Source organism: Chelonia mydas, chromosome 13 (genome assembly GCF_015237465.2).
Source record: "Chelonia mydas isolate rCheMyd1 chromosome 13, rCheMyd1.pri.v2, whole genome shotgun sequence".
NCBI lineage: Eukaryota > Metazoa > Chordata > Testudines > Cheloniidae > Chelonia > Chelonia mydas.
This window is the reverse complement of record NC_051253.2, coordinates 37,620,585-37,691,509: the sequence shown is the minus strand read 5'-3', so window position 1 is coordinate 37,691,509 and position 70,925 is coordinate 37,620,585. Positions and strand designations below refer to the sequence as shown.

Below are 70,925 nucleotides of genomic sequence, written 5' to 3'. Positions count from 1 at the left end.
TTTCAGTTTGGGGCTGGCTGGGGACATGGAGTGAAGTGCAGACTTGGTTGTCTGCCTCACTGCCCCCCAAAATGGACCCAGCTGAGGGGTCCTGTTCTCTGCACCTACAAGCTCTGTTTTAGACTATGTTCCTGTCATCTAATAAACCTTCTGTTTTACTGGCTGGCTGAGAGTCATGTCTGACTGCGAAGTTGGGGTGCAGGACCCTCTGGCTTCCCCAGGAGCCCGCCTGGGCGGACTCACTGTGGGAAGCGCACTGAGGGGCGGAGGATGCTGAATGCTCCAAGGTCAGACCCAGGAAGGTGGAAGCTGTGTGTCCTGAAGACAGTCTGCTCAGAGAGAAGAGACTTCCCCAGAGTCCTGACTGGCTTTGTAGGGAACAGTTCCAGAGCATCGCCCGGGGACTCCATGACACAAGGACGTTCCCGCCTACAGGGGTAAGTAGCAACTTACCAATAATGCAGAAGCTACACTCACTAAAATTAATACAGTAACAAGGGTTTGGCCTTCTCTAGCTCCTTTCTTCCGAACGTCTTCAACATTGAGGCTTTCAGAGGAGCCTACGGGAGTTAGGTACCTTACCCCCTCTTAGGCTACTCCAACAATCCCAGTCCGACTGCTTTACAAACATTAATTCTCATCCGCCCTGTGAAGTCAATATCATCTCCATTGTATAGATGGGGAAACTGAGGCACAGAGCGGCAAATGACTTGCCCCAGATCACCAGCAAGTGGCAGAGCCATGAATATAACCAAATGAAGGTCAATCTTATGGTGCCACCTCACAATCTCTTCCTACTGATGTAGGGCACTGCTGTTCTCCACACTTTACAGCTAGAGAATTGAGGCATTGGGCCAGTTTTTAAAATGTCTGTGGGCACCTAAAGACACAGAATGAAATCAGTAGGTGTTAGGAACCTACATGTTTCTGAACATTCCACTACACATCTATCTGTATCTTTAGTGCCCAAGTACCTGTAAAAATCTGGCACAGAGAGACTAAGACTGGCACATGGTCACACAAGAAATTTGTGGTGGAGCCAGAAATTAAGCCCATGTCTCTCAAGTCCCAGGCTTGCACCCTAACTGCTGAGTCCTCCTTCCTCTCAGCCTCTTCCGCATTTACACTTCTAGTCTCAGCTCTTCCTGACTGACTTTATGGCTTTTAAAACCAGAGTGAACAAAGGGACAGAAAGCAGACTATAGGGAACAATCCTACATTGACCTCAAGAAAACAGACTTGTTAGGCCACCCATCCTATGTAGCTCTAATCTTCTGTGTTAGAATAATCCTTAATTGAACCCATTGCTGCCCTGAATCAGCCTCCAGACTTTATCCCACTGCCTCATTTGCAGATCCACCCCCAGAGCAAGGCAGAGAATCTTTCTGGGAAAGCCTGGCTGCTTGCAGCCTATGGTGTTTGCATTCTGTATCTGACATCCTTTGAGGCTTCATAGATCCTGGGCTCAAGGAGTATCTTTCTGACCTGTATAAAAGTGATTGGCTTCCTTTACCTTGGTAGATGCAAAGAGTCTTAAGATGCTACAGATCAGGTAAAGGCTGCTGACAGGGATGGCTCAAAGGCTATGAAGTACCCAACCACTTGTAGCTAATAAGGGGTCAAAACAGATGCAGAAACAACAATATTTAATAATTTGCTCTTTTTCTAGTAACTCCCATTCCAGATTGGAGTGTTTTTATAAGCATAATCATTAATGAATCGAGACTCACCATGCTTCCTTATGAAGTACTATTCACATTGTACAGTTGGGGAAACTGAGGTACAGAGAAGCACAGGCAAAGTGGCTTGCTCGAGGTCACCCCTGGGTCATCTTCAGAGCCAGTAATAGTAGTCCTGACTCCCAGCTCAACTACCATAAGGCCCCTCTACCCTCCCAGTGCTGGGGTAGAACCCAGGAGTCTTGACTCCCAGCCCATCCATCATGAAACCCATTTTTAAAATGGGGTCTGGAGAGCACCCGGGCTTCAGCAAAGTCACTATACAAGCAGGTTTCAGAGTAACAGCCGTGTTAGTCTGTATTCGCAAAAAGAAAAGGAGGACTTGTGGCACCTTCCGATGAAGTGAGCTGTAGCTCACGAAAGCTCATGCTCAAATAAATTGGTTAGTCTCTAAGGTGCCACAAGTCCTCCTTTTCTTTTTACTATACAAGCAGACAGGCGTTTTACCACGGGAGCCACCCTGGGCTCAAGATAGCCTCTGAATTGCACGGTGTGTTTCAAAGCCAGCAGAGCCCACTCAACTTTCTTCTCTTGTAACTAAACTTCCATATACTTCCTTCAGTGGAGTTTCATCGGCAAATTATAAAGTGGGGAGAAAAGCCAGAGCAAAATTGAGGCCTGGAGCGACGTTCAACTCCCACCCTTTCCCTCAACACATCCGCCACACACGGAGTGGTCAGCTTCACCATTGCCAGCAGCAGCATTTCTGAATCCCAAGTCAAACCCGCTCCCAGCTCATTCCGCACCCCGAAAGAGGCTGCTAGTCCTGCAACACACAGCGGAAGGCACCTTCCAAACCCTGCCCCCGCCGCAGCAAGGACGTCCTTTGTTCAGCCTTCACCGGCTCCCCCACCATGTGCTTTTTCCTCTTAAAGGGACACACACTTGTACATAAAACTCCTGCTGTTTATTATGGTTTGGTTATAGCAGGAGGAGCGGGTCTCAGGACTTTGCTCTCCCTCCCGGAGCTGGGAGTAGAGTCTACTGGATTAAAGGGCAAAACTAAGCGTCAGAACTCCTGGGGTCGCTTCCGAGCTCTGCAGCACACTCCCTGCCTGCCCTGAAACCAGTCACCAAATCATGCGGGGGGGTGGGGCGGGAAGGAGAAGAGAGGAGTAGAGAGATATAACCAACTCTTTCCACCGCATGCGTGCCTTCGTGCAGGCACGAAGAGGACACTGCAGACAGACACATAGTAATTTATTAAAACGCAGGGACAAATCATGTCATCTGTTTCGCCCAGATACTGCGAATTCAATGGGAATTTCAGGGGTGTCACTGAAGATCACACAGCACAATCTCACAGTTTTAACAGACTACTTTCCCAATAACCTCCTGCCTTTGGCCCCACTTAACGGGGTGACCTACACATTCTGAATTCACCAGTCCCAGTGCCAAATTCCATCCACGGGAACACTGCTCTCCCCACATAAAGTCTTAAGGACACGTATTCTAATCTTAACACATGGGTGGATGGCAAAAATTAAACCCAGAATAGCAAAGGATTCAAACCGAATTAGAGATCTTGCAATTTACCCACCACACTGGCCTAGGACTCCGAGTATAGAAACAAGGATACAGGAAGTATAGTGATGATGAAAGAGAGACAGATAAGAGGAAGTGGTAGGTGGGACAGGGAAGAGAGCGGCTTTGCAATTGGCTGAGAACATAAAGCAGTCAGTGTTATTTCTCTGAATGAGGTGAATGAGATGCAGAAACTTTAACCCATAGCTTCAAAGCATGTGTCTAAAGATTTTTACAGAGCTGGTTTTAGGAAAATTCGTGTGACAGAAATCCATGGTTTTCCGTGAAATCTCAAAGATTTTTCAGTCTGTTATAAGAATGCAATCTTGGGCCAAAATTTGAAAAACTAGCCTGGAGTTTTTGGAGGCACTGTCCAGAAATCCTTATGTGGGGTGTAGATTGGGCTGATATTCAAAAGTACAGAGCAACCCTGCTCAACATTTCTGAAAGTCGCTTATTTAGGAGACTAAATCAGAGTTTAGGAATCTGAATTTAGGGTCCTAGTTTTGAAAAATGTAGCCCTGGAATTTTGGGATCATTTTGATCTCCAAACCCCTTACAAAAAATGTAATATCAATAAACATATTTCACATTTATATAGCACTTTGGATTTTCCTCATTCTGAAGTCCCAGGACTGGAAAATACAGAAAGGTACTGGCAGTAGAAAGCCAAATTTCTAAAGGTTGTTTAGGCACCTAAAGATGCTGAAAAGTATCTAAAGTATTTCAAAAGTACCTAGGCACCCTAACTTCCGTAGGAGTTAGGCACCTAATTCATTTAAATGCCTTTGACAATCCTAATATATATCCAGATTCAGAGTCAAAGGCTGTAGGAGGCATCTGCAATGCGGGACTTCAATAACATTTGTGGGTAAAATAAATGTGGGAAATCTTGGCAAAATCTGCAAAGGAAAATAATAAAATCCCTTGTTACCATGCTTCCTACCAGACTGTGCTCTCACTTACACTGACATAACCCCATTAACTTCAGTGGAGTTGCTTGCTCCAGGTTTAAACTGGTGTATTTCACAGCAGAATTTTCCTTTCCGTGTGTAGTCCAAAGGTAGCCACCACTGTCGCCATTTTACAGGTGGAGAAACAGGCTCAGAAAGAGGTGAAGGTGCAGATCCTCAAAGGTATAGAGGCATATAACTCGCACTGGGAATTAAGCACCTAAGAGTTTGGCTACACTTGCGAATTAGAGTGCATTAAAGCATCCCCGGGCGCACTAACTCATGACGTGTCCACACTGTCAAGGCACGTACAGCGCTCGGACTCTGCGGCTGGAGCGCTTCTGGTAATCCACCTCGACGAGAGGCATTACACTTGCTGTGCCCCGGCTGGAGGGCCACGGTGCCAGTGTGGACACCCTGGTCTGTTATTGCGCTCTGATCGGCCTCCATAAGTATCCCACAATGCCTGTTCTAGCCACTCTGGTCATCACTTTGAACTCTACTGCCCTGCCCTCAGGTGACCAACCATCAGACCCACCCTTTAAATTCTCTGGGAATTTTGAAAATCCCTTTCCTGTTTGCTCAGCAAGGCGTGGAGTGCTCTTAGCAAATCTTTCCAGGTGACCATGCCTCCACGCACCAGGTGATCCCCAGTATGGAGAAATGGTGAGGTGCTGGACTTCATCAGTGTTTGTGGGGAGGAAGCTGTCCAGTCCCAGCTGCGCTCCAACCGTAGGCATTACAATACCTTCGGGCAGATATCAAGGGACATGATGGAAAGGGGCCATGACCAAGACACACAGCAGTGCAGGGTTAAAGTGAAGGAGCTGTGGAATGCCACTCTAGTGCTGCCCCCGGGACCTACCGTTTCTACAAAGAGCTGGACGCAATACTTGGGGGTGACCCCACCTCCACTCTGAGGACCACCATGGATACTTCAGAGCCCAGTTTAACAAGGCAGGAGGAGGAGGAGGAGGAAAGGGGAGTGAGGGTGCTGAGGAGGAGGGAGACACTCCTAGATGAATGCAGCCAGGAGCTGTTCTCAAGCCAGGAAGAAGGTAGCCAATCGCAGTGGCCAGTGCTTGGGGAAGGACAAACACCAAAGGAGGTGCTCGGTAAGCGGCTTTTATTTTGGGACGAATGTTGTTCTGTGCGGGTTGTTGGGGCGAGGAGGGCTAGGGCTGTAAGCATGCCTAGATGCGGAATAGGGTGTTGATATGCTCTCTCGCATCGCGGTAATATACCTCAGTGATCTCTTCAAAGGTCTCATGCAGAAGCTGGGCAATGCACTTGCGCAGGTTCCTTGGGAGAGCTACTGTATTTCTTGTCCCAGTAAGGCTAACATGTCCATGCCACTGCGCCATGAGGGGCGGGGGGACCATTGCTGCACAGAGGCAAACTGCATATGGACCAGGGCAGAAGCCACATTATAGTAGAAGACCCTCCCTTGCTTCCCAGGTCACCCTCATCAGCGAGATATCTTCCAGGATGAACTCCTGTGGAAAATGTGGGGACAGTGTTCAGTATAGGGGCCTCTTGCAGCTGTTAGCTCTCCCCAAGGCACAGAAACCCAGAGGACGGTATGGCCGTGAAACAATCCGTCCCCCTTGTCTCTGTGCTTACTCATCATTTTGGGGCTCCTGTGGGTTATATGCGCTCGCTTAGGGATGGGCAAATTCTGCTATTGTATAGCCTGTGCTTGTCTTTAAGTATGGGCGAATCATTGCTCTGTCTGATGTGAACAATGCTGCCTCTGTTAAGTGTTGCATTTTGCCTTTACAGATGCAACCTTGAGATGTCAGCGGTCCGTGTTATCACTGGCTGAAAGACTCCAAAGAATTAGGAAGAGGCCATGTAGAAGCAAAGACAACATGCTGCATGAAGTAATGCAGCAGTCCCATAATGAAAATCAAAAAGCGCAGGAGTGGCGGGAGAGTGAAAGGAGGGTCTGCCGGCAGAATGTGGATCGCTGGCACCAAAGCATGGAGTGGCTGCTAAGCATTATGGAGCACCAAGAGGACCCGATACAGGCGCTCGTAGCCACGCAGGTGGAGCACTACCGTGCCCGCCCCCCCCACTGCAGCCCTTGTCCCAAAACTCGTTCCCTTGTGCCCCCATGTCACCTCCAACCCACTTTCCCCACATCCGGGTTCACCTCCAACCCACTTTCCCCACATCCGGGTTCTTATAGACACCAGCTGCCTCCAACACCTGTAGCTTCACCACCCAGCCCTGAAAACTACGACCCTTACCCACTGCACTCAACCCCCAACACCATGCATTTTAGCCATCCTGAAGTGCAGCACTCATTGCACAGCACTCCAGACAGGAAGGCAGAGTATGATAACAGGACATACACAAATCTGTGATTGAACCATTCACCACCCCACCCCACCCCTTTGCCCTTTCTGTTTCCCAAGCAGTTGTGTTTCTTTTCAATAAATGAATTTTCTTTTCAATAAATGGATTTTCTGGCTTTGAAAACATTCTTTATTATTGCATTAAGTAAAAGATACCTTAGCCCAGGAAAGCAACAGGCACTGCAAGTCAATGTAGCAAACACAGATTCCTACTAACATTGGAACCACCACCTTTCACTCCCGTGCAGGGCACCAAACATTACTGATGACTTTCAGCCTCAAACTGCTCCCTCAAGGCATCCCCAATCCTTGCAGCCCCTCTGATAGCCCTGCTCTCTGGCTGTTCAAATTCAGCTTCCAGGTGTTGAACCTCCGAGTTCCATGCCTGAGTGAATCTTTCACCCTTCCCTTCACAAATGTTATGGAGGGTACAGCACACGGATATGATCACAGGGATGTTGTCATCGGCCAGGTCCAGCTTCCCATACAGACAGTGTCAGCAGCCATTTAAATGGCCAAAAGCACAGTCCACAGTCATTCTGCACTGACTCAGCCTGCTGTTGAACCGCTCCTTGCTGCTTTCAAGGCTCTCCGTGTAGGGTTTCATGAGCCATGGCATTAAAGGGTAAGTGGGGTCTCCAAGGATCACAATGGGCACAATGGGCAACTTCCATACGGTGATCTTCTGGTCTGGGAAGAAAGTCCTGGCTTGCAGCTTCCTGAACAGGCCAGTGTTCCGAAAGATGCGTGCATCATGCACCTTTCCAGGCCAGCCTGCATTAATGTCAATGAAATGTCCACAGTGATCCACAAGTGCCTGGAGAACCATAGAGAAATACCCCTTCTGATTAACGTACTCGGAGGCTAGGTGGACTGGTGTCAGAATTGGAATATGCGTCCTATCTATCGCCCCTCTGCAGTTAGGGAAACCCATTTGTGCAAAGCCAGCCACAATGTCATGCACGTTACCCAGAGTCACGGTTCTTCTGAGCAGGATGCGATTAATGGCCCTGCAAACTTGCATCAACATGATTCCAACGGTCGACTTTCCCACTCCAAACTGGCTTCCAGATTATAATAGCCACCCACTTCTCCACCAGCAGGGCAGCTCTCAATCTCGTGTCCTTGCGCCGCAGGGTGGGGGCGAGGTCATCACACAGTCCCATGAAAATGGCTTTTCTCAACCGAAAGTTCTGCAACCACTGCTCGTCACCCCAGACTTGCATGACGATGTGATCCCACCACTCAGTGCGTGTTTTCTGAGCCCAAAAGCGGTGTTTGCTTGTGGCATTTATGGACATGCTCACCACCATGAATCTCGTGTCATATGCGTTAAGCGAGTCGACATCGTCGAACTCCTCACTGTCAGTTTGTAGCTTAAGGAGTAACTTGACTGTCAAATGTGATGTTGTCAGGGTTCCCTCCCCACTCTGAACTCTAGGGTACAGATGTGGGGACCTGCATGAAAGACCCCCTAAGCTTCTTCTTACCAGCTTAGGTTAAAAACTTTCCCAAGGCACAAATTCCGTCTTGTCTTTGAACAGTATGCTGCCACCACCAAGTGATTTAGACAAAGAACAGGGAAAGGACCACTTGGAGTCCTATTCCCCTCAAATATTCCCCCAAGCCTACACCCCCTTTCCTGGGGAAGGCTTGATAATAATATCCTCACCAATTGGTACAGGTGAACACAGACCCCAACCCTTGGATCTTAAGAACAATGAAAAATCAATCAGGTTCTTAAAAGAAGAATTTCATTTAAAGAAAAGGTGAAAGAATCACCTCTGTAAGATCAGAATGGAAGATAATCTTACAGGCAGTCAGATTCCAAACAAAGAATCCCTGTAGGCAAAACCTTAAGTTACAGAAAGACACAAAAACAGGAATACACATTCCCTCCAGCACAGCGAATTTCACAAGCCAAAACAAAGAAAACCTAATGCATTTTCTAGATAGATTACTTACTAACTTTACAGGAGTTGGAGGGCTTGTATCCTTGATCTGTTCCCAGCAAAGGTATCACACAGACAGACAAAAGCCTTTCCCCCCACTCCAGATTTGAAAGTATCTTGTCCCCTCATTGGTCATTTTGGGTCAGGTGCCAGCCAGGCTACCTGAGCTTCTTAACCCTTTACAGGTAAAAGGACTTTGCCTCTGGCAAGGAGGGATTTTATAGCACTGTGTACAGAAAGGTGGTTACCCTTCCCTTTATATTTATGACAGATGTGCTGGCGAGACTCATCAGCATATTCCTTAGCACTTTGGGCTCCATTCCCGCAGACCAAAAGGGAATACAGAGTGCACAGTACAAAAAAGGTTGAGGTACAACCTTGAGTACAAAAGGTGCCAAATGTGGACGGAAGCAGGGAGATTTCTGGGATGCGAAGTGATGCATCTCGGGGCATTGGGACAGGACCCAGAATGCCCTGCAGCCCTCCACCCCCTTCCCACAAGCCACAGCACCAGAATGGGAAGAGGTGCTCTGTGGGATAGCTGCCCATAATGCACCACTCACAATGCTGCTGCAAGTGCTGCAAATGTGGCTATGCCAGTGCACTTGCAGCTGACAGTGTGAACACACTGCAGAGCTTTCCCTACTGTGCTCTCCAAGGGCTGGTTTAACTCACAGAGCTCTACATCTGCAAGTGTAGCCATGCCCTAAATATCTGTGAGATCTGGGCCCAAGTGACTTGTCCGAGTCACTGGCCCAGCTGAGAATAGAACCCAGGTGTCCTGATTCATTCTCCTCCCAAAATTGGGAATAAAACCTAGGAGTCTGGATTTTCAACCTCCCTTTCATCCTCAGCAGTAAAGCCAGATGCAAAGAATTTATTTAGCTTCTCTGCAATGGCCTGGTCTTCCTTGAGTGCTCCTTTAGCACCTTGATTGTCCAGTGACTCCACTGATTGTTTGGCAGGCTTCAGATGTACTTAAACACAAGATCCTGCTTCAGATGTACTTAAACTTGAACAGATGTACTTGAAGATCCTGCTTCAGATGTACTTGAACAATTTTTTGCTGTTGGTTTTTGAGACTTTGGCTAGTGTGGTAAACCCAGGACAAACAGCTACAAAAGGGGGGTAGTAATTAGTCCCAGGGGTTTAACAGGCCCCTCCCTATCCACTGAGGAGAGAGAACCAGGGGGCAATAAGGTTCAGCTGGAAAAGGGGTTGCTAGGGAATCAATTAGGTTCAGCTGACTCCAACTACTTGGGACCTTTTTAAACCCTCCCCTGGGTGGTGGTAGGAGGGGGAGAGTGAAGGAGTAGGGAAGCTGTTAGTAGGCTGTTTACAGCCAGAAACCAAACCTTCCCAGTAGGGAGGCTACATTCACTCCGCAGGAGGGAAGGAAAATAAGCACAAGGGGCTAACTGAGGAGAGGAGTAGCAGGACCAGGACCCTGTGCCACCTATAAGGATTTGCTTTGCCCCAAACCTGAGTCTCCAAGGCTAAAAAGGACTGAGGCGAACAAGGTATTTTGCCACACTAGTTGCTCTTCAAATTCTTTTTTGACCTGCCTAATTAAACTTTTACCCTTTACCTGCTGGTGTTTGTTTCTATTTTCCTCAATAAGATTTAACTTCCAATTTTTAAAAGATGCCTTAATGCCTCTAACTGCCTCTTTAATTTTGTTGTTTAACCATGGTGGCACTTTAATGGTCCTCTTACTATGTTTTTTTAACTTGGGGTATACATTTAATTTGAACCTCTATTATGATGTTTTTTAAAAGTTTCCATGCAGCTTGTAGGCATTTCATTTTTGTGACTGTACCTTTTAATTTCCATTTAACTAGCTTTCTCATTTTTTGTAGTTTCCCTTTCTGAAATTAAATGCTACTGTGGTGGGTTTCTTTGGTGTCCTTCCCCCTTTTTCCCCCCTACCCCCCCCAGCCAAGGATGTTAACATTTAATTATATCATGGTTGCTATTACTGAGTGTTTCAGCTATATTCACCTTTTGGACCACATCTTTTGCTTCACTTTGGACTAAATCAAGGGTGGCCTCCCCACTTGTGGGCTCCAGGACTAGCTACTCCAAGAAGCAGTTATTCATGGTGTCTAGAAACTTTATCTCAGCATCATGTCTGAGGTGACATGTACCCAGTCAATAGGGGGATACAGTAGAACCTCAGAGTTATGAACATCAGAGATACGAACTGACCAGGCTGATGGGAGATGGAGGCAGGGGGTGGGACAAGGGTGTTCAATTTTGCGGGAATAGAAAGTTGGCAATCCTAGCCCTGGAGCATCATGGTAGATATAGTGTCTCCCCTGTCTCCATCTTCCATTAGCCGCTGCCAGTCTGGCCCCACCATCTCATTTCTAGGACGAGGGGCTGGTGGTGCGAGGCCGGAAGCAGAAGCTGTTGTGATGCTGGGAAAAGGTCCGTGCTGCTTCGGGAGGTGCCGACCTTGCTTGGAAGGGCCCTCTCCCTATGGGAGATGTTGTCTCCCTGCCCCGCCCTGTGGGCCTCTCTGCACCAGCCCCAGTGCACCGCGGGAGTGTAGGCTCCAGCTTGCTGCACTGCAGCAGGGACCCCCCCAGCCCTGCCCCTCCTCCCTCCCCTCCCCCCCCCACTCCCCAATAGCTGCCAAGTGCCCCTCGTCTCAAAGCCTCCAGCCCTGGCCAGCTCTTCCATTCTCCACTAGCTTCTCATCCCCCTGTTATGGAAGTGGGGCAACCTCCGCTCACTGTTCCTGGTGGAAATCCATTAGAGAGATTATTGGGTGATGTCAATTTCAGTCACTAGCCCGTTCGGACTCTAATGGAGCGCGCACTGGGGCAATAAAACTTCTGGTCACTGTTCCTGGATGGATTCTAATACCGTGATCACCAGGGCAATATAACTTCCGGTCATTGTGCCCCCATGGGACCCTATTATGGTGGCATGGGGTCAAATTAACTTCCGCTACCTGTTCCTCATCAGGCATCTCCCACTGCAAGCCTGGGGGCAGCCAGGAAAGGGAGATGCCCACACTGCCACTGGCAGGTGCGGCCGTGCCAGGAGAGCGGGTTTGGTGGTCTTGAGGGATTGGCATAATCTGGGCAGGGCCTGAGGGTTGCCCTAGACCCCACAGCTGCTGCCCAGCCCCACCAGGGAGCAATCCGGGGGCCCATCCAGCTGTAATGCCTCTGCTGCCTGTTCCCCAGGGGCTAGGGCACATCCTGGCCTGGGAACACCCAGCGCCTGTGGGTAGCACTACTCAAGTGCACCAGGATTTGCACCAGCCCAGCAAATCATGTAAAGGCCACAGTTCTGCCCTTAGACACCGGACACAGGAGTTATCGGGGGGGGGAGGGTGTGTGCAATGCAGGGGCTGTGTGTGTGCAGAGCAATGCAGGAGCTGTGGGGGGGTGTGCAGAAAAATGCAGGGGCGCTGTGTGTGTGTGTGTGGGTGTTCTGTCCTCAGACACCAGAGTCCTTGGGAATCCCTGACAACAAAGTCTGCAGCATAAACAAGTATCGAGGCGCTGTTAATTAGCAGTTGAGGCTCCTGTCAGGGTTCCCTCCCCACTCTGGGGTACAGATGTGGGGACCTGCACAAAAGACCCCCTAAATTTATATTCCCCCAGTTTAGGTTAAAAACTTCCCCAAGGCACAAATTCCTTTCCTTGTCCTTGGATGGTATTGCTGCCACCACCAAATGATTTAAACAAACATTCAGGGAGGAGCCATTTGGAGCCCTATCTCCCCCCCCCTCCCCCCAAGCCCCTTACCCACTTTCCTGGGGAGGCTTGAGAATAATATACCAACCAAATAGGTTAACAAGGTGAGCACAGACCAGACCCTTGGGTTTTTAGGACACTAAAAACCCATCAGGTTCTTAAAAGGAATTTTATTATATTAAAAAAAAAAAAAAAAAAGTAAAAGAAGCACCTCTGTAAAATCAGGACGGAAGGTAATTTTACAGAGTAATAAAAAGACTTAAAACACAAAGGATTCCCCTCTAGGCTTAACTTTAAAGTGACAAAACAAGAATAAAACTCCCTCTTAGATTATCTTTTGTTTTAGCTTGTGAATTTTACCTATGCTAACGCATTTCCTTGCTATTACTTACAATTTCTGGAATTTTAGAGGTATCATTTTAGTAGGATCTGGATTACCTGCTTGGACTCTCTCTGTCTCAAGAAGGAACACACACAAAAGAGCACAAAACAACCCCCCCCCCCCTCCAGATTTGAAAGTATCTTCTTTCCCCATTGGTCCTTCTGGTCAGATGCCAGCTAGGTTAATTGAACTGATTAACTGCTTCCAGGTAAGTGATTCTGTACCTCTGGCCAAGAGGGATTTTATATTACTGCATACATAAAGGTTGTTACCCTCCCCTTTATATTTATGACAGCTCCTAATTGCACCAAGACAAGCAGTCCTCAAAGGTGTGGTGGGGGATTGGGGTCAAGTGTTGGCATCAGCATGGCTCGCTGAGTTCCTCTGCGGGGCTTTTCCTTCACAGGTTCAAAGGCAGGAGTGTGTTGTCATCCCTGGATTAGAAACTGGGAAACCGAGAACTCTTTCTAATAACCTTCAGAGTGGTAGCTGTGTTAATCTGTATCAGCAAAAACAAGGAGTCCTTGTGGCAGTTTAGAGACTAACAAATTTATTTGAGCATAAGCTTCTAGCTCATGAAAGCTTATGCCCAAATACATTTGTTAGTGTGCCACAAGGACTCCTCATTTTTTCTAATAGCCGTTTACTAGCAGGTGGTGTGTGTGATGGAGGCTGTGACATTTTACTCCAGATTCTTTGTGAAAATATGCTTATGATATGAATGACATAACTGAGATATACTTTATGCAAGGTGGCTCATGTGAGGTATCATTGGAAAGGTTATGATTTACTGAATGTGATTATCCAATATGTATGCCTGTATCATTTCTGTATCCAAAGTTTAGGAATATAAACTATTTATCTGTATTTCAAATATGTTACTTTGGGTGTCACCGCAACCAGCCCTTCAGGTACAACAATAGAAAAGCCAGACAGGGCTAATGGGCCATTAGCAATGACAGTGGACTGTGAAAGAGTTCAGGTTTCAGAGTAGCAGCCATGTTAGTCTGTATTCGCAAAAAGAAAAGGAGTACTTTGGTTAGTCTCTAAGGTGCCACAAGTACTCCTTTTCTTTTTGAAAGAGTTCAGTCTTCCTGTGGACTCTCCAGAAAGCCTGCGAACTATGGCTGCCACAGCCCTGCAGAAACATGGGTCTGAGTCACCTGGTACTGGACCCACCCCTTGGAATGCCAATGTTCTTCCACTGGGAGACAAAGGGTTCCTGCCATACACAAGAACTATATAAGGCAGGGGAGTGACATCATCGAGGTTCTCCTCTGCTTCCCCCACCCAAAGAGACACTGAGGACTTTTCTACACTATGCAGCTTTTAGTGACAAGGCTGTGTCGACAGCTAAAAGTTGCTAAAAGTCAGCGTGTGTGAACGCTCTTTTGCGGTATTTTGTCAGCCCTGCGAGTGACATAAGCTCTGTTGGCAGGCGCGACAAAGCAGCGTTCACATTGCCTCTTGCATTGGCAAAACTTTTGTCTTTCGCGGGGGGGGCTTTTTTAACCACCTGGAAGCTTTATTACTGGGAGCAGAAATAACTGACAATCAAACCCAGTGTCTTCATTTTAATTTCAAGGGTCAGTTTCCATATTATACTAAATAAGGAGGATTTCTGGCCACATATTTGTAGATTTACTATGAAACAAGCGATTTTCTGTCCTTACAGAGCATCTGCATGCTTTGCCCTAGGGAGAAGGCTATTGAAAAAGAAAAGCAAACAGGGCAAGGCAGTGAAGTAGCTTTCTACATCTCACACACACCACCTGCCTTTGAACCTGTGAAAGAAAAGCCCTGCAGAGGAGCTCAGCCAGCCATGCTGATGGTGCCAATACTTGACCCCAATTCCCTCCCCCACCTTTGATGGCTGCTTGTCTGGGTGCCCTTAGGAGCCTCAACTAATGAACAGCACCTGGAAACTTGTTTATGCTGCAAACTTTGTTGTCAGTGACTCCCAAGGACTCTGGTGTCTGAGGGTAGAACACTTCCCCCCCCCCCCCGCCCCCCAATACAGCCCCTGCACTGTTTTGCATACATGCACCCAGCTCCTGCACTGCACACACCCCCTCCACAGCCCCTTCATTGCTCTGCATGCAGAGCGAGCTCCTGCACTGCACTCCCCCACAACCCCTGCATTGCTCTGAACACACAGCTCCTGCACTCCCCACACAGTCCCTGCATTGCTCTGCGCGCACACACACACACAGCCCTGATTTCTCCCTCCCCCCCACAGCTCCTGTATTGGAACATCCTACACAGCCCCTGCATTCCTTCCCCCCATACACACACAACCCCTCCTGGGATCCCTTTTTAATTCCATGCCCTGCTAGGGTTGCCACCTGCCCATTTTTTCCCAGGATCATCCCTTCATAGCTCCCCTGGGAAGTCTCTCTGTGTCAAGCCAAAATATGGGGGGGGGGTTCAGATACACACCTGGTGTGGCTTCATTGAGTGTAAGTATAACCGGTTTTATTGCCAAAGTATAATAAGCCTTCACATGTTACTAAATACGTGCTTTCCACCAAGCAAGCAAGAATCAATGCTTACGCCCCTTCTGCTATGGACGGTCCCGGACCTTCCAGCCTTGTCCTTGAGGGCTCGTAGCAAGCGCTGCTCCAACGTGGGGAATTCCTGGGCACCCACAAGACCAGGGTCTGCAGGTGAGACTGTTCATCTAAAGCAATTTACATAGTCATTTTTATCACCATCTCTTTCTCGGGGAGGGGGCGTTGGTGTTGGCGTTGTATTCACCCACAAGCAAGCTCTGGCAGGAAACACTATTGCACTCTATTCCCACGCTCAACACTCTCTGGCCTTCCTTCTCTCTTTACTTGTTTATCCAGTTGAGTGGCTGCAAGCCAGCCTGGCCTGTAAAAGTCAGTTCATGACTAGCTCCCCCTGAACTATTCTGTGACAATAGGCCGAGGTAACTTGTGGTCAGCGCCAACGGTCTGGGAGCCTGGTACGTGCTGCCAGCTGTCTAGTGTGACGGTCTCAGGACCATTGCGGCTGTCCCATGTTTTTGTATCTCAGAGGTGGCAGCCCTACAGACCTCCCAACAGTCCTGGGTTTTGTGGGACTGTCCTGCTTTGACACCTACCCCCATGTCCCATTTGAAGCAGCTCCTGTCCTGTGGGGCTTGCTGGGCTCAGTTTCCCGCTCCAGGCGTTGTGCCCTAACTCCTGGTGCATGGGGTTGAAGCTGTGATGAGTTCCCCCTGGGGTGCCACCTGGAACTGGTGTTCCACTGAGCCCTCTGACCCACCAGCCTGGGCTCCCTCTTACACTATGCTGCTATGACAAGCTGTAGACCACTCCCAGATTTACACTCTCACCAGCATTTGAACAGGCAGGGACACTCAGTTACATGCAGGCTGACCAACCGCTGCATGAACCAACAACAACAGAGAGGCTACAGCCAAGATCGTAATTATGTCATTTTATATGATAATCATCCCCTCATGATGAATATGGGGTGTAGTGTCATGGAACCAATGCTCATATTTAGCCTGGCCCCGTCGACGGGGGAGTGGGGACACAGCCAGGCCAAACATGAACATTGCCGTGACTCCATACAGCAGGAGCCAGAGCACAACACCTGGACCGGGGAGCCTAGCCCAGCCATCCCCCACAGGACAGGAGTTGTCACTGTAGGGAAGTATGCAGTTCCCCTGCAACGTCCCCACCCACCCCACCCGCCACCTACCCGCTCTGGGGGCAGCTCCCACCCCCAGTCAGCACCTAGCCCCCACATCCCCAGGCCTCCTTTCCCCTGCAGGCAGCATCCATCCAACTTCAGCCACTTGAAATATTAGCAGGTATGATGTGTTAGGATATAGATATTCAGACCTGCCTGTAAAGGCCTATACTTTAAGAATTTAGGTATATGTTTATCATTTAGCTAGTAATAGAGGTATACAAAGAATCTGTGTAAGGGCCTTCTCTCACTGTGACAGTCTGAGTCCCTGTTCTTCGGCTAAGGCCTTTAGCCAACCAGCAGAGGCAGCCATAAGCTGGGAAGCATTTGGTCACATTCTCACATTCCAAACTAGTCAATATAGGGCTGTTCGGAAGGTGATCCAATCTATCACCTCCAGAGAAAGGGAAGAGCCTAGAAGATGTAAAAGGAAATTTAGGTTGATAGTTTTCTGTCTGGTAAGAATTCACTTATCAACAGACACAGCTGGGATATAGTTGTGAAATCCTCACTTCTGTATTGTTTTGTCATTATAGTTCCCACTTTGCTACTGTTTGTTTGCATGGTCTCTGTCTGGTTCTGTGATTGTTTCTGTCTGCTGTATAATTATTTTTGCTGGGTGTAAACTAATTAAGGTGGTGGGATATAATTGGTTACATAATCATGTTATATGTTAGGATTGGTTAGGTAAATTTCAGTAGAATGATTGGTTAAGGTATAGCTAAGAATATTAATATATAAATTAGGGGCAAACAGGAAGTAAGTTGGGATTCGAAAATGAGGAAAAAGGAAACTTGGATTTAAGCTTGCTGGAAGTTCACCACAATAAACATTGAATTGTTTGCACCTTCAGACTTCGGGTATTGTTGCTCTCTGTTCATGCGAGAAGGACCAGGGAAGTGGGAGAGTGAAGGAATAAGCTCTCTAACATGACCCTACCCCAGGCTGCGCTGCCCACCTAGGGCTGCCAACTTTCCAATTTCTGAAAACAGTACACCCCTGCCTCCGCCCCCTCCCCTCCCCTCTCCTCTCCAATCAAAACAAAAACACCTAAACCCCAAAGCAGGAATTACTGCAGAAAGTGGCATGTTTCCTACCCCCTCTTTCAATCTTAACCTTACCTTCACCAAAATCACATTTAGATTAGGTGAAACATTCCTCTCCACAGAAATCTCTGTGCTGTACAGAGAAAAAGTTCCACAGCTCAACTAGGCAATTCCCATAATAACCCCAACAAAGCAGGGGGTATTGAGGACCCTCTTTAAGACATGATTGCAGGGAAAAATGTAGGGAGAAATAGAGATACTGACTCTACTGAGCTAAACCTCCAGCGCCCCCTCCCCCCCCACCCCCAACACACACATACACGAGAGGTGGGGATGCAGCATATAGTAATTCCACAGTGTTGGAATCCGGAGGTGGGGGCGGATTATGGTCTCCGTGTTTCTCCTGGGAGGGGAGTTGGCTCTAGGTCCTGCAGGGAGGGGGCGGGGTGCATGCCCGAGGAGAGTTAGGCTCAGAGCCAGCCGCTGAAGGGGCTGGCTGGGTACACCTTGGTTCTGGGCTGTGTATGTGGAGGGTGGGAGGGGGTTGGCAGCAAAGTGAAATGCTACTTGCAGCCCTCTCCCACCACCAGGGGGGCCAGCAGAGCCCCTCCACCTTGGGGAGCAGGGATCCTCCCACTGGGGCTGAGCGGGAACCCCCTTCCCTGCAGTCTACCCTGAGCGCCATGGAGGCTGGCGGGGAAACGCGTCCTGACCCGGCCACTCGCCTGTGCAAGGCAGGATCTGGCAGCGGGGCTGATGCTGCTGCCACTAGAGGATGCGGCCTGCTGGAGAGGGAGACTCTGTCATGGTCATGCACCGTGGGAAGCAATGGGGGGCATGGCTGCTGGTCCCCGCTGCTGGCTCTGTGCCTCGATCCCCTTGCAGCGCCTCCCTGCCCACCAGCCCGCCTCCTTGGCCCCAGCTGTTCCTCCTTGTGCCCCTGCAGGTGGTAACTGGACTCTTGGTGTCTGATCTGTGTTTTCAGACTGGACACTGTCAGACCAGATTTTCTGGTCAAACACTGGACACCTGGTAACCCCAGGTTGCGCACACCCTGCCATTCACCTCCGATGATTTACATCCACTCCCCTGCAACCTGGCCTGTGCTCCCCAAGCCACCCACCTCCCTCCCTCCTGTGATCCTTCCCTGATCTCACACAACCCACCCTACCCGTGCTACCCGCCTCCCCTGCTGCAGAGATCCTTGATCCAACTAGAAACCAAGATGCAAAACATCATTTTTTTTTCCCCTTTCTTTTTTTGCTAATCTTATTTTTAAGAGGGTGAACAACCTATTTACAGAGGTGACTTTATACAGTGCACAAATCCATTGGCTGTGAGATGTCAAAACTGACCCTGCTTCTCCCATTGCGGGGCTGAAAGATTTTAAATCCTGGTGAAAGTGAGGGGTAAATAATGAATGTGAAATTAACACGGATGAACTTTAAGTGGGGGAGAAATAACTGCAAAGGTAGGATGGAATGGAATGTACCCAGGGGAACACACTGGATAACACCAAGAAACACACACACACATAGGAGGAACACAAGCATAGATATAGAAGCAAAAACACACCTACACAAAGCTATGCATGTACACACCCATAGAGTTATGCACTCTATGACATTCAGAGATACACACACAGCAAGAGGCACCTACCCACATGTATGTCTGTGTGCACACACAAAAGCAAAAGACAGCTGTGTACACACAGATTTAAACACACATTGATTTATACACACTGATAACACACAACTATCTAGACTTGTACAAACACATCCATGAATAGTTTGACCCACATACATACACGGAGGCAAACACACACAACAGGGTACACACTTAGAGACAAACTCACACACACAAATACATTCTCTCACACACAGAGACAACAGTGATAAATGTGTAAGCCATGAAGCAGAGTACAATGGAAGCAGGCCCAGATCCTCAAAGATATTTAGGTGTCTTTGAGGATCATCTTGGTCCAAGAGTGATGGGATACTACTGTCAGAGGGTGTCAATTTTACAGTCTGAGAGGGACAATCCAAGGATGAGAGAGGTTTACAGTCTGAGGGCGACAGTCTGTTGGTGAGAGGTTGTGACAATGAAATTGACAATCAGAAGTGACAGGACATTACAGACTAGGATGAGAGGGCAAGACAATCTGCAGGTGACAATCAGAGGGTGAGTACATTACAATACCTAAAAGAAATAGCCCAAGTCTGAGGAGAATCCCAGCCCCAGACAATAAGCATTTTTGCTCTTTCCCCCACCGACATATGGGCTAAATTTCCAAGAGGCAGGTGTGAAAGGTGCATTACCAGTTACATCCTCTTCATCTTGTAGGTCCTGCTGGCTCCAGGGTGAGGCTCCAGCTCATTGCTGGGAGAGGCGAAGGTGAAGAAGCTGTTGCCAGATTCGCCCGCAGGTGGGGATGTGGCAAAGAAGGGTTTGAAGTGGAAGTCTTCCTCCCCACACCTGCCCCGGACCGGCGTGGTGTCCCCGGGGAACCTGGCAGCATTACCTAGGAAAGGGGAGTTACAAGGTCAGTTAGATGCTGGATTCTCTATTAGGATACACATTAGTGACTACACTAGTGAGACAATCTGGGGATTGAACATAGAATCTCCAAATCTAAGACCATGAGTGGCCACAGCTTGATTTAAGTGCAGGGGCAAAGGTTGGGATTGTCACAGGAAATGGTGGGATTTGTAGGCCTGACTCACTTAAGCCTTAATTCACTAGCCTGGATTCGTAAACCTTTTGATGGTAAGATAGCAGCCACTAGAGAGAGACAAATGCCAATGCTCAAGAGTCCAGTCCCCAAAATTCATGAGATTTGCTTACAAAATCATGAGGTTCTATAGAAATTTTCCTTCTGGTTCTGTAGCATTTATTGGTCACAATTTCCCTCTTTTCTGTGCAACCATGAGAAACTTACCTTTTTTTAAAACACATCAAATATCCAGAGACTCACAGTAAAGTTTATGGGTTGGTGACACCACACAGCTAGCTAAGGTTGGAGAAGTTACAAGGGATGTTCAAAGCTTTGGGATTCAGAACATGAATTAACCCATTTTCTGGAGAAACCTCTCTAAGGGGGCGGAAAAGGAGCTTAATCTCCGTGGCCCATTCAGTCCTTGGCATCTCTGCAGAGGCTGCCAAGGAGGGGGCCTGTTAGTGTGAGAGAGGTTTGTAAGGTGGACAACTGTCCCAGCTGGGACCCTATCGACTTGTCTCACACAAAAGTGTCTAATCAAATATTTCACAGCATTTGGAAGTTGCTGATATGGTAGCATTTGGAGACTGACTGCTCTGTGTGAAGTCCTCCTCCAAACACATACACACACATATGTGCCTCCTCCAGCCCTATGGCATGGAAGAAAAGTTCAGTCTTCCTAGCCCACTAAATCCTTGTCCCCTCCACTAACAGTGTCAGTGTAGTGACTCCTTATGCCAGCTTTTGTGTTCTCTGTGAGTAGTGGAATGAGAACCCCCCCACAGGTCTTACCCAATGGGAAGCCAAAGACCACAGGCTGAGACATCATGGGAGGCTCGTGGGCAGCCTCCTGATTAGCCACGGCAATGTTGCGCAGGCGGAGGCTGTCATAGAGGCCCTGGAGCTTCTGGTATTGGCGGTTGCGCTCCATGAGCTTCTCTGAGAGCTCGCTGAACTTCTTCTTGTATTCCTCCAGCACCTTCTTCAGGGAGGAGACCTCGCTCTTCATAGAAGTCAGTTCCATGTCCTTGCTCTGCAGCTGCTGAGTGTACACCTTCTCCATCTGCTTCAGGTGTCCCTCGGCCTTGCTGTAGGTGTATTCCTGGTACAGGCGCTCCTGGTGAACCTGCAATGTGGAGATTATGGCAGGTGTGACAGGCTTCTTTGACCACTGATTGTCAGAGGAAAGTCAGGTCACTCTATTTGAGATATAGTGGCATGACTACAGTGCAACAAAGGAAGGATGGTCTGGAGTTAAGGCACTGGACTGGGACTTAGGAAATCTGGGTTCAGTTCCCACTGCTGCTCCAGACTAGTGACTTTGGATAAATCACTTAAGTCAATATTCTCAATAGGGACCACTAATTAAGGTGGCCAACATAAGACACCTATAGACTGATTTTCAGATGTGCTGAGCACTCCACACACCAGCTGAAGCTGATAAGAGCTGTGGGGTGCACAGCATCTCAGAAAATCAGGTCATATGGCTCTCATGTTGAGTATTCAAACGTGAGGCACCTAAAAATGAGTGGACACTTATGTTGCTTTAATGTCTATACCTCAGTCCCCTACATGTGAAATGGAGATAGTAATACTGGCCTACTGCTCATAGGGGTTGAGGATAATTCATGAATGCTTGTGAGGTGCTTTTACACTGTTGTGGTGAGAGGAAAGAAAGGAGGAACGTGTAACAAAAATCATCAGCAAAGATGGAGGGAACCTTCCACAGTGACAGATGAGAAAGAGCGGCATGGCTAACAGAGCAATAACGTTTTATACTGACTGTTGAATAGAGAAGGAGGGAGGGAGAAGTGCAAATGCCACACTGGTGATTCTGAACCAGAGGGTGAGTGGCAACCTTCTCAGTGGTCCGTAGGCCACACAATAAAATCAAACAATGCAGGGGGTGAGGAAGGGATAGCTCAGTGGTTTGAGTATTAGCCTACTAAACTCAGGGTTGTGAGTTCAATCCTTGAGGGGGCCATTTAGGGATCTGGGCCAAAAATTGGGGATCAGTCCTGCTTTGAGCAGGGGGTTGGACTAGATGACCTTCTGAGGTCCCTTCCAATACTGATATTTTATGATTCCTTAATCCTATTCCATTCCCTTTGGTTTCTTTCCACATTTTCAGGCCAAAAAATATAACATGGCGGCCCTTTGGAATCACCTAGGTGTCAATTCTGCCCTCCACATATGATATATAGATATCCATAAAGACTGATTATTGGCTCTTTCATTTCTTTAGCAAACAAAATCTCTTCCCAATTATATTTTCAAAGACACATTTGAAGGTATCTACCTAATTTAGGACATCATCTGAGATGGGTTTACCTGGTATGTCCAGAAGGCCAATGCGCGGGAGCTGATGTCCAGCACAATCTCTGGCCGCAGTCCAGCCAACACCATGGCCTTGTATTCCTCAGAGGGACTTAGCTCAGTGCGAACAATGTCCAGCTTGCCAGAGAGGGTGCTGTTGCAGGCGGGACAGACTGCTGGTGAACGGCTGAATTCCCCACTGCCGTGCTGGTCGCAGAAGATGTGTGAACAAGCTGTGACCCAGGCATAGCCGGAGAGCTTGACACGGCACTTGCGGTAATTGCACAGCAACATGTCCTCACACATGGACATTTTAATGGAGCCAACAGCAACGGTCTTGCCTCCAAAACATACACCACCTGGTGGATGAGAATCTGCCACTCAACACGGTAAACCTATAGAGCAAAATAAATATGCAGGCTGGGATTCTCAAAGGGGCTTAAGAGAGTTAGGTGTCCAACTCCCATGGAATTATGGGATTCAGGCATCTAATTCCCTTAGGCTGCTTTGAAAATTCCACTCTATAGACTGAAGAGGAAACACTGACACTTTTATGCAACATCAAAATAACCAGTTAGATATTTTCTTCAGAAGCCTGTTGCCTCTGTGATGAGAAAATGACCCAATTTTCAAAAGTGGTGGCAACCAAAATCCCCCATTTGGCCACTAAAATGGGCACAGAGTTTCCCCAAATAGCCTTTGAACTAACCTAAGCGTCAATCTTCCTCCCCATTTTTTCAGTAATAGCATGCTGTGACACTTTTGTATTTTTAGTTGATTTTGTACACAGGGAGTTTATAAGTGCAGTGACACTTGAGGATATGCAGGACAAATCAGACTCCTGAAAGGGGTACAGTAATCTGCAAAGGTTGAGAGCCCTTGCTGTAGTGTACCAATGCAGATTTAGCCTGTACTAATACCAAGGTGTTAGAGCAGGGTGGGGCTCAGTTAGGACTCCTGGGTTCTGTTCCAAGTGTGGGAGAGAAATGGAGCTTAGTGGTAAGGACTCTTAGTTTCTATCCCTTCTTCTGTGAAGGCAGCAGGGTCAAGGTGGCTGGGAGACAATGTTTTCCTCCTGTTGAGCATTTGGTGTTTGCCAGTGGACTACAGGCATGAGTCCATATGGTGGATTTTTATATGTCCAACAGGGTTTCATCCCATGGCAATATTGGGACTTGTGTCTGTTAATGTGACACCAGTGGCTGACACCAATGTCTTTCTTGGTCCATGAAGTGGCCTCTTTAGGGCATCCATCTACAATGGCTTGGCATGAGCCAACATTGCCAAATTTGGCATAGTATAAGCATGCCATGCACCAAAACGGGTACCTCGCTCATCCTTGATTTGACACAATGGGGGTTTGTGGGTAAGGCCCCTGGTGATTTTAGGAGCGTGTGTGTGTATAGGGTAGACGGGGGAGTTGCTCCATTGGGTTTGACAGCGCCACTGAGTCACAAGTGGCCCCTCACAAAATGGTGGCTGTACCTTGGCGCCGCGTGAGGTGAATTTCACACACGTTGATATTTGGTGGCAACACTGACATGGGGCATGGGGCAGAGTTAGTATCACCCCAAATAATATGGGGGCTAGTCTCTCATTAAACCGGCTTTTTTAAACCACGCAGCAGTTAAAAGCGGTTGGAGGCAGGAAGTGGCGGGAAAACGAGCAACTGCCCTTGGCGGGTAAGGCCTCTGCGCGTGCGCCGCTGCTTCACTGCGCTTCCCCCTTGCCCAGGAGCATTGCGGCCCCACCCCCACTCCCTCCCCCTCGCACCCGCCAATGGCAGCTCCTCCCGTCAGCCGCCCAAAATGGCCTTTGTAGGAGGACGGAGGGGCGGAGGAGGAGTGGGACGTACCATTGTAGAGAAGGGGGGAAGAGGAGCAGGTGCGCAAAATCCATCTAGCTCTTCAGAATTTGCTGCAAAATACTTTAGCTAGAGGCTGGTATCCCAAAACGTGCCAAAGTGTCTCAGTTTGCTGTTTAAACAAAATAATCCCCTTCTATGGAAATGGTTTGGTCCGAAAGTTCCTCCCTGGCTTCTGCCCAGTCACCGTGGGAAGAGGGTGACAGGTGCGGGGGAGGGGGCATGATACGGCAAACTGAGCCCCAGCAGCACGCAGCCTTCCCTGCTGACAAGCACAGACAGGCAGCCCCCTGTGCAGAGAGTGCTGCTGAGCTGGCACCCAAGCCCCACTTCAACAGAGCACCTACATGCCTGCTCCCCTTTCACGTCAACAGGGCACCCGCCCACCCACTCGTGATCCACATGAAAATGGCACCCATGGGTTCCCAGTGTAAATGGCCCCCCACACCTACTCCCCACTCCATGTCAACAGGGCACCACATGCCAGCTCCTGACCCACATCAAAATGGGATCCCAGTGAAAACAGCACACATACGTCCGCTCCCTAACCCACATCAAAATGGCACACAGAGCCGAAATGCGTATCAAAATAGCACTCACACAGAGCGCCCCCCCGAACCCACATCAAAACTGCATCCATGGTCCCCCATAAAAACCTTATCAAAATGGCACCCAGCCACACACTGCCCTCTCAACCATCAAAACAGCACCTATAGGATCCCACTAAGAGCCATGTCAAAATGGTGCTCTTCTGCATGACATGGGCAATACATGAGCAACCATTTCTTTATTGACAGGTTTCAGAGTAGCAGCCGTGTTAGACTGTATTCGCAAAAAGAAAAGGAGGACTTGTGGCACCTTAGAGACTAACAAATTTATTTGAGCACAAGCTTTCGTGAGCTACAGCTCACTTCATCGGATGTATTCAGTGGAAAATACAGTGGGGAGATTTATATACATAGAGAACATGAAACAATGGGACCCTGCCTCCAACTTTTGGATGGAGCTGCTGCTGCTGGAAGGGGCCAGGTTTGAACATGTGACAGCGGGTGATTTCAGATTCAATTTCCCAGGATGCTACAAGACATCCCCATTTGTCCTGGTCTCACCTCCCCCATTCCCCGCCCCAAAAATGACCAGGTCATAAAATAACTCCACGTGGATTCAATCAGCCACACAACCTGATAACTGCAAACCTTACCATCTGGTTTGGAGGGTTCGATGCTGTTATATTGGACTATTTTGTTAATTTGGATTTAACTTGGTGGTTTGCACATTTCATTGCTTCTGTAGGCTGAGCTTATTGTACACATCAGGGACTCTTTGCATTTCTCCATGAGCACCCTGTATGCCACCCTCCCATCTCCCTCTAATTCAGGGGCTCCCTGCACCTCCCACGATGCCAGCAGCTGCCCCCTAGATTCTGTGCACTCCCAGTTCTTCTCCCCTTCTCCCCATGCTGTGGGCTGTGCGCTATTCAGGGTGCCAAATGTTAAATTCTGTTGGTAGGACACACAAATTAGATAGGGACATTGTTATGGGGTGTCATAACCATAAGGGTAGCCTAAAATTCCTCCTTACCTGTAAGGGGTTAAGAAGCTCAAATAACCTGGTTGGCACCTGACCAAAGGAACCAATGGGGACAAAAGATACTTTCAAATCTGGGGGCGGGAGGAGAGGCTTTGTTTTGGGTTCTTTGTTTCTGTGTTCGTTCGCTCTTGGGACTAAGAGGGACGGGGTATCAATCCATGTCCTCCAAACCATTCTTAACCAGTCTCTCATATTACAGAAATTGGAAGTACAGCCAGGCAAGGCGAATTAGTTTATCTTTGTTTTCTCAACTTGTGAATTTTCCCTTTCCTCGAGGGAGGTTTATCCCTGTTTTGTTGTAACTTTGAAACTAAGGCTAGAGGGGGTTCCTCTGTGTTTTCTGCATCTTTTGTTACCCTGTACAGTTATCTTCTAACCTGATTTTACAGAGGGGATTTTTACCTTTTCTTTTTTTAAAAATAAAATTCTTCTTTTAAGAACTGATTGACTTTTTTTCAGTGTCCAAAGATCCAGGAATTTGGGTCTGTGTTCACTTTGTAACCAATTGGTTAGGATATTATTCTCAAGCCTCTGCAGGAAAGGGGGTGTAAGCGCTTGGGGGGATATTTTGGGGGAAGAGGAACTCCAAGTGGTCCTTTCCCTGATAGTCTAAATCACTTGGTGGTGGCAGCATACTGTTCAAGGACAAGGTGGAATTTGTGCCTTGGGAAAGTTTTTAACCTATACTGGTAAAAATAAGCTTAGGGGGTGTCATGCATGCGGATCCCCACATCTGTACTCCAGAGTTCAGAGTGAGGAAGGAACCCTGACATGGGGGAAGGGGTTAATGGCTGCCATCAACCAATTCTTGAGTCTATCCTCAATTGCAGAGTTGCCTGAATCTGCAGTTGTGCTACACAGCTGGCAAGGGCTCCATGTGTCCATCCATCTCTCTCTCCCCTGCATTTTCCCTTTCTGTTTTCCAATTTTCTCCCAAATAAACAGGTTCTTAGCCCTCAGAAACTCAAACATTCCCTGAAAAATTGGAAAGGCGTGCACAGTGTTCAAAAGTGATCACATTACACATGTACAGACAAATACACGGAAATGCTATCAAATTGAGCGAGACTGTCACACACAGTAAAAAGGCAATCTTGTTAGAAGAATAAAACTGCAACTTCTGCCATAATAAGGAGTTCAAAATTTTTTTGGAGAATTACAAAATTTTTAGATTCATCCTGGTTTAAATTTAAAGACATGATTTTGGGGAAATTCTTGTTTCTTGTGTTCAGCTGAATCCCCACAAGCTAGTTCAAACTCTTGAGGATCAAATGCCTGACGTTTTCTGGGATGGCCCTGGTTTTGAGGGTCCAGCATGGCATCTCTGCTCATGACATTGAGAATCTGTCCTGACTCCCATATAACCCAGGACCGTCTAAACTCAAAACCACACGTTGCTGAATTCAGTTCACACAGCCCTAGCGCTCAACTCCATCTCTCTCACTGCCTCCCAGCTGTTCAGCACAAGAACTGTAATATGTAGAAGACCTGCAGTGGTGGCTGCCCACTCAGTGGGAAAGGATCTACATCTGTTTATTTGGAGTGGAGAGAAAAAAGAATGATAGAGGAAGCCAACATTGGGAGCACAAAATAAGGGTCTGAGCTAGTGTCAGACGAGTCTGCACCTATAGGGTGAGGGAGACATAGTTTAAATACGCTTAAGTTAAGGATTTTCAAATCTATGGCATTTGCCTGTTAAATTCCCATTAATTTTTTGAATGGGAACCGAGTGTCCAAATCCTGAGCGCATCTGAAAATCTCAGCATAACCTAACCGGTGTTGGTAGTAGAAAACAGACAGTGGACACGGGACAGTAAATTCACAGAAGAGTGGAAAGTAATTTTGGACCCAGCAGTAAATAGACCGATGTTGATAATCATCCAGATCCTCAATTTTGTACAAGCCCATGGATATTACAATGACTAGGAACTTTAAAAATATCTGGGCAGATATTGTATCTCAGACATGAGGTCAAACCCTAACTCACTTTACAGAAAGGGCAACTGAAAAGCCTTCAGATAGCAATGAATTAGGGATGGGATTTTCAAAAGGTGCCTAAAACAGCATATCATCTAACTCCCTTAAGCCTCCTGTGAAAATCCCAACCACAGCCACGACTGACCTGGGCTGAATTCAGACCAGTGGATTAGAGTTGAGAAAACTCCATTTCCCCCTCAGTTCTACCACTGTCCGTTTGTACAAAAAATACCCAACTCTTACACATCCATTCTAGTTTAATTATCCTGTTTTTAGTACAGGCTTTCCTGGACATAACTTCAAAAAGTCCTTGTAATACAGATCAGAGACGGGGCAAATCTTTTAATCTTCAGGCCCCAAATTCTCTCTTACAGTTGATGCTGGTGGAGAGAAAGATACATTTTCCTTGAAGGTTCATCTCAAATCATCCCTGTAAAGATAAGGAATCTCAGTATTAAAGATGCAGAATGCAGCACACAATTGCCTCTTAGAAAACTAGATAGCTTAACTGTACTAACTCCTCCCAGCTGAGGCCAGCATAGCTCCTACTGCTTCAGCTCAGACAATCTTTCAGCTCACATAGTAATTTTACAGTCTGGTTACTGTAGCCCACTGCCTAAAGTTGACAGAGTAATCGGTACAGAGCAGGTGGTTTTTCAACCCCATTTCTTTCCCTAAAAGTCCAGTCCCCTTCTGCCTCTTTGAGTGTCTGACCCCGCAAAATTCAGAAGGTGCCAATGGACGGCCAAACCCATCCAAGAGCACTCTGAGTGAAGAAAGGCCAAGTTTAATCTGCGATGACACAAAATCCCACTGCCCATGGCTCATGGCAGCAAGAGGAACGGTCATCGCGGCCACTCTCCCTTAAATGAGCAGCTCTGAAAGCAACAGGATTCTCTAGAGAGATACACCATGAATTTCTCTAAAGAGCAAACCTTTACTAAGCAGTTTCCTTACTAAAATCCTGCAGAAAGGAGTTCCTGTTCACGTGTGCAGAAAGATACAGCTTTCTGAAAGCATCTGCAGCTTCAGGTACTGAAAGACGGCCTGGCAATGTTTGGAAGATCAGTTCAGAGACTGGTTTCAGAGTAGCAGCCGTGTTAGTCTGTATCCGCAAAAAGAAAAGGAGTACTTGTGGTACCTTAGAGACTAACAAAATGTATTTATTTATATCTCTAAGGTGCCACAAGTACTCCTTTTCTTTTTAGTTCAGAGACTGTTTGTCACTGAATGCGGAACGCATGTTATACTCTATGCAAGACATTTGTTAACTGCTGTGTCTGCCACTGTACCTCTTTCTTGCCCCATACCTGCCCCCATGGTGAAATTGGTGGGGGATGCCAATAAGGGGCCATGCTAACCAACTGGATGGATACGAACTTCCAACAGCACTTACATCTGTGATTCCTATAAGGGATCCAGAGCGAGGAGGGAGAAGAGAAACCAGCCAATTTTGTTTTCAGAGTTCCTGCCCCTACAGATACAAGGAGGAAATGTTTCCAGGTCAATGGAGAGAGAGAGAAGGGGAAGGGGGAAGAGCTACCAACTGCATGGAAAACTTTTCCTTGCATCTATGCCCCCCCTTCATTTGTACAAAAACCAGATCCATGTTTCTGAAGAGTTTGCATGGATCTGCTACTTATTCTTCTCACTGTCTGGGACTTCACCCACTGGAGACCATTAGAACATCAGCTTTCCCCCAAATCAGACGTCAGCTGCAGGTGTTTGTTTCATTAGTCTGCTCAGGGCATGTGTGTAATCAGGGTAGATCAGGTGAAACACGGACTGAACATGCGGTTCATCATAGCAGACCCCTCCTAGTTCTACAAGTGGCAATGTGGTTGCTCCTCCCACACACAAATCACCACCCAGGACTCTGAAACCCCAAGTGGTTGAGAATTTTAGCTGCTTCCTCACCCAACTTCCTCGTGTTCCAGCATGGGCTCCCGGGCTTCCCAACTTCACCCTCAAGAAGACAACAGATAAAATCCCCGCATGCATAAACAGCGGAGCAGCCAGTAGAAGCAGGGAGGTGATTTTACCCATGTATATGGCACTGGTGAGTCCAATTCTGGAATACCGAATCCAGTTCTGGTGTACAAATTTTAATAAGGATGCTGAAAAATTGGAGACGGATACCTTTCTAGGAGGGATGCTTTACGCAAACACAATCAGTGGGATTGCTAGGTGAAATTCTCCAGCTGGTATTAAACTGGAGATCAGACTAGGCAATCTAGAGGTTCCATCTGGCCTATTTTCAATAAGGCCATACGAGCAGCTTCTAAGGGCATAGCCGTTCCAGCCAGGGAAGTGGCGCAGTGAAGTTAACTCGAGACGCAGTGGGGTAAGAAGGGCTCATGCAGGGAACTATTTTAAAGCAGCATACGTGGAGAGGGGGGCTAATGGTTGAGTTTTAGAAATGGGAAGGAGTCAGGGAGTCATAGTGGAATTACTAGGTGACTTTCTATGCCCCCTGCGATGCAGGAAGTCAGTCTAGATAGTCATAATGTTCCCTCCTGGCCTTAAATATTGACCCCCATCTACTAGATTTCATTGCAGGCACAAAATGGGAGAGGGAATTAATGCTTCTCTCCATCCTTGATGCAGTTGGGTCTGTTCAGGGCACGTGTCATCAGGTGAAAGATGGACTTAACATACTCATGGCAGACTCCACCCATGCCCTGAAACCCAGCTGTGACACCACCAATGGCAAAGCACAGAGCGGTCTCATGGGTCCGAGAAGAAATGCCTTGAGGGGAGAGCCGGCCCTCAACACCCACCCTCAAGGTAGTTGTGTGGTTAAAGCTCTGGACTAGGACATCTGGGATCAGTTCTCAGCTCCGCCACAGACTCCCTGGGAACCTCAAGCAAGTCCTTTTAAATCTCTGATTTTGGTGCCTAACTCCACTGGGCTCCTTTGAAAAATCTCAGCCGTCAGCTCTCTGTACCTCAGTTGCCCATCTGTAATGCTGATACTTCCTGTCTTCCATCCTTTATAACCTAAGCAGACAAAGCCAACAAAAATCTTTGGGACAGGGATGGTCTGTAAGTGTCTCTACAACCCCCAACACAGTAGGGCCTCTAGGGAACAGTGTAATATAACTAATAATAAAACAAGTCAAGCATCCTGCCTCCAGCAACACACCTCTGGCTACTCCTCACTAACCCTCACAGAGATCAGAGCAAACCCTGAAAGCACAGGAGCTGATTATCCTTATCTCAGCTCATGTAGGCTGTAAAAGCACTCAGTCTTTAAGTCCCTACTCAGAGGGAGACCCTTACCCAACCATCCTGGGTGCTCAGTTCCGGGGTGTTTCATTTCAGCCCATTTTCAAGATTCAGTTACTTCATTTGTCCACTTCAGCCCCAATCGTTTCGTGGGGTTGGGGTGTCAGTCTCCAGCCTCTCCACCACCTGAAACAGGCAAAGAAACATTCATAAGACCATGATCCACAAAGCCTCTTCCTCTGCCCTGCTGCTGCAGCTATACCAAAGATCAGAGTTGCTTCTGGACCCATCTAAACTGAATTCCCCAGCACACCACAGGCCAGTTCTACCTGGGCACATCTAGGCAGGAAGAGCTAGCACTATACATGGAGAGGAAGACAGCAGGACTAAAACGAAGTCACTTCTAGGGTGAAGAGAGACAGCCAGAGCAAAGTGCAACAGGAGAAGGAAGGGGAATATTTTAGCACAATGGTTCTCAACTGGGGGCCCGTGGCTGGTCCATGAAGCAGGGCTGGCACTAGGCTGGCTGGGGCCCAGGACAGAAAACTCGGAGCCTCAAGCCCCACAGAGCTAACGCCCTGCTGGGCAGAAGCCACTCCCGCTCCACTGAAGCCCAGGCCCCCAGCCCCTGCTGGGCCCTGGAGTTTTTATAACATGTTGTGGGGACCTCACAAAAAAAAAAAGGTTGAGAATCCTTTTTTAGCGGACAACTGGCCAAGCTCCCTATGCACCTATGCTAACAAAAGATCCCATGGCCCTTTTAATGTCCACAGTGAGCAGACAGGATCTCAAATTTTGTTAAGGCCTCAAGCAAGAGACCTGAACAGCTTCAGACCAATAGCGTTAATTTATCTGCAGTGGAAAGGGAAAGAGATGAACCAATCCTGGACACTGAGGATTTAAAACCTGATGTTTACATCACTAAGGCAACACCAGTGTGAAGGCCTGAAGACCCGCACAGGCTAGTAGGTTAGCAAGGCCCAAAAGCCACAAGTCATTCCTACTACACTCCATGATCGTAGCTGAAAGCTGGATCGGTCAACAAAACTCGTAACAGACACTTGGATAAAGTCAGAGTTGAAAAACATCTGCTACAATCCAAAGGCCAGAACTGAAGATTTGACACGCCTCAGCCTGCACTAATTGGGGGAAGGGAGACAGTCTGGCAGGCTGTGATGAAGTGGAGATTTCCCCTTGTTATGTTGTATGTGAGTCGTACTGTTTTACATGAATGCTGTGCGCGCCTCACTTTCCCTTTGTATTGCACCCATGTCTAGGTGGTGGGTATAAGCATGTGAGACTTTTGTGGGGGTTGCTCCAGCTGCCTGCACGGATGCTATGGCCACCCCTTCATAACCTGAGACCCAGGAGGGGGATGCGACCAGGTGACTCTTGGACTGGGAAGGAGACAAAGGCTGGAGAAGGAGCAACGGGCAGTGCAGGGGCCAGGCAGCTGGAAGCTAGTTGCTCTCTGCTGGCTTGGGGCACAGGAGATGGACTTGGCTGAAAGTCACTGATTTGTGTGCTAACAAGTTCTGTTCTATGCTGCGTTCCTGTCGACGAATAAACCTTCTGTGTTACCGGCTGGCTGAGAGTCATGTCTGACTGCGGAGTTGGGGTGCAGGGCCCTCTGGTTTTCCCAGGAGCCCCGCCTGAGCGGACTTGCTGTGGGAAGCACATGCTGTGGAAGGGGATGCTGAATGCTCCTAGGTCAGACCCAGGAAGGTTGAAGCTGTGTAAGCTTCTTGCCCTGGAGACAGTATGCTCAGAGAGAGGAGGCTCCCCCAGAGTCCTGACTGGCTTTGTAGGGAGCAGTTCCAGAGCATCGCCCAGGGACTCTGTGACACAGGCCTAATCCTGCCCTGATCTACCTAACAGGAATATTCTGGAATCCTCTCTCCAGGTTGGAAATTATAGTCTTGGTACAGCCCTTAAAGAGAGGTAGGCAAATAAAACCCAGGACTCCCAGTCCCCCTTCTCTACAGCTAGACTGGACTCCCTTGCTCTCACCCAGGGGTGGCCAATCTGTGGCTCCGGAGCCAGATGCGGTTCTTCAGAAGTTAATATGCGGCTCCTTGTATAGGCACAGACTCTAGGGCTGGAGCTACAGGTGCCAACTTTCCAGCATGTTTGGGGGTGCTCACTGCTCAACCCCTGGCTCTGCCACAGGCCCTGTCCCGACTCCACCCCTTCCTGAGCCTGCCGTGCCCTCGCTCCTCCCCCCTCCCCCCCAGAGCCTCCTGCATGCCATGAAACAGCTGATTTGGCTGGGGGGGGGGGGGGGGGGGGAGGAGAGGCAGGCGCTGCAGGGCTGCCAGTGGTTGGGAGGCCCGGGCGGGGGGTCGGGAGCTGATGGGGGACTGCTGACCTATTACTGTGGCTCTTTGGGGGAGTGTGAACTAGTGGTTAGAGCAGGGGTGGCCAACCTGAGCCTGAGAAGGACCCAGAATTTACCAGTGTACATTGCCAGAGTTGGGAATAGACCTCTGGGGTCCTGACTCCCAGCCCCCCTGTCCTAACCCACTATAGTTGCCCCTAGATTTCGACAGTTTTGCTGTTGAGTTTAGTTCCCTGGGAGAGGGATTTCCCTTCCTCTGTAAAAAGCCTATCTCATACCAGCTCATTGCTCCCCGTATCTGGAACATGGCACTGGTCCAAAGCAATTGTTTCCTCCCAGCTCATCAGTTCCATTTTCAGCCTAAAATGAAGGGATACAAACAGTGGTTTAGGATACACAGACCAAAACCTGGCAACTCCACCACAGCTATGTCAGAAAAGAGGTTACATTAGAGACAAGAGTGTAAAAGCTTCTACAACAGGATGTTCCCACCTTTAGGGGTAAGGAGCAGCAAGTCCCCAATAATGCAGAAGCTACACTCTCTAAAATTAATACAGTAATGAGGGTGTTAGGAAAATTTTAACATGAAGCAGTTATGTCAACCAAACCAAAGTTAGGCCAATGCAGGAATGCTGGGAAAGTTCCTGAATGAGATAGGCAGGATGAAAGAATGCTTGTTAAGTTGCAAGGAGTGAATTAAGGAGGAGACCTGTATTCCTGCATTATCGTGCCAGACGTTCTGAGAATGAGAAGGAGACACACTGTCTCCACTCCCTGTTTCTGTTTCATGTATGTTCTTAACTCCTTGTCCCCTTTTTGACAACTGGATTGATAAGAAAGTTGGGGAGGCATAACGACTTGCAAAAAGCTATATACAATAGGGGATAGGTATGCGTGCATGATAAAGAACTTTTAACTAACAAAGGGGAGCGGAGTTTGGGCTATTTCATGAATAATCTGTGCCGCGACGGACCTGTCTATAAAAACCTGTTAGTTTTGCCTAAGAGGTAGCTGGTTCTCTTTGGAGATGGGCTGCTCTCTATTGTTGTGTGCACTCTTCAATGAAGAGCTTATACTTGGACTTTGCTGGTGTTGCCTGTCTCTCTGCGGTCAGACAACGAACCGTGCCGTCTGGGGTTCGAGTCCCCAACAATTGTTTGTCCTTCTCTAGCTCCTTCCTTCCAAAAATGTTGAACAGTGGGGCTTTCAGAGGAGCCTAAGGAAGTTAGGTACCTTACCCCCCCCCTTAGGCTCCGACAATCCAATGCCAAGTGCTTTACAAATATTAATTCTCATCCGTCCTGCGAAGTCAATATCATCCCCATTGTATAGATGGGGAAACTGAGGCACAGAGTGGCAAATGACTACCCTCAGGTCACCAGCAAGTGGCAGAGCCATGAATAGAACCAAATGAAGGTCAGTCTGACATGGTGCCACCTCACAATCTCTTCCTGGTGATGTAGGGCACTGCTATTCTCCAAATTTTACAGCTAAAGAATTGAGGCACTGGGCCAGTTTTTAAAATGTCTGTGGGCACCTAAAGACACAGAATGAAATCAGTAGGTGTTAGGAACCTACATGTTTCTGAACATTCCACTACACATCTATCTGTATCTTTAGTGCCCAAGTACCTGTAAAAATCTGGCACAGAGAGACTAAGACTGGCACAAGGTCACACAAGAAATTTGTGGTTTTTAAAACCAGAGTGAACAAAGGGATAGAAAGCAGACTATAGGGAACAATCCTACATTGACCCCAAGAAAACAGGCCTGTTAGGCCACCCATCCTATGTAGCTCTAATCTTCTGTGTTAGAATAATCCTTAATTGAACCCATTGCTGCCCTGAATCAGCCTCCAGACTTTATCCCACTGCCTCATTTGCAGATCCAACCCCCAGAGCAAGGCAGAGAATCTTTCTGGGGAAGCCTGGCTGCTTGCAGCCTATGGTGTTTGCATTCTGTATCTGACATCCTTTGAGGCTTCATAGATCCTGGGCTCAAGGAGTATCTTTCTGACCTGCATAAAAGTAATTGGCTTCCTTTACCTTGGTAGATGCAAAGAGTCTTAAGATGCTACAGATCAGGTAAAGGCTGCTGACAGGGATGGCTCAAAGGCTATGAAGTACCCAACCACTTGTAGCTAATAAGGGGTCAAAACAGATGCAGAAACAACAATATTTAATAATTTGCTCTTTTTCTAGTAACTCCCATTCCAGATTGGAGTGTTTTATAAGCATAATCATTAATGAATCGAGACTCACCATGCTTCCTTATGAAGTACTATTCACATTGTACAGTTGGGGAAACTGAGGTACAGAGAGGCACAGGCAAAGTGGCTTGCTCAAGGTCACCCCTGGGTCATCTTCAGAGCCAGTAATAGGAGTCCTGACTCCCAGCTCACCTACCATAAGGCCCCTCTACCCTCCCAGTGCTGGGGTAGAACCCAGGAGTCTTGACTCCCAGCCCATCCATCATGAAACCCATTTTTAAAATGGGGTCTGGAGAGCACCGGGGCTTCAGCAAAGGCACTATACAAGCAGACAGGCGTTTTACCACGGGAGCCACATTGGGCTCAAGATAGCCTCTGAATTGCACGGTGTGTTTCAAAGCCAGCAGAGCCCACTCAACTTTCTTCTCTTGTAACTAAACTTCCATATACTTCCTTCAGTGGAGTTTCATCGGCAAATTATAAAGTGGGGCGAAAAGCCACTTTATAATTTGTGGTCAGCTTCACCATTGCCAGCAGCAGCATTTCTGAACCCCAAGTCAAACCCGCTCCCAGCTCATTCCGCACCCCGAAAGAGGCTGCTAGTCCTGGAACACACAGCGGAAGGCACCTTCGGAACCCTGCCCCCGCCGCAGCAAGGACGTCCTTTGTTCAGCCTTCACCGGCTCCCCCACCATGTGCTTTTTCCTCTTAAAGGGACACACACTTGTACATAAAACTCCTGCTGTTTATTATGGTTTGGTTATAGCAGGAGGAGCGGGTCTCAGGACTTTGCTCTCCCTCCCGGAGCTGGGAGTAGAGTCTACTGGATTAAAGGGCAAAACTAAGCGTCAGAACTCCTGGGGTCGCTTCCGAGCTCTGCAGCACACTCCCTGCCTGCCCTGAAACCAGTCACCAAATCATGCGGGGGGGAGGGGGGGGAAGAGAGGAGTAGAGAGATATAACCAACTCTTTCCACCGCATGCGTGCCTTCGTGCAGGCACGAAGAGGACACTGCAGACAGACACATAGTAATTTATTTAAACGCAGGGAACAAATCTGTTTCGGCCACATACTGTGAATTCAATGGTACAATCTCACAGTTTTAACAGACCACTAATCCCCTGCCTTTGGCCCCAACTAAAAGAGTGGCCTATGGATTATGAATTCAACAGTCCCAGGGCCTAAGGAAAAGCCTTTCTGCACCACATATAGTTTAACATTTATTCCAATCCTAACACATGGGTGGATGGCAAAAATTAAATTCAGATTAGCAAAGGATTCAAAACGAGCTAAAGATCTTGCAACTTACCAAGCACGCCGGTCTGGGAGTACAGGAACAGGAAGCACCGTGGGTGAGTGATGATGAAAGAGACAGAAACAAAATGAGAGGATGTGGTAGGTGGGACAGGAAAGAAAGCAGCTTTTGCAATTGGCTGAGAGCATACGCCAGTCCGTTTCTCATTTCCCTGAATCAAGACCAGATGCAGGCTAAATGGTGGAGAGGGATAGTTAAGTGGTTTGAGCATTGGCCTGCTAAACCCAGGGTTGTGAATTCAATCCTTGAGGGGGCCATTTAGGGATGTGGGGCAACTATGGGGGATTGGTCCTGCTTTGAGCAAGGGGTTGGACTAGATGACCTCCCTTCCAACCGTGATATTTTATGATATTCAAAACTGCCTAGCAGACATGTTTACCATTTCTAGAAGTCAGCCCACTTATTTAGAAGGCTAAATCAGGATTTCAGAATCTAAATTTAGGCTTCTGGTTTTGAAAATTTAGCCTTGGAATTTTGGGGTCATTTTGATCCCCAAATCTCTTACAAATAGTGTAATATCAATAAACCTATTTCACATTTATATAGCACTTTGGATTTTCCTCATTTTCCTCATTCTGAATTCCAGGACTGGAAAATACAGAAAGATACTGGGAGGAGAGAGCCAAGTTTCTAAGGGTATGTCTACACTACGGAATAAGGTCGAATTTATAGAAGTCGGTTTTTTAGAAATCGGTTTTATATATTCGAGTGTGTGTGTCCCCACAGAAGTGCATTAAGTGCATTAACTCGGCGGAGTGCTTCCACAGTACCGAGGCTAGAGTCGACTTCCGGAGCGTTGCACTGTGGGTAGCTATCCCACAGTTCCCGCAGTCTCCGCTGCCCATTGGAATTCTGGGTTGAGATCCCAATGCCTGATGGGGCTGAAACATTGTCGCGGGTGGTTCTGGGTACATATCGTCAGTCCCCCCTTCCCTCCCTCCCTCCCTCCGTGAAAGCAAGGGCAGACAATCGTTTCGCGCCTTTTTTCCTGAGTTACCTGTGCGGACGCCATACCACCGCAAGCATGGAGCCCGCACAGGTAACCGTCACCGTATGTCTCCTGGGTGCTGGAAGACGCGGTACTGCATTGCTACACAGTAGCAGCAACCCATTGCCTTCTGGCAGCAGACGGTGCAGTATGACTGTTACCCGTCCTCGTCATGTCCGAGGTGCTCCTGGCCACGTCGGCTGGGAGCGCCTGGGCAGACATGGGCGCAGGGACTAAATTTTCGGTGACTTGACCAGGTCATTCTCTTTAGTCCTGCAGTCAGTCCTATTGAACCGTCTTATGGGGATCAGGCAGGCAATACGGATTGCTAGCAGTCGTATTGTACCGTCTTCTGCCGGGCAGGCAAGAGATGACGATGGCTAGCAATCGTATTGTACCATCTTCTGCCAGGCAGGCAAGAGATGAGGATGGCTAGCAGTCATATTGCACCATCTTCTGCCAGGCAGGCAAGAGATGAGGATGGCTAGCAGTCGTACTGTACCATCTTCTGCCGAGCAGCCATGAGATGTGGATGGCATGCAGTCCTTCTGCACCGTCTGCTGCCAGCCAAAGATGTAAAAGATAGATGGAGTGGATCAAAACAAGAAATAGACCAGATTTGTTTTGTACTCATTTGCCTCTTCCCCTGTCTAGGGGACTCATTCCTCTAGGTCACACTGCAGTCACTCACAGAGAAGGTGCAGCGAGCTAAATCTAGCCATGTATCAATCAGAGGCCAGGCTAACCTCCTTGTTCCAATAAGAACAGTAACTTAGGTGCACCATTTCTTATTGGAACCCTCCATGAACTCCTGCCTGAACTACTCCTTGATTTAAAGCCACCCCCTTTGTGGATTTTAGCTCCCTGAAGCCAACCCTGTAAGCCGTGTCGTCAGTCGCCCCTCCCTCCGTCAGAGCAACGGCAGACAATCATTCCGCGCCTTTTTTCTGTGCGGACGCCATACCAAGGCAAGCATGGAGTCCGCTCAGCTCACTTTGGCAATTAGGAGCACATTAAACACCACACGCATTATCCAGCAGTATATGCAGCACCAGAACCTGGCAAAGCGATACCGGGCGAGGAGGCGACGTCAGCGCGGTCACGTGAGTGATCAGGACATGGACACAGATTTCTCTGAAAGCATGGGCCCTGCCAATGCATGCATCATGGTGCTAATGGGGCAGGTTCATGCTGTGGAACGCCGATTCTGGGCTCGGGAAACAAGCACAGACTGGTGGGACCGCATAGTGTTGCAGGTCTGGGACGATTCCCAGTGGCTGCGAAACTTTCGCATGCGTAAGGGCACTTTCATGGAACTTTGTGACTTGCTTTCCCCTGCCCTGAAGCGCATGAATACCAAGATGAGAGCAGCCCTTACAGTTGAGAAGCGAGTGGCGATAGCCCTGTGGAAGCTTGCAACGCCAGACAGCTACCGGTCAGTTGGGAATCAGTTTGGAGTGGGCAAATCTACTGTGGGGGCTGCTGTGATGCAAGTAGCCCACGCAATCAAAGATCTGCTGATATCAAGGGTAGTGACCCTGGGAAATGTGCAGGTCATAGTGGATGGCTTTGCTGCAATGGGATTCCCTAACTCTGGTGGGGCCATAGACGGAACCCATATCCCTATCTTGGCACCGGAGCACCAAGCCGGCGAGTACATAAACCGCAAGGGGTACTTTTCAATAGTGCTGCAAGCTCTGGTGGATCACAAGGGACGTTTCACCAACATCAACGTGGGATGGCCGGGAAAGGTACATGACGCTCGCATCTTCAGGAACTCTGGTCTGTTTCAAAAGCTGCAAGAAGGGACTTTATTCCCAGACCAGAAAATAACTGTTGGGGATGTTGAAATGCCTATATGTATCCTTGGGGACCCAGCCTACCCCTTAATGCCATGGCTCATGAAGCCATACACAGGCAGCCTGGACAGTAGTCAGGAGCTGTTCAACTACAGGCTGAGCAAGTGCAGAATGGTGGTAGAATGTGCATTTGGACGTTTAAAGGCGCGCTGGCGCAGTTTACTGACTCGCTTAGACCTCAGCGAAACCAATATTCCCACTGTTATTACTGCTTGCTGTGTGCTCCACAATATCTGTGAGAGTAAGGGGGAGACGTTTATGGCGGGGTGGGAGGTTGAGGCAAATCGCCTGGCTGCTGGTTACGCGCAGCCAGACACCAGGGCGGTTAGAAGAGCACAGGAGGGCGCGGTACGCATCAGAGAGGCTTTGAAAACCAGTTTCATGACTGGCCAGGCTACGGTGTGAAAGTTCTGTTTGTTTCTCCTTGATGAAACCCCCCGCCCCTTGGTTCACTCTACTTCCCTGTAAGCTAACCACCCTCCCCTCCTCCCTTCGATCACCGCTTGCAGAGGCAATAAAGTCATTGTTGCTTCACATTCATGCATTCTTCATTCATTCATCACACAAACAGGGGGATGACTACCAAGGTAGCCCAGGAGGGGTGGTGGAGGAGGGAAGGAAAATGCCACACAGCACTTTAAAAGTTTACAACTTTAAAATTTATTGAATGACAGCCTTCTTTTTTTGGGGCAATCCTCTGTGGTGGAGTGTCTGGTTGGCCGGAGGCCCCCCCACCGCGTTCTTGGGCGTCTGGGTGTGGAGGCTATGGAACTTGGGGAGGAGGGCGGTTGGTTACACAGGGGCTGTAGTGGCAGTCTGTTCTCCAGCTGCCTTTGCTGCAGCTCAACCATACACTGGAGCATACTGGTTTGGTCCTCCAGCAGCCTCAGCATTGAATCCTGCCTCCTCTCATCACGCTGCCGCCACATTCGAGCTTCAGCCCTCTCTTCAGCCCGCCACTTACTCTCTTCAGCCTGACACTTACTCTCTTCAGCCCGCCACCTCTCCTCCCGGTCATTTTGTGCTTTCCTGCAGTCTGACATTATTTGCCTCCACGCATTCGTCTGTGCTCTGTCAGTGTGGGAGGACAGCATCAGCTCGGAGAACATTTCATCTCGAGTGCGTTTTTTTTTCTTTCTAATCTTCACTAGCCTCTGGGAAGGAGAAGATCCTGTGATCATTGAAACACATGCAGCTGCTGGAGAAAAAAAAAGGGACAGCGGTATTTAAAAAGACACATTTTATAAAACACTGGCTACACTCTTTCAGGGTAAACCTTGCTGTTAACATTACATACATAGCACATGTGCTTTCGTTACAAGGTCGCATTTTGCCTCCCCCCACCGTGTGGCTACCCCCTCAACCCTCCCCCCTCCCTGTGGCTAACAGCGGGGAACATTTCTGTTCAGCCGCAGGCAAACAGCCCAGCAGGAATGGGCTCCTCTGAGTGTCCCCTGAAGAAAAGCACCCTATTTCAACCAGGTGACCATGGATTATATCTCACTCTCCTGAGGATAACACAGAGAGATAAAGAACGGATGTTGCTTGAACGCCAGCAAACATACACTGCAATGCTTTGTTGTACAATGATTCCCGAGTACGTGTTACTGGCCTGGAGTGGTAAAGTGTCCTACCATGAAGGACACAATAAGTCTGCCCTCCCCAGAAACCTTTTGCAAAGGCTTTGGGAGTATATCCAGGAGAGCCGCGAATGCCAGGGCAAAGTAATCCTTTCACATGCTTGCTTTTACACCATGTATAGTATTTTAAAAGGTACACTCACCGGAGGTCCCTTCTCCGCCTGCTGGGTTCAGGAGGCAGCCTTGGGTGGGTTCGGGGGGTACTGGCTCCAGGTCCAGGGTGAGAAACAGTTCCTGGCTGTCAGGAAAACCGGTTTCTCCGCTTGCTTGCTGTGAGCTATCTACAACCTCCTCCTCATCATCATCTTCTTCGTCCCCAAAACCTGCTTCTGTATTGCCTCCATCTCCATTGAAGGAGTCAAACAACACGGCTGGGGTAGTGGTGGCTGAACCCCCTAAAATGGCATGCAGCTCATCATAGAAGCAGCATGTTTGGGGCTCTGACCCAGAGCGGCCGTTCGCCTCTCTGGTTTTCTGGTAGGCTTGCCTCAGCTCCTTCAGTTTCACGCGGCACTGCTTCGGGTCCCTGTTATGGCCTCTGTCCTTCATGCCCTGGGAGATTTTGACAAAGGTTTTGGCATTTCGAAAACTGGAACGGAGTTCTGATAGCACGGATTCCTCTCCCCATACAGCGATCAGATCCCGTACCTCCCGTTCGGTCCATGCTGGAGCTCTTTTGCGATTCTGAGACTCCATCATGGTCACCTCTGCTGATGAGCTCTGCATGGTCACCTGCAGCTTGCCACGCTGGCCAAACAGGAAATGAGATTCAAAAGTTCGCGGTTCTTTTCCTGTCTACCTGGCCAGTGCATCTGAGTTGAGAGTGCTGTCCAGAGCGGTCAAAATGGAGCACTCTGGGATAGCTCCCGGAGGCCAATACCGTCGAATTGTGTCCACAGTACCCCAAATTCGACCCGGCAAGGCCGATTTAAGTGCTAATCCACTTGTCAGGGGTGGAGTAAGGAAATCGATTTTAAGAGCCCTTTAAGTCGAAATAAATGGCTTCATCGTGTGGACAGGTACGGGTTTACATCGATTTAACGCTGCTAAATTCGACCTAAAGTCCTAGTGTAGACCAGGGCTAAAGGTTGTTTAGGAGCCTAAGATGCTGAAAAGCACCTAGTGCAGTGGTTCCCAAACGGGTTCGTGAACCCCTGGGGGTTCGCAAAATGTTACAGGGGGTTCTCAGGAAAATATTCCCTAATGGCAGACAGAGCTGCCTCTAGGGACCCCGGGCAGCACAGGACCAGCCGCCCTGAGCCCCTGGACTTCCCAGAGCTAACCAGATCAAAGCAAGCATATCTATCACACTGAGGAGATTTAAACTTCAAGACTCCTTATAAGAAATGGAAAGGGGGGTGGATATTTTCTGCTATGTTTAAAATTAAATAGACAGCTAGTATTGTTTTTAAAATGATTATGAAGAACAAGTTTAAGCTTTGTTGTAACATGCGTTGTTTTTCTGGATTGCTCAAGACTTGAATGCTTGTGTAGGAGGAACTCTCTGAGTTGCCTTCTTAAATACCTTCATGCTATTTCACATCTGATACTCCTTGATGAAACATAGGTGCCTTGTCTTATAACAGGCTTATTCAAAGTGATACAAGCAACAAAAGTGAGATCTTGTTGTTCAAAGTGTTGCCATTTTCATAACATAATAAAAATACTGTAATGATAAATAATAATAAATAGTGTGTAATAAGCATGTCATAAAAACAATTTTTATATTTCCAAGATCACTGCTTTTATAATTTATACTCAGGTAAAGGAGAAAATCCCTGGAAATATTCATTTTTAGGAGGGGGTTTGTGAGACTTGACATTTTAGTGAAAGGGGTTCACAGGTTGTTAAAGTTTGGGAACCACTGACCTAGTGGGATTTCAAAAATACCTAGGCACCCTAACTTCCATAGGCACCTAATTCCATCACATGCCTTTGACAATCCTAATATATATCCAGATTCAGAGTCAAAGGCTGTAGGAGGCATCTGCAATGCGGGACTTCAATAACATTTGTGGGTAAAATAAATGTGGGAAATCTTGGCAAAATCTGCAAAGGAAAATAATAAAATCCCTTGTGTACCATGCTTCCTACCAGACTGTGCTCTCACTTACACTGACATAACCCCGTTAACTTCAGTGGAGTTGCTCCAGGTTTAAACTGGTGTATTTCACAGCAGAATTTTCCTTTCCGTGGGTAGCCCAAAGGTAGGCATCATTGTCGCCATTTTACAGGTGGAGAAACAGGCTCAGAAAGAGGTGAAGGTGCAGATCCTCAAAGGTAATGAGGCATATAACTCCCACTGGGAATTAAGCACCTAAATATCTGTGAGATCTGGGCCCAAGTGACTTGTCTGAGTCCCTGGCCCAGCTGAGAATAGAACCCAGGTGTCCTGATTCCTGTTCCCTTGTAGTAACCACTCGCTCACTCACCTTCCAAAGCCCAGTATATAACCCAGGGGTCCTGACTCCCAGGTCCTCCTGTTCCCCAATGGGGAAGAGCTGAGAAAGAAAACAAAGAAAATTAGCTGTTGCTACCAGCTAATCAAACAATATGCACAAACCTCTTAGGACACCAAATAGCCAATTCTGTTCTTTAAAAAGGTAAATTTTATTAAAAATAAAAAGAAAGAAAATACATCTGGAACTTAGGCTTTTTCTAGATTTTTAAAAGAGCTATTCCAAAAATTAACCACCCAAAATAGCTTTCTTGGGGGTTCAGTTTAAAGGTCACAAACAAACAAAAAGCATCTGGGGTTAGCACAGAGAAGTCCACAAGCCTTAAAAAAGTAAACAGAAATAAACCTAATCACGTCTTTCTAAACATTCCTAATTTACTTACATATTTGGGAGGTTTCAAATAAGTAATTTTAGGTATAATCTGATGATTTCTCACACGTGGTTTAAAGCTGATTATAGCGTAGTTATACCCTTGCTTTGTTCTGTTCCCCGCTCTCCAGTGAACAGCCACAGACACAAATGTTACACAGATAAAATTACACAGGATCGTTTCAGGGGACAAGACAAGATGTCGTGTTTATTATAATAACACAATTTGATTTAAGACGAATAACTAATATCTAATACCTATGTATACACACACACACATCACACATCAAATGTTCTGCAGCTGCTAGATAGTTACCAGTCCTGAATGTAGCTTGAGTGTGTGGCTTGGTTTCGCAGCTTGGGATCGTAGCTCGTGGTGGCTAACTGGCCAGGAAAGCCAGGCACGAGGAAGGGCTGGGTCTCTGTCGGGCGCACACCGATGCCCCTTGATGCTGGAGGCAGAATGTTACCCAAAGTCTTCACTCTCACCCATCTTTTTTATAGATTTTTAGTTTGAATCCAAAGTCTATAGGTTTTGCTGTGTCACGCTGCCTCTGGGTTCGGTGTGATTGATCACCCGTCAATTGCAGACATGACTTTCAGCCTGGAACCTGACTTTGATCTTCCTTCCATTGTACTTGTGTTGTTCTTTTCTTTTTAGGGTGGACCCTTCTTACTTGGTTAGGGCTGTTGTCTGCATCTTCAGCCGTTGGTGTTTGAACTTTATTTCATCAGGACAGGCTGGGGCTGGAGGTTGATTCCATCATCCCTACATACCTCATTCACACGTTTAAACTAAACTAATAAGATTACAGCAGGGTTTTGCAAAAATGAAGGTTGCAACAAGCTTTTACAAAATGGAGTGAGCATTTCAAAATGGAGTTTGGGACAAGTTAAAATGGAGTTTGGGTTACAATATGGACAAGTGTAAGGAACGGCAAATAGAGAACAGAAGTTACAATGTTGAAATAGTGCAAGTTTCAGTGATTTAAGCAGCAATTGGATTGAAAGTGAAACTCAATTAGCCAGTTATTGGGGTACCTGGTTTTATGAATGAATGTAGTTTCATTCATTTTACTTATGAAGTTATATTAATAAAGTGGACCATTAAAAACAATTTCATTGACCAGTTCTACACAAAGGGAAAGCTTCCTTCCCAATTTTAAAAAGTTCTAGCCTTCTCATTGGTTCTTTAGGTCACGTGCCCCTTTTCTTTACCTGGGGGACTTTTTTAACCCTTTACAGGTAAAACAAGCAGAGAACAGCTACCAAGAGGGATTATACAGCTAACTGGCTGGTTGAGAGTCCATAAAAGGGAGCTACTCACCACCTCTTCATTTATCACAGGAGCTAACAGAGGAGTGGGTGAGAGTGAAAAGGCCTGGGTTTTCTGTCCTGCGCAGGAGGGAGTGGAGAGGTAAGGAAAAACAATTGTCATCCAGCCCCCTGCCCCAGATCAGCGCCTCGGCACGGCCACCCTGGTCCCCCTCATCCATTCCCTGCCTCCAAATCAGGCCCTCAGCCCAGCTAGTTGATCTGTGGGGCATGGAAGGAGGTGGGAAGACCAGGCTGGATGGGCTGAGGGGCTGATCCGGGGGTAGGGAAAGGAGCAGGGAGACCAGGCTGCGTGGGCCGAGGGGCTGATCAGGGGCAGGGAAGGCACGGCTGGCCTTACCATGAGATGAACTGAGGCAGCCGCCTTAGGTGCCAGACTGTGTGGGGTGCCACTAGGACCCAGAGTGTAGAAAATTGTGGCTGCTGCTGGTGCATATGTATTCTCTCTGCTCTAGATGCACAGAGACGGTGGAGTGCTGTGCTGGAGGAAAGAGGGCACAAGAGACATAACAGGTAGACAGGAGAAAAGGTGAGAGGGAATAACAGAAAGCAGCAGGAGCTGCAGGGAGAGAGAGGAGGAGGAGCCACGAGAAGGCAGCAAATCACCAGAGAGCATTCCATAATGGAAAGTATTCCACAGTTGAGATGAGACTAAGGTTAAAGGCCACCACAGATGATCAGCATCAAGAGAAGATTGCATCAGAGTCTCTTTACTGGTAAAATGTTCTGAAAAGGCTCATTGCCATTGTGAGAATGCTTGCTACCCAAAACCTAGCACTGCGTGGCACTTCAGATCAGCTGTATGTGCCAAACAGTGGAAACGTCCTTAAAATTGTGGAGCTGATGGCTGAGTTTGATGCTGTACTCTAGGAGCATCTAAGAAGAGTCACCACCCAAGAAATGTACACACATCACTACCTTGGAAAAACAATTCAAAATGAGATCATACAGTTACTGGCAACAAAAGTCAAACAGAAGATTGTGGCAGATCTGAAGTCAGCAAGATATTACTCTGTTATTCTGGACTGCACACCTGACATCAGCCATACGGAACAAATAACTTTAATAGTGCGTTTTGTAACAACAACAGAACCTAGTGAAAATGTCCCTGCGATGGTGACTGTCAGAGAGCATTTTCTAGAATTTATTGACATTGATGATACTACAGGAGCTGGTATGACAAATGTGCTTCTTAAAAAGCTGGAAGATACGGGAATTGCGATAGCTGACACGAGAGGTCAGGGCTACGATAATGGTGCTTACATGAGAGGAAAGAACAGAGGAGTGCAGACACGGACCCAAGAGTTAAACCCTCGTGCTTTTTTTGTACCATGCAGTTCTCATTCATTGAACTTGGTGGTCAGTGATGCAGCATCAGCTTCTAGTGAGGCTGCTGAATTTTTTAATGTAATTCAAAGCATCTATGTATTTTTCTCTGCCTCAACTCATCAATGGCAAATTTTGAAGCAACAACTGGGAACATCCTCTCTGACACTGAAACCACTGAGTGCCACACAATGGGAAATTTGAGTGGAGCGATAAAGCCTATCAAACCCAAATTGGGAAGATAGATGATGCCATAGTTGCCATTATGGAGAATAATGCTATGACAGGAACTGTTCATGGGAGAACAGTGGCAGAGGGAAATGGAATCACCAGAAACATACATAACTTCAAATTTCTGTGTGGCTTAGTGTTGTGGCCTGACATACCATTTGAAATAAATGTTGTAAGCAAGCGACTCCAAGGTGTTGACCTTGATATATCTGGAGCAATGGAACAACTGGACAATGCAAAGTCATACCTATAGTCTTACGGGTCAGATGAGGGATTTCAAAACATTCTGAAGAGTGCACAGAAGTTGGCAGAGGAACTTCACACTGAAGCTATTTTCCCACCCATTCAAGAATACAAGAGTCATTGAAGAAGAAGGCATTTTGATTACGAGGCACGGGATAATCCCATAAGAGACCCCAAACAACAATTCAAAGTTGAATTCTTTAACCAGGTGGTAGATTGTTCAATACAGTCAGTTGAAGAACGTTTCATGCAGCTCAAGGAACACAGCAGTATATTTGGGATGTTGTATGATATTCCAAAACTCCTCACTGCACCTGAAGAAGACCTACACCAGCAATGCAGGGCACTAGAGACAGTGTTGACACATAATGACATGCGCAATATTGATGCGAGTGATTTCGGTGATGAACTGAAAGCCCTTTCAAGATACATTTCAGCAGGATCAACTCCAAAGGCTGTTCTGGAATGTACGTACACAAATAAGATGACCACCCTCTTTCCAAATGCTTTTGTTGCTCTGCGCATACTTCTAACTCTTCCTGTAACAGTTGCCAGTGGAGAACACAGCTTCTCCAAGCTGAAGTTGATAAAAACACATCTATGCTCCACAGTGACACAGGAGAGCTGGTCGGCCTTGCAACCATCTCAATAGAGCATGAGCTGGCCCAGCCGGTGGACCTTCAGGAAGCAGTTCAAATCTTTGCAACCAAGAAGGCACGGAAGGCACCACTTTGATTATTCAAACAGATAAAAATGCCAGTGTTTGCTATGAAGACAAGAAAAGTTACATTTGCTGTTCAGGCGTTTGAAAGTTGAGTGTTACTTAACATTTTTGAACAAGGCATTTTAAATTGTTAGTTCTCCTTTATTGGGGTAGGTAACAGAGCAACACCATGAGAGGAATAGAACAGGAAGAAGGCAGAATTGAGACCTTTGAAAGTTTTGGCCCAAGCAAGGGGGTATGGGGGCGTCATTTGAGCTCCAAAATGTTGTGGGCTGGCCCTGAGGGAAGGGAGTGGGGAGACCAGGCTACCTGGGCCGAGGGGCTGATCTGGGGGCAGGGCAGGGAGCGGGGAGACTAGGCTGGCTGGGCTGAAGGTCTGATCCAGGGGCATGCCGCATTTATTGAGAATACAGCAGTTAGCATATGCATTCAATTACACAACACACACACACAAGTCCTGCAGATGGTCTTTATAGTTACCAGTCTGTTGTAGCTCAAGTCAATCCAATGGCCAGTTAGATTGAGCACGAGTGAGGAGCTGGGCTCTGTCAGTCACGACCCAATGCTCCGAGGCTTTGCAGGACTGAACCCAAAGTTTCATGGCAAAGCACTCTGTTCTTATAGTCCTTTTTCTCCATTGAAGTCTATAGATTTTGCTCTGTCAGTTTATGACAGGTTACTCCTTAATTGGTGTTAACATTTGATGTTAACATTCCAAAACACCTCCGAGAGGGTCATCCTGTCCAGGCTTGATTTAATCAATTGTCTTTAGGGGTGCCAGCCTCCAGCTCAGGGTCGTCAAGCCTTGCTAAATCTTATAACTAAAACAATCCACATTGGGGCTTCAGGCCCTCGACATTTCTCTAATCTATTTATCATAGACACAATACAAAATCCTGTCTCTTACTAACCAACCTTTATAACAAAAACTAAAAGGGCCTACCAGGTCCTAATTGTAATGCATATGGGAAACAGGATTCCATAGTCTTAAAGGGTCATTCCTTTCTGTTATTCAAAAAGGGTGGCTGGTAGTATAAAACAAAGTTTACATCAATTTACATCAATTCTTATAGTACAATTATAAAGTCCTGCTCCTACAAAGGGGCTGATCCTGGGGCAGGGCAGGAAGCAGGGAGACTGGTCTGGCTGGGCCGAGGGGCTGATCCGGGGGTAGGGCAGGGAGCGGGGAGAATAGGTAGGCTGGGCCAAAGGGCTTATCCGGGGCAGGGAAAGGAGCAGGAAGACCAGGCTGGCTGGGCCGAGGGGCTAATCTGGGGGCAGGGAAGGGAGCAAGAAGACCAGGCTGGCTGGCCTGAGGGGCTGATCCGGGGTCAGGGAAGGGAGTGGTGAAATTCAATAAAGACAAGTGCAAAGTACTTCACTTAGGAAGGAAAAATTAAATATACAGCTACAAACTGGGCTTCCTTGCCCCCGGATCAGCTCCCCGGCCAGCAGATCGAGGGAAGTGATTATTCCTCTCTATTCGGCACTGGAAAAGCCACACCTCGAGTATTGCATCCAGTTTTGGTCCCCCCACTATAGAAGAGATGTGGACAAATTGGAGAGAGTCCAGCGGAGGGTAACGAAAATGATTAGGGGGCTGGGGCACATGATTTACGAGGAGAGGCTGAGGGAACTGGGGTTATTTAGTCTGCAGAAGAGAAGAGTGAGGGGGGATTTGATAACAGCCTTCAACTACCTGAAGGGGGGTTCCAAAGAAGATGGAGCTAGGCTGTTCTCAGTGGTGGCAGATGACAGATCAAGAAGCAATGGTCTCAAGTTGCAGTGTGGGAGGTCTAGGTTAGATATTAGGAAACACTATTTCACTGGGAGGGTGGTGAAGCACTGGAATAGGTTACCTAAGGAGGTGGTGGAATCTCAGTCCTTAGAGATTTTTAAGGCCCAGGCTGGGATGAATTAGTTGGTGTTGGTTCTGCTTTGAGCAGGGGGTTGGACTAGATGACCTTTTGAGGTCTCTTCCAACCCTAATATTCTATGATTCTATGAAACTGGAGAATGACTGGCTAGGCAGCAGTACTGATCTGGGGGTTATTATAGTGGATTGCAAATTGAATAGGAACCAACAATGTGATGCAGTTGCGAAGAAGGCCAATATCATTCTGGGGTGTATTAATAGGAGTGTGGTGTGTAAGATGTGGGAGGTAATATGTCCTGCTTTACTCAGCATTGGTGAGGCCTCAGCTGGAGTCATGTATCCAGTTCTGGGCGCCGCACTTTAAGAGAGATGTGGACAAAATGAGAGATGCCAGAGGAGAGCAACATAAATGATCAAAAGTTTAGAAAATTGAAGAAGCCCTTCCACTGGCGTAGGTAGCATCTTCACTTGATGCCGCTGCAGCAGTTTATATGTAGAGAAGCCCTAACTCTAAGGGTGGTTAAGCTCAGAAACAGGCTTCCAAGGGAGGTTGTTGAATCCCCATCATTGGAGGTTTTTAAGAACAGGCTGGACAAACCCCTGTCAGGGATGGTCCAGGTTGTCTTGATCCTGCCTCAGCACAGAGGGCTGGGCCTGATGACTTCTCGGCATCCCTTCCAGCCCTACATTGCTATGGTTCAGGGATGTCAGCAGAGCTATGGGGTGGAGGAGAGCCCAGGTCTCAGATAGTAGGGGTCTGAGAGGCAGGTCTGAGGTGTGTGCATGGAGAGTCAGCGACAGGAATAGCAGTGGGGGCTGCAGGCTAAGCTGATTCCTTGTGCAGAGCTGGGTAAGTTGAGGCAGAGGTCATGACCAGAAGAATAGTGTGGATAACCCCCCTCCCTTTCTACTCCCAGCCACTGATAGATGACTGATAGATACTACTAGTGCAAATCATACACACCGCACTACAGGCTTGGAGTTACAGGGGGACTGCAGGCTGAGGATCAAGGTGCATCGAGAGGTGTGCAGTTCAGAGGACCCTCACACAGCGGCTGCCTGGCTGTCTCTATTCTGTTGTTAAGAAGAGGTGTTTTCCCCCAAAAAGTTACCTGTCCCACAGCTCTCCTCAGTAGTTGCATAATATAGCTGTAGCTTAGGAAAGAAAAGTCACTATAAAATACTATTTGATCAGGTATGTAAAGTTAGGAGCTTGAGTGACAGCTTGTGGCGACAAGGGATTGGTTAGAAACATTCCTGATGGGTGCGGGATCTGCCTTGCACTGGCCTGCAGCCTCTCTCTCCTCTGCTATGTAACCAGCTGCTGCTCCCCTCTGAATTCACCAAGAGTTTTCTGATTCTTCTTGCAGGGGCCTCTGAACAGATGGTGCAGTTTGGTCCCAGCCTCCCTCTGGGAGAATCAATGATATTTCCATGAAATGGGGAGGCCAGGATGTTCTGATGGAGTTTGGTAGCATCTCTCTCCAGTGAAGGACAGAGCAGTGGGAGGTGCCTTGCAGACTGGCATCTACATGCTACAATGATGGAGACATTAGATATGCTGTGGACCAATAGGTTCTCCTTTTCCACGCTGTGATCTCCTGTTCTGCATCAATACCACTCCGGCACCTCACTAGCTGAGATCTAGACAGGTCCACCCTGTACCAATTAGCAATATGGGAAGGGCAACAGCTTGACAACTGTTTTGTTGACTGTGTGTGAACCGCAAAAATCAACAAGCTGAGAGGTGATATTCCCCCTCCCCTTGGCCTGCCTTCCTTTCCCCCCTCTCCCTCACAACTCTGTCCTCCTTCTCCCATCATAAATGCAGAAGTTTCTTGTCTGCTATCCTCCTCTAACCCCTCCACTTGCCCTAGTAATCCCATCCCTCGATCTCCCTCGCACCCACTCTTATCCCCTCCCACACTCTTCTCCTTTGCCTCTCACTCTCCTTTTGCTATTTCCACTCACAATAAGAACATAAGAATGGCCATAGTGGATCAGACCAATGATCCGTCCAGTCCAGTATCCTGTCTTCTGACAGTGTCCAGATACATCAGAGGGAATGAATAGAACTAGGGCACTTATCATGAGATCCATCGCCTCTGGTCCAGTTTCTGCTTCTGGCAGTCAGAGGCTTAGGGACACCCGGAGCATGGGGTTGCATGCAGCCTTGCCCATCTTGGCTAGTAGGCACTGATGGACCTATCCTCCATGAATTGATCTAATTTGTTTTTGAACTTTTTTTGTATTTTTGGCCTTCATAATGTAGGCAGTGTCAGGATGAGCTCCACCCTGACATCTGGTGGTGAGGTGTGGCAAGTTGTGGAAAAGAACTTCAGGGGCTGATCTCATTTGCATAGGCACACCCACCCCGCCTAGAATGAGGCCAAAGCTGCCCAAATGGTCACTTTGGCTGCTGTGGGATCCCCAGTGTCTCTGTTATTGGGGCAGGAAGAATAAATTGTTATTACCCTGATTATGGGAACTGTGCTTGGAACTGTACTTGGCCTTTTGTTATGATGGAGGGACTCACCATCAACTAAGTAGCACTTGCTAGGCAAGGGTCATGGGTTCCAAAATTCTGTGAATTGAGAGAGGCTGGGGGACAAGTATTAATACATGGTGGCATGGGTCCCTGGGTGAGGGCCTTACATGCTAATTGCAATTCCTCCTCTCTCCACTGTGGAATATCAGAGCTAATTTTGATTCTATTAGGAGTCTAGTTACAGGCTGCTGAGCTCACTTTGGGCTAATGGTGTACCAGCACTGAGGCTCCCCTACTACAAGCTGAATTCACCAAAGAGCTGAACTGACTAAGAGCTGAAATCACTGAGCATTGTGTTAAGTAGTGGGGGAGCCTGAAGATATATTGTGGAGCAGTTTGTGGGATGGCTGGTGGAGCAGCGGAGCCGAGCGAAGCGAAGCAGTTCTTGGGGTGGCTGGCGGGGTGGAGCAAAGGCCTATGGAGCTGGGGGGCGGTCAGCTTCAGATCATGTAAGGTGCCCCTTACCTCTTCCCCCCCCGCATCTCCACCCAGGTTGGGAGGTAAAGCTCTGCAGATAAACTTTCGAACTCTGGGACTGCCCTGACCAGGGACAGAGACTTTTGGGTCATTGGACTTTTGGGACTTTGGGTGATTTGGGGTTGCTGGACTCAAGAACCAAAGGGAAAGGACACGCCCCAATTTGCTTGGGGTGTTTTTTTTTTGCTCATGGGTTGTGTTACGAATCCTGTTGGTGGTGTTTCCCCAACATAATGCCACATTGTTTCTCTCTGTTATTAAAAGACTTTTTTGCTACACTCAGATTATGTGCTTGTGAGAGGGGAAGTATTGCCTCTTGGAGGCGCCCAGCGGGGGTGGTATATATTTGTCCCAGGCCACTGGGTGGGGGCTCGAGCCGGTTTGCATTGTGTTATTGGAATGAATCCCCTAGATATTGAACCCGGCCCTTGTTGCTGCCAACTCTGACGGGCAGAAGGGTTACAATAACATCCCCTGGCAATGAGTTTCACAGGTTTATTGTGCATTGTGTAATGAAGTGCTCCCACATGTTTGTTTTAAACCTGATGCCTATTCATTTTATCGGGTGACCCCTGGTTCTTGTGTTATGTGAGGGGGTGATTAACACTTCCCTATTAACCTTCTTTGCACAATTTGTCATGGAGAAACAGGAATTGTGCTATGCTCCCACCTTTGGAATGGTCTCTAGGAGGAATCCCTTCAGTGTGCCACTCCCCCACGGGGTCTCACTCCTCCTCCAGGGTAGGTCATGCAGCCTTGACTGAACCTCGAGGGCTTCAGCACTCCTGCTGAGCTCTGTTCAGCGAGTTCAACCGAGACAGACTCCTGTTAGAGATTTGTCCACTCTTCAGCATCTCACCCAGTATTTGCAGTGACACTCAGGGCCTGGTCTACACTATGAGGTTAGGTGGAATTAAGCCATGTTAGGTCGATTTTATAATGAATGCGTCTACACAACCAACCCCCTTCCACCGACCTAATGGGCTCCTAAAATCGACTGCTGTACTCCTCCCTGACGAGGGGAGTAGCGCTAAAATCGACCTTCCTGGGTTGAAATTGGGGTAGTGTAGACGCAGCACTGTGCAATTTGATGGTATTGGCCTCTGGGAGCTATCCCAGAGTGTTCCAATGCGACCACTCTGGACAGCATTTTCAACTCCGATGCACTAGCCAGGTACACAGGAAAAGCACCGGGAACTTTTGAATTTAATTTCCTGTTTGGTCAGCGTGGTGAGCTGAGCAGAACAGGTGACAATGCAGTCCCAGAATCGCAAATGAGCTCCAGCATGGAGCGAACGGGAGACACTGGATCTGATTGCTGTATGGGGAGAAGAATCTGTGCAGGCAGAACTCCGCTCCAGCAGAAGAAATGTTAAGAGTAACAAGAAGGGTTTCTTCAGGTATGTTAGCAACAAGAAGAGGGTCAAGGAAAGCGTGGGCCCCTTACTGAATGAGGGAGGCAACCTAGTGACAGAGGATGTGGAAAGAGCTAATATACTCAATGCTTTTTTTGTCTCTGTCTTCACGAAAAAGGTCACTTCCCAGACTACTGCAATGGGCAGCACAGCATGGGGAGGAGGTGACCAGCCCTCTGTGGAGAAAGAAGTGGTTCAGGACTATTTAGAAAAGCTGGACGAGCACAAGTCCATGGGGCCGGATGTGCTGCATTCAAGAGCGCTAAAGGAGTTGGCGGATGTGATTGCAGAGCCATTGGCCATTATCTTTGAAAACTCGTGGCGATCGGAGGAGGTCCCGGATGACTGGAAAAAGGCTAATGTAGTGCCCATCTTTAAAAAAGGGAAGAAGGAAGATCCGGGGAACTACAGGCCAGTCAGCTTCACCTCAGTCCCTGGAAAAATCATGGAGCAGGTCCTCAAGGAATCAATTCTGAAGCACTTAGAGGAGAGGAAAGTGATCAGGAACAGTCAGCATGGATTCACCAAGGACAACTCATGCCTGACGAACCCAATTGCCTTCTATGATGAGATAACTGGCTCTGTGGATGAAGGGAAAGCAGTGGATATGTTATTCCTTGACTTTTGCAAAGCTTTTGATATGGTCTCCCACAGTATTCTTGCCAGCAAGTTAAAGAAGTATGGGCTGGATGAATGGACTATAAGGTGGATAGAAAGCTGGCTAGATCGTTGGGCTCAACGGGTAGTGATCAATGACTCCATGTCTAGTTGGCAGCCAGTATCAAGAGGAGTGCCCCAAGGGTCAGTCCTGGGGCCGGTTTTGTTCAATATCTTTATTAATGATCTGGAGAGTAGCGTAAGTTGCACCCTCAGCAGGTTTGCAGAAGACACGACACTGGGAGGAGAGGTAGATACGCTGGAGTGGTAGATACGCTGGAGGATACAGAGGGACCTAGACACATTGGAGGATTGGGCCAAAAGAAATCTGATGAGGTTCAACAAGGACAAGTGCAGAGTCCTGCACTTAGGACAGAAGAATCCCATGCACTGCTACAGACTAGAGACCGAGTGGCTAGGCAGCAGTTCTGCAGAAAAGGACCAAGGGGTTACAGTGGATGAGAAGGTGGATATGAGTCAACAGTGTGTCCTTGTTGCCAAGAAGGCTAACGGCATTTTGGGCTGTATAAGTAGAAGCATTGCCAGCAGATCGAGGGACGTGATCATTCTCCTCTATTCGGCATTGGTGAGGCCTCATCTGGAGTAATCTGTCCAGTTTTGGGCCCCACACTACAAGAAGGATGTGGAAAAATTGGAAAGAGTCCCACAGAGGGCAACAAAAATGGTTAGGGGGCTGGATCACATGACTTATGAGGAGAGGCTGAGGGAACTGTGATTATTTAGTTAGCAGAAGAGAAGAATAAGGGGGGATTTGATAGCTGCTTTCAACTACCTGAAAGGGGGTTCCAAAGAGGATGGATCTAGACTGTTCTCAGTTGTAGCAGATGACAGAACAAGGAGTAATGGTCTCAAGTTGCAGTGGGGGAGATTTAGGTTGGATATTAGGAAAAACTTTTTCACTAGGAGGGTGGTGAAGCACTGGAATGGGTTACCTAGGGAGGTGGTGGAATCTCCATCCTTAGAGGTTTTTAAGGTCAGGCTTGACAAAGCCCTGGCTGGGATGATTTAGTTGGGGATTGGTCCTGTGTTGAGCAGGGGGTTGGACAAGATGACCTCCTGAGGTCCCTTCCAACCCTGATATTCTATGATTCTATGATTTTATGAAATGCTGATATATATGCTAAAATCACACAGGGCATGGTGGACAGAGGCTACACCAGGGACTCAGAGCAGTGCCACATGAAAATTAAGGAGCTCAGGCAAACCTACCAAAAGACAAAGGAGGCAAACGATCGCTCCGGGTCAGAGCCCGAGACGTGCTGCTTCTATGATCAGCTGGATGCCATTCTAGGAGGGGTCCTTACCGGTACCCCACAACTCTCCATGGATACCTGCAACATGGATGAGGATTTTGTGGATGAGGAAGAGGAGGAGGAAGAGGAGGAGAATGCGCAGCAGGCAACCGGCAAATCCATTCTCCCCGGCAGCCAGGACCTTTTCCTCACCCTGGAGGCAATACCCTCCCAGGGTGTATTGTTCCTGGACCCTGAACAATTGGGAGGCATTCGCAGCCAGTACAGCTACTGGAAAAGTCTGTTAATGTGTCTGGGGATGGAGCGGGAATCCTCCAGGAAGCTCTCTTGAGGTACCCTGAAAGCCTTTGCAGAAGGTTTCTGCGGGGGGACTGCCTTATTGTGTCCTCCATGGAGGACACTTTACCATGCCAAGCCAGTAGCAAGTGGCCTGGGATCATTGCAGCACAAAGCATGGCAGTGAATGGTCCTGGGTTTTGGTCACATTCATGCAACATTCGGTCTTTATCTTTCTGTGTCAGCTTCAGGAGAGTGATATCATTCATGGTCACCTGGTTGAAATAGGAGAATTTTTGTAAGGGACCAGTAATCCCCTCTGTTTTGTGATCCCCAACACATTAGACCCTGGTCATGCTGGGCTGTTTGCACTTGGCTAAAAGGGATCATCCCTGAGAATAGCCATGGGGGCGGGGAGGAGGGGTGTGCTGCACATTCACCCCAAAACTGCAGCCCCTTCTTTTAAACGGCAACCGCAGCCTCTCCTTTTAAATGGCAAACCCAACCGGCATTGGTTCCTATGGTAAAGGAGGGTGCTGCAGTTTGAAACCATTCCCATATGTTATGAATGCAGAAGAAGCCAACCCCGCGTACCCTTTGGCTTACCATGGCTGCCTGGAAACCAAATTCTGTTGCTCGTCGTGTGTGATGGGTCACATACCTGCAGGCACTCAATATAAAAGGCAAAATGCGAACTTGTACCTAAAACACATGGGCTGTCTGCTGTGAATTGCTTGATTGACTGTGAAAGAGTCTCCCTTTTTCTCTCAGAAATGTATCTTCTTAAAATCTACTCTCCCTTTTTTCCCCCCTGCAGCTGCAAATGTTTCTATGCTCCCCGCATCAACTCTGTCCCTGAGGTTATCGCAGATTAGAAGGCGAAAAAAACGCATTCGCGATGACATGTTTTCCAAGCTCATTCAGTCCTCCGGCACTGATAGGGCACAGCTGAATGCATGGAGGCATTCAGTGGCAGAGGTCAGGAAAGCATACAGTGAGCGTGATTGGAACATGCAGGAGGAGATGCTAATGAGGCTAATGGGGGAGCAAACAGACATGATGAGGTGTCTGGTGGAGCTGCAGGAAAGGCAACTAGAGTACAGACCCCCGCTGCATCCATTGTGTAACTGCCCTCCTCGCCAAGTTCCATATCCTTCTCACCCAGATGCCCAAGAACACGGGCGGGGGGGAGGGGAGATTGGATTACAGGAAAGTACATTCACCAAAGGGGGCTGGTTTGCATCAAGGACAAACACACACAACTGTCACACCATAGCCTGGTCAGTAATGAAACTTTTTTAAAGCCTCTCTGACGCGCAGCGCGCCGCAGTGTGCTCTTCTAATTGCCCTGGTGTCTGGCTGTTCAAAATTGACCACCAGACGATTTGTCTCAACCTCCCACCCCGCCATAAACGTCTCCCCCTTACTCTCACAGATATTATGGAACACACAGCAAGCAGTAATAATGGTCTAACCTACTCAGCAAACTGCACCAGTGCCCCTTTAAACATCCAAAGGCACATTCTACCACCATTCTGCACTTGCTCAGCCTATAGTTGAACTGCTCCTTACTCCTGTCCAGGCTGCCTGTGTACGGCTTCATGAGCCATGGGAGCAAGGAGTAGGCTGGGTCCTCAAGGATAACTATTGGCATTTCAACATCCCAAATGGTAATTTTCTGGTCTGGGAAGAAAGTCCCTTCTTGCAGCTTTCCCAGAGTTCCTAAAGATGCAAGCATCATACACCTTTCCTGACCCTCCCACGCTGATGTCGGTGAAATGGCCCTTGTGATCCACCAGTGCTTGCAACACCATTGAGAAGTACCCCTTGTGGTTTATGTATTATTTTGCAAGGTGCCAAAGATAGGGATATGCGTTCCGTCTATCGCCCCACCCCAGTTAGGGAACCCCATTGCAGCAAAGCCATCCACTATGACCTGCACATTTCCCAGAGTCACTACCCTTCTTAGCAGAAGGGTATTGATTGCCCTGGCTACTTGGATCACAGCAGCCCCCATGGTAGATTTGCCCACTGCGAATTCATTCCCGACTGACCGGTAGCAGTCAGGCACTGCAAGCTTCCACAGGGCTATTACCACTCACTTCTCAGCTGTCAGGGCAGGTCTCATCTTGGTATTCCTGCTCTTCAGGGAGGGGGAAGCAACTCACAAAGTTCCATGAAAGTGGCCTTACACATGCGAAAGTTTCACAGCCACTGGGAATCATCCCATACCCGCAACACTATGCGGTCCCACCAGTCTGAGCTTGTTTGCCAGGCCCAGAATCGGAGTTCCACGGTATCAACATGCCCCGATGCCGCCATGATATCCCAATTGCCACATCCCGTGCTTTCAGGAACATCTGTGTCCATGTCCTCCTCACAATCTTTCTGGTGCTGGCAGCTCCTAGCCAGGCTCTGCACGTACTGCAGGATAATGTGCGAGATGTTTACAATGCTCACAAAAGCAGTGCGCAGCTGAGCGGGCTCCATGCTTGCCATGCTATGGCATCTCCACAGATAACCCAGGAAAAAAGGCGCAAAAAGATTATTTGCCATTGCTTTCAGGGAGGGAGGGAGGTGAGACTGACGACACGTACCCAAGACCACCCACAACAATGTTTTTGCCCCATCAGGCATTGGGAGCTTAACCCAGAATTCCATTGGGCAGCGGGGACTGTGGGATAGCTACCCACAGTGCACCACTCCATGAGTCGATGCTTGCCACGGTATTGAGGACGCACTCCGCCAACCTAATGCACTTAGTGGGGACATGCACAATTGACTGTATAAAATCGCTTACTAAAGATTGACTTCTATAAAATCAACCTAATTTCATAGTGTAGACATGCCCTCAGTGTCAGGTGTATTAGTTACCTGGTACACAGGGAGCCCTTGGGTTGGCACAGAGATATGAAGGTTAAAGCATAGTCCAAGACCATTCTAGCTAGCTGTCAAGGTTCCTTCCCCACTCTGAACTCTTGGGTACAGATGTGGGGACCTGCATGAAAGACCCCCTAAGCTTATTCTTACCAGCTTAGGTTAAAAACTTCCCCAAGGCACAGATTTCTTTCTTGCCTTGGGAACCAGCTTAGGTTAAAAACCTGATACGCTGCCACCACCAAGCGATTTAAACAAAGAACAGGGAAAGAGACCACTTGGAGATGTCTTCCCCCAAAATATCCCCCCAAGTCCTACACCCCCTTTTCTGGGGAAGGCTTGGTAATAAGAGCCTCACCAACTGGTACAGGTGAACACAGACCCAAACCCTTGGATCTTATGAACAATGAAAAATCAATCAGGTTCTTAAAAGAAGAATTTAATTTAAAGAAAAGATAAAAGAATCACCTCTGTAAAATCAGGATGGTAAATAATTTACAGGGTAATCAGATTCAAAACATAGAGAATCCCTCTAGGCAAAACCTTAAGTTACAAGAAGACATAAAAACAGGAATACACATTCCCTCCAGCACAGCGAATTTTACAAGCTAAAAAACAAAAGAAAATCTAATGCATTTTGTAGCTAGATTACTTACTAACTTTACAGGAGTTGGAAGGCTTGCATCCTTGATCTGTTCCCGGCAAAGGTATCACACAGACAGCCAGACCCCGTTGTCCCCCCATCCAGATTTGAAAGTATCTTGTCCCCTCATTGGTCATTTTGGGTCAGGTGTCAGTGAGGTTACGTGATCTTCTTAACCCTTTACAGGTGAAAGGATTTTGCCTCTGGCCAGGAGGGATTTTATAGCACTGTATACAGAAAGGTGGTTACCCTTCCGTTTATATTTATGACACTAGCCCAGAGCCCAGCCAAGCTGTAGTGAAACCGGGGTTCAGGCTCTGTCTATCTCAGGGTATGTCTACGCTGCCTATGATATAGCGCGGCCACAGCAGTGCTGTGACGTGGGCAATGTAGTCACAGGGAGACTCTCCCAGCGGTAAAAAACACCCACCCCAAATGAGGGGTAGTCACTTTATCGCCGGGAGCACGGCTCCTGGCGATTAAACACTGACTATACTGGCACTTTTCAGCACTAAAACTTTTATTGCTCAGGGGAGTGTTTTTTTCACACTCCTGAACAACTAAAGTTTTAGTGCTGAAAGGGGCAGTGTAGACACAGCCTAAGTCTGACCTCCTTGATCAGTTCAAGCCCAGACTCCTTGCAATAGCCAACTCTTATGACTCTCCCACCCTCTTCCCTTCCCAGTCCTTTGTTCGCCAGCTGGGATCTTTGCTCAGCTTCCCTGCTGAGAGGTGAGGAAATCTCCTCCCTCTGGGTTGTTGGCTGCTAGGTGTCAATGTCCTGGAGAGATTGGCTTTGATATTGTCTCCTCCAATTTTTCATTGATATGGGGCTTGCCTCCGTTCGTCCTTTTAATGACCCATTCAGGCTCAGACTGCTAGGCGACATTCATACCTATGTCTCTCAGCCTGCCAGCAAACAGTCCTTTTTTCCCCACATTGGATTGTCATGCATAATATAGGGGAAACTGAGGCACACATAGGCTTTGTAAGAACGTTACAGAAAATTGTCACTTAGTCATACCATTCATGACTTTATAGACCTCTATCATATCCCCCACTTAGACAAATATGCTTTAGTCTCTCCCATCTTACACTCTTTACTTTTGACCCCACCTCCCTTTCATCTCTAAGCTCACTGAACTTTCTACATAGCTCTGGATTCTAACTGTGATTTGGGGAGGGAATTTGCCTATTGAATAGGGGGACTGACAGTCAACTCTCCTGAGTTATGTTCCTGGCTGTGACAGGAACGTAGTCTAGTGGTTAGCGTGAGGGACTAGGGAGTCAGGATACTTGAGTTTGTTCCAGCTTGGAGAATTGAGTGTAGTCTACTGGGTTACAGGATGGGACTGAGGGGCAGGTTTCCTGAGTTCCGGTTGTGGCTCAGAAGGGATGGGAGGTCTGGAGAGTACAGAAGGTGCTTGGGCACCAGAGTTCGTGGGTTTTATACCCAGATCAGTCCCTAACTCATTCTATGACGTTGGTCAAGTGATGAGCACCTACAGCTCCCATTGGCTTGAACTGGAGTTGCGGGCACTCAACACCTCTGAAAATCTGGCCTCTAAGTCATCTCAATTTGGGCCCCCAGAAATATGGACACCACTGGTGCCAAAAGTACCAATGGGAGTTAGGCGCCTAAGTCTCTTTGAAGATCTCCCAGGCTTTGGAGGTTCCTGGACACTAAATCACAACTATTATGCCAACACATCTGTTTCCCAAAGGCGAGTCTCTCTCTTGTTTTCACATCAGTTTCCATAATGTCACTGATCCACCATAAATGATCCTCTCAGGTTGGCCTTACATGCTATTCCGTCTGACCATGCCAAGTGTGAATTCCCCCTGGACTCAGAGTCGCAAGAGGTCCTTCTTTCTTTGTGTCACACAATCCTGATCAGGTATTATTTATTTGTATTACAGTAGCAACTGGGAGCCCCATTCATGGACCAGGACTCCCTGGTGTTAGGCACTGTACAAACACAAAACAAAAGAATGATCCCTGTCCCAGAGAGCTTACAATCTAAATATAAGACGAGAGAACAGATGGATACAGACAGATGGGAGAATGCAAGGCAACTGTGAGACAGTATTGGTCAGCATGACAGGCAGTGGTCTTGGCAAACCAGTGGCCTAACCATTGTCACATTTTTTGTAGATATCACGGGAAAAAAGAGCTTCAGGGAGGGATTTGAAAGATGATAATGAGGTAGTTTTCAGCTGTTTACCAGGCGCTTCTCCCAAGCATGAGTGGCAACACAAGAGACAGCACAAAGGGTCTCATTTGAAGATGTAACAAGCAGGTGATGGAGGCGGACATCCTGGGCCAATCGGAGGTGGGAGTCAACATCTCAACAGCAAATTAAAGATAACTGGTCTGGCAGGGCTAGGCCATGAAAGTGAAGACAAGGAGCTTGCCCTAGCACTGTATCTATGACTCAGAGCGTTAACATGCCTGTTCAGTCTCTCTGCCACTGGCTGATCATTCTTCACAGTAGCAGCTGTCTGGGAGTCTTCTGGAGGACTTATTACATCAACACCTGAGTTCATATATTTAGGGCTTGAACTTTCAACTCTGGAGGCCCCAAACGTGATCCTATGTTCACATTGTGGGGCTTCATGTAGGGCTACATTTTGGCTCCTGGTGAGGAAGTATCTAACTTCAGTGCCGAGCGCTAAATACTGATTGGCCAGGTATATACTGATTTTCAGAAGTGCTGAGCACCCACCACTCCCATTGAATGAAGTGGCCCTCTGAAAATCAGGCCCTATATTTAGGGCTTTAAATTTAGGCCCCTAACTGGAAAATGTCAGGCCTGGTTTTGAAAGATGGTGAACGTGCACAGTTTCAGTGCAACAGTTTCGGCACTCAAAAAAAGAAGTTAACCAAAATCAGATGACAATTTAAAGCATTCTGACTAGTCTGTGCAGGACCTGGAATCAAAGGTGCCGACTCCATGGTTACTCCGGGGCTGGAGCACTGATGGAAAAAAAATCACAGCTAATTGGTGGTGCCACCAAACACCTGATCGGTACCGCCGCCAAACAGCTGTTTGGCAGCTTGAGGGGGGGTTTGGGAGAGGGGGGAACAGCGAGCGATGGGCGGGCAGGGGCCCTGGGGGAAAGGGTGGAGTGGGGGTGGAGCCTCCGGGCAGAGTGGGGGTGGAGCACCCACAGGGAAAAATAAAAGTCGACGGCTATGCCTGGCATTTCCATTTTGCGTAAAGTCCTGTGATTTTGAATCTGCTTTTGTTTCGCATTGGAACAAACCATCGAATTTTGACATTTCCTGGAAATGAAATTTTTGAAATAACTTTGTTTCAGGTCAATGGAACACAGAGGCGAATTTAGAGTAAAATAGAAAATAAAACAAATTGCAAAACGTTTTTTTTTTTAAATAAATGTTTATCAGAATTTACACTCCTGCGGATTTCAGTGAAATGGCCCATCAGAAATTTTTCAACCAGCTCAAATTTTGACATGTGCTTGTGAAGGACAAATCCTTCTAAGGGCATTGGGGAAATAATCAGGTGCAGCAGCAATTTCTACAACTACAGCAGAAGATCAGCTTGCCCTGTACGGGACCTCCCTTCCACTGCTTGTGAATATGCAGGACTGGGGGAGTCCTAGCTATACCTCCTGCACACCTAAACATGCCCCTTTTGGGCTATGAAGCACCTCATAATGGATGCATGAGCAGTGGATTACAGTAGCTTCCTGCTTGGATGCACTATGAATGGGAATGCACTCTGTTCACCCTTTCCCCATCTGAGTGGAAGAAATTCAACTGCTTCTAGCTGGCAGCCAGATTTTGGAAGGGAGCAATGGATCTAGTGAACTTAGTGGCTCCAGTGCTACAAACATAGGCAGGTAGAAGCAATCAGAGCCCAACAGAGGCCAGAAGATCCCAGCTGTGGACAATGGAGAGAAGCAGGGGCCAGCACAGATCAGCAAAGGCTAGTAGAACCCAGTGCTGGGCAGTAGGACCGACAGGGGCTGGTAGAACCCCACTGCAGCCAAAAGAGAGCAGCAGGGGTGGAGGGAGACCAGAAGGCCAAAAGACTCCAACACAGAGCAGTAGAGACCATCAGAGACTATTACAGTCCTACAGGGTCAGAAGAGCCCAGAGGATGATGATCAGGGAGCAGTGGAATAAGGATAATGCAGCCTGTTAGAATTCCCAGTAGTGGTGTCCCCAAGCCTCCCTCATGCAGTAGCAGCTATTGAGTGGGCCAAAGCTGGAGACCGGCCAGTGGCATAATCCCCCCGATTAGACTATCCTGGCAACTCTCCCACAGGCCTTGCTCACCTCCTGGTTCCTTAGGCTGTAGACGAGGGGATTGAGGAGTGGGGTGAGCACTGTGTAGAGCAGGGAGAGCGCCTTGCTGGAGTTCAGCTCCGTGCCGTCCCTGGGGACATGTACACAGCCACCAGCATTCCATAGAACAGCGTCACCACGGTGAGGTGGGAGGAGCAGGTGGAGAAGGCTTTGCGCTTCCCCGAGGCGAAGGGGACCCTCAGCACAGCCCAGCTGATGCAAACGTAAGAAGCGATTGTCAGGAGGAATGGGGAGGCTGGGATGAAGGACAGGAAGAACGTGATCATCTGGACCACGGAGGTGTCGGTGCAGGAGAGCTCCAGGAGGGGCTGGAAATCACAGAAGTAGTGGTCTATCTCACAGGGCCCGCAGAAGCTCAAGGCTGTACGCAACAACTACACAATCCCCATAAACAGGAACCTGCCCACCCAGGACCCAACCACCAGCTGCCTGCAGACCCTGCCGTCCATGAGGGAAGGGTAGTGGAGCAGGCGGCACACAGCCAAATACCAGTCATAAGACATGGCTTCCAGCAGGAAGCACTCAACGGTGGCCAGGGCGCCAAAGAGATAGAGCTGCGCAAGGCAACCACCCAGATATATCATCACATTGCCTGTCTGGAGACCAGCGAGCATCACAGGGGAGATGTTGGAGGTGGAGACCATCTCCAGGCAGGAGAGGCTGGAGAGGAAGAAATACACAGGGGTCTGGAGATGGGGGTCCAGTAGCACCAGCACCACCAGGAGGAGGTTGGCAGCCATGGATATGATATAGACAGCTAGGAAGCCAGTAAAGAGCAGGATCCACAGTTCCTTGAGGTCCCCAAATCCCAGGAGGAGGATGTGGGAGATGGTGGTGAGGTTTCCACTGCCTGTCTCCTGCATAGGGAGGGTCTGGGGGAAAGAGAGTCAGCAGATAATTATAAGACAATGAGAAAACTATCCATAAAACCTGCAGCTATGTGTCTTTGTGGGAAGTAGTGCTGTCTAGTGATTATAGCTGTGAAGGAGAGGAGTGCAGTCTAGTGGTTAGAACAATGGAGGCCAGGAGTCAGGACTCCTGGATTATATCTTAACTCTGAGAAAGGCCTGAGATCTAGTGGGTTAGAGAAGGGGGTCTTAGCATCAGGACTCCTGGGTTCTATCCTATGTCTGGAAGGGCAATGGGGTTTAGCAAGGTAGAGGGAAAGTACTGGCCCTCCACCCCTATTGTGAATAACAGGAAGTATCTTGAAGCTGTGCTTCATTTATTTCTCTTCTTTCAACAATGTGACCTGGTCAAAACTCAGAATTTCCATTCCATGGGCAATCCTGACATTCTGAAATTGCCTTTCATCCCAGATCATAATGAAACAGCAACATTTCCAACAAAATTCTGACAAATTTCATTTCAGAGACAGTTAAAGAACCTTATCAAAATGTTGACATGCTTTGTTGGGAGCACTTCCTTTTTACTTTATCATTTCTACTCGGTTCTATCTAGTCTATTAAACTTGAGATGATAGTCGAATCTCCATGCTTTGAAGTTACAGAAATAAAATACAGCACTTATTTGTCATAAAAAATGTGCCAAAATCGGTATGTTCCCATGAAACATTTACATTTTGTTGAATCAGCAAACAGAGGAAAACTGGTCATTCAGCAAATTGTGGAACAACTCCAGGCCCAACCTTTGCTGTGAACCCTGAGGATTCGGGACACCGTGGATAATAACTGATGATAGGTAGCACTATGTCAAGGTAAAAGCATGGGACTGTGTGCCAGGATAGGCCTCTTGTATCAAAAGGCTCAATTTTGGCCTTTGCCTCTGACTTGCTGGTGACCTTGAGTATGTCCCTTAACCTCTCTGTGCCTCACTTTTGTTATTTATTAAGTACAAGACACAGTGATGAACTAAGTCCTTTCCCTGGACAGTTTACAATGTGAAGGGTCTTCACTGGGCATAGGGTCACACCCCAACAGGGGGAAATCTTTATCACAAGTGGGGCAGGGAGGCTTCAGCAGTTAACATGGGGAAATAAATGTAAACACCATTGTCCCTTGGCCTGCACAGGTAGCAGAGATCAATGATAAAAGTCAGAGATGTTTGTAGGGAATCCTGTTTATTTACAAAGAATGTGCAGAGGGCACTTTCCTCATTCAGCAATCCAAGTCTGCCTTTCCATTGGGTCCTGTGTCCAAAAGTAGCTCTGTCTCTTGGTTTTATCCCAAGGCTATGCTAACCCCTGTGTCATAAATATAAAGGGAAGGGTAAACACCTTTAAATCCCTCCTGGCCAGAGGAAAAACCCTTTCACCCGTAAAGGGTTAAGAAGCTAAAGATAACCTCGCTGGCAGCTGACCAAAATGACCAATGTGGAGACAAGATACTTTCAAAGCTGAAGGGGGGCGGGGAACAAAGGGTTCTCTCTGTCTGTGTGATGCTTTTGCCGGGGCCAGAGCAGGAATGCAGGTCAGAACTCCTGTAAAGAGTTAGTAAGCAATCTAGTTAGATGTGCGTTAGATTCTGTTTTGTTTAAATGGCTGATAAAATAAGTTGTGCTGAATGGAATGTATATTCCTGTTTTTGTGTCTTTTTGTAACTTAAGGTTTTGCCTAGAGGGATATTTTTTGGGGGAGATGTTTCCAAGTGGGCACTTCCCCTGTTATTATTGTTAGACACTTTGGTGGTGGCAGCGTTTAACCTAAGCTGGTAAGAATAAGCTTAGGGGGTCTTTCATGCAGGTCCCCACATCTGTACCCTAGAGTTCAGAGTGGGGAAGGAACCTTGACACCCTGCCTCTCTTGCTTTCTACTTCTTTCTGCCTCTCACGCTCTTTCTGGAAATCAGGCCCTTTTAAAGTGTCTCCAATTGGGCTCCCTAAAATCCTGGCAAATATTTATTTGACAAATAATAGTCCAGTAGGTTTTTTTCCTATCACTGGCATCCATTCTTCTTTAAAGACTATCCACATGGCCACACGACAATCCCCAGCCATACTGCTCCCTGAAAGAGCCACACAGAGCAGAAAATTGGGAAAAAACCTCTCAACAATGTACAGCAAATGCAGCAACCACAGTTAGAAACGGAGTTGGTTGGATGCTCTTTGATCACAAAAATTCTTCAGCAAATGTTGCTGTTCTTCACTGAATAATTTATGCCAAGTAGCAAATGACTAGTGATTTTCAGAGGGTAGGCACTCAGCACTTTCTGAAAATCAAGCTCTTGTAAAATGTCTCCTGTTGGGCACTGAAAAAAGGAGGCTTACAAAATCACGAGTTAAGTCTGAAAATCTTGGCCTTATCCAACTGATATTTTTTGCATATACAGATAAGAACATAAGGCCATACTAGGTCAGACCAAAGGTCCATCTAGCCCAGTATCCTGTCTTCTGACGGTGGCCAATGCCAGGTGCCAGAGGGAATGAACAGAAAGGCAATCATCAAGTGATCCATTCCATCACCTATAGAGTGGTAAGGGGTTCTGGTTAAAATGTTTTAAAGCTCCTAAGTCCCATTTTAAAAAGCACCTTATTCACTTAGGAACCCCCTGATGAAGGGCCTTAGGCACTTTTGAACATTTTACCCTCTGTCTCACTATGCATTTTCAGTGCACCGTGGAAGCCTGAAGGGCGAAGGAAATGATTGTAGTTTCATATACCATAAATGTTACCTTTTTCCTTCACCAGGAATGTAGGATCGTCATGATGCAGATAGCAGCTGATGGGATCGTGTCAATTCATCTCTGTCTTCAGTTCATCAAGTCTTTTTTCAAGTGGTCCAGAGTTTGGTTGGAAGGAGACCAGCCACTGGCCAGAACCTGTGTCATTCTGGAAAAACAGCACTAGAAATGATGTTACCCTTTCCCTATTCTCTTTATAGGAGGCACAAACCTCCCCTGAGTGATCTTGTGAAAATCTCTTCCAAAGGAAATCATTACAATATTGTGCATTTTTAGCATTTTTTTGAACTTAAGTACATGCCTTGGGGGACCAGCATTAAAAAAGAATCCTTTATATGTTTGTATTTTGTCCATTACTGAGCTTATTAATGAGAGCAAGTGGCCAGGACTTCATTTTACATCCATCAAAAAGATACATCCAGCAGTACAGCACTCCTGTGGTAAAATTGGAGAGAGTCCAGCGAAGGGCAACAAAAATGATTAGGGGTCTGGAACACATGACTTATGAGGAGAGGCTGAGGGAACTGGGATTGTTTAGTCTGCAGAAGAGAAGAATGAGGGGAGATTTGATAGCTGCTTTCAGCTACCTGAAAAGTGGATCCAAGGAGGATGGATCTAGACTATTTTCAGTGAGAGCAGATGACAGGACAAGGAGTAATGGTCTCAAGCTGCAGTGGGGAAGATTTAGGTTGGATATTAGGAAAAACTTTTTCACTAGGAGGGTGGTGAAACACTGGAATGCGTTACCTAGGGAGGTGGTGGAATCCCCTTCCTTAGAAGTTTTTAAGGTCAGGCTTGACAAAGCCCTGGCTGGGATGATTTAGTTGGGGATTGGTCCTGCTCTGGGCAGGGGGTTGGATTAGATGACCTCCAGAGGTCCCTTCCAACTCTGATATTCTATGATTCTATGATTCCTGCTAACTATGGTTACTCCTACTATATTGCTATGAGCTGGGTGAAAACTTGTTACAGGTTGAGTGAAACCTCATTCAAACTGATGTGTCAATGGGCCCTTCATTTAAGATAGTTGTAAGAGACAAGAGGCCAACAAGCTCTGCCCAGAAAGTAGCACCATGTGGGCATTCAGGATTGTACTGGGTATTGTGACCTGGCCTGTGAGAGAACACACAGAAAATGAGACCAGACAAGAACAGAGAGAGAGGCAGAGGCAACAAAGCCAAGCAGTGGCCTGTGAGCACAGTGAAACCTTGGCAAAATCTGAAGAAAGCTTGTGGATCTGTTGGATAGAGAAGAATGAGGGGGGATTTGATAGCTGCTTTCAACGAACTCAAAGGGGGTTCCAAAGAGGACGGATCTAGGCTGTTCTCAGTGGTGCCAGATGACAGAACAAGGAGTAATGGTCTCAAGTTGCAGTGGGGGAGGTTTAGGTTGGATATTAGGAAAAACTTTTTCACTAGGAGGGTGGTGAAACACTGGAATGGGTTACCTAGGGAGGTACCCATGGGTTACCCATCCTTAGAGGTTTTTAAGGTCAGGCTTGACAAAGCCCTGGCTGGGATGATTTAATTGGGGATTGGTCCTATTTTGTGCAGGGGGTTGGACTAGATGACCTCCTGAGGTCCCTTCTGTCATAAATATAAAGGGAAGGCTAACCACCTTTAAATCCCTCCTGGCCAAAGGAAAAACACTTTCACCTGTAAAGGGTTAAGAAGCTAAAGATAACCTCGCTGGCAGCTGACCAAAATGACCAATGAGGAGACGAGATACTTTCAAAGCTGGAGGTGGGGGGAAACAAAAGGGTCTCTCTGTCTGTGTGTTGGTTTTTGCCAGGACCAGAGCAGGAATGCAGGTCAGAACTCCTGTAAAACATCAGTAAGCAATCTAATTAGATATGCGTTATATTCTGTTTTGTTTAAATGGCTGATAAAATAAGTTGTGCTGAGTGGAATGTATTTTCCTGTTTTTGTGTCTTTTTGTAACTTAAGGTTTTGCCTAGAGGGATTCTCTATGTTTTGAATCTGATTACCCTGTAAGGAATTTACCATCCTGATTTTACAGAGGTGATTCTTTTACTTTTTCTTTAATTAAAATTCTTCTTTTAAAACCCTGATTGCTTTTTCATTGTTCTTAAGTTCCAAGGGTTTGGGTCTGTGTTCACCTACGCAAATTGGTGAGGATTTTTATTAAGCCTTCCCCAGGAAAGAGGGTGTAGTGCTTGGGGGGATATTTTTTGGGGGGGACGTTTCCAAGTGGGCTCTTTCCCTGTTATATTTGTTAGACACTTGGTTGTGGCAGCAATAAAGTCCAGGGAGAAAAGGAAAAATAGTTTGTACCTTGGGGAAGTTTTAACCTAAGCGGGTAAAAATAAGCTTAGGGGGTTTTTCATGCAGGTCCCCACATCTGTACCCTAGAGTTGAGAGTGGGGAAGGAACCTTAACACCTTCCAACCCTGATATTCTGTGATTCTATGAGAGAGAGGCTGAGGAACTGCTCCTTTTGTTCCTAGCTCCTCCTGTGTTTGGAGAAGCAGGACTTGGTACATCCCTTGTAAATAAACAAGACTGCATCTGAGCCAACACTATCCTCCACTGGCTTCTGCTTCCAGCAGGGAACTCCCCCAGGGTCACAAACTATGACTAGCTGCTTGCGTCGGAAAGAGGCAAGAGTATTATTGTTGCCATAGTGCACAGAGGCCCTGTCATGGACTAGGGCGCTGCAAAAGGCAGAACAAAAGGACAGTCATGCCCCAAAGTGCTGACAACATGGGTGATGGGTGGAGCCCCCCTTTGGGGAGGCTAGCCCCTGGCTCTGCCCCTTCTGCCTATGGCCAGAGCTCCGAGACCCCCTGCC

The 70,925-nt window shown here is 47.7% G+C and overlaps 1 protein-coding gene, 1 long non-coding RNA gene, 2 other non-coding genes and 1 pseudogene across 20 annotated transcripts in view; all 5 read right to left on the bottom strand.

The window, feature by feature from the left end:
- LOC114020041 overlaps window positions 1-3,345 on the bottom strand; it is a 9,357-nt gene extending 6,012 nt beyond the window's left edge. For all 5 annotated transcript variants that reach the window (XR_006285379.1, XR_006285381.1, XR_006285378.1 and 2 more), the window contains exon 1: window positions 3,276-3,345. This is a non-coding gene — a long non-coding RNA (uncharacterized LOC114020041). The remainder of the gene's footprint in view (window positions 1-3,275) is intronic.
- Window positions 3,346-15,081: 11,736 nt separating this feature from the next.
- CCNB1IP1 (cyclin B1 interacting protein 1) lies at window positions 15,082-37,069 on the bottom strand. Of its 13 annotated transcripts, none has more exons than XM_043526942.1 (8): window positions 36,918-37,069; window positions 33,679-33,760; window positions 29,127-31,248; window positions 28,207-28,939; window positions 22,419-22,798; window positions 20,880-21,213; window positions 19,690-19,892; window positions 15,082-16,739 (listed from the first exon to the last, which is right to left on the bottom strand). In XM_043526942.1, exons 5-7 carry the CDS (start codon window positions 22,713-22,715, stop codon window positions 19,693-19,695), a joined length of 831 nt encoding a protein of 276 aa, XP_043382877.1. In that variant the 5' UTR covers window positions 22,716-22,798; window positions 28,207-28,939; window positions 29,127-31,248; window positions 33,679-33,760; window positions 36,918-37,069; the 3' UTR covers window positions 15,082-16,739; window positions 19,690-19,692. The 13 variants fall into 13 exon arrangements, 9 of the variants coding, with proteins under 9 accessions (XP_043382877.1, XP_043382878.1, XP_043382879.1 ...); XM_043526943.1 differs by having other exon boundaries at window positions 15,082-15,303; XM_043526944.1 differs by having other exon boundaries at window positions 15,082-19,892; window positions 28,207-28,264; window positions 28,792-28,939.
- On the bottom strand, window positions 28,538-28,685 carry LOC114020044. Its single transcript, XR_003564965.2, has one exon. It is a non-coding gene; the product is annotated as a small nucleolar RNA SNORA79 (small nucleolar RNA).
- On the bottom strand, window positions 29,570-29,647 carry LOC114020045. Its single transcript, XR_003564966.1, has one exon. It is a non-coding gene; the product is annotated as a small nucleolar RNA SNORD126 (small nucleolar RNA).
- Window positions 37,070-64,407: 27,338 nt separating the features above from the next.
- LOC102936899 lies at window positions 64,408-65,339 on the bottom strand (annotated as a pseudogene).
- Between the last annotated feature and the right edge of the window lie 5,586 nt (window positions 65,340-70,925).

Coding starts and splice junctions, on each gene's coding strand:
- CCNB1IP1 (XM_043526942.1), bottom strand. CDS start 22,715: ATGTCCATGTGTGAGGACATGTTGCTGTGCAATTACCGCAAGTGCCGT. Junction 21,214..22,418: donor TGGCCTTCTGGACATACCAG/GTAAACCCATCT, acceptor TCCACATTGCAG/GTTCACCAGGAGCGCCTGTA. Junction 19,893..20,879: donor GGTCTTTGGCTTCCCATTGG/GTAAGACCTGTG, acceptor CCCCTTTCCTAG/GTAATGCTGCCAGGTTCCCC.